Source organism: Eubalaena glacialis, chromosome 11, assembly GCF_028564815.1.
Source record: "Eubalaena glacialis isolate mEubGla1 chromosome 11, mEubGla1.1.hap2.+ XY, whole genome shotgun sequence".
Taxonomy (NCBI): Eukaryota; Metazoa; Chordata; class Mammalia; order Artiodactyla; family Balaenidae; genus Eubalaena; species Eubalaena glacialis.
The window spans coordinates 110177698-110241402 of NC_083726.1; the positions used below are offsets into that span (position 1 = coordinate 110177698).

At 38.2% G+C, this 63705-nt stretch overlaps 1 protein-coding gene across 4 annotated transcripts; it reads left to right on the forward strand.

Moving 5' to 3' along the window:
- The first annotated feature begins 12680 nt into the window (after positions 1-12680).
- On the forward strand, positions 12681-48903 carry CD163 (CD163 molecule). Of its 4 annotated transcripts, none has more exons than XM_061204210.1 (17): positions 12681-12760; positions 13899-13985; positions 14647-14967; positions 17908-18228; positions 20165-20485; positions 21008-21328; positions 30738-31052; positions 31150-31464; positions 31837-31929; positions 32008-32322; positions 33746-34066; positions 42384-42692; positions 43050-43085; positions 43289-43396; positions 44638-44733; positions 45799-45851; positions 48742-48903. In XM_061204210.1, the coding sequence occupies exons 1-16, from the start codon at positions 12715-12717 to the stop codon at positions 45819-45821; spliced, it is 3348 nt and encodes a 1115-aa protein (XP_061060193.1). In that variant the 5' UTR covers positions 12681-12714; the 3' UTR covers positions 45822-45851; positions 48742-48903. The 4 variants fall into 4 exon arrangements, with proteins under 4 accessions (XP_061060193.1, XP_061060192.1, XP_061060196.1 ...); XM_061204209.1 differs by having other exon boundaries at positions 45799-45812; XM_061204213.1 differs by lacking the exons at positions 45799-45851; positions 48742-48903 and adding an exon at positions 45716-45769.
- The last annotated feature ends 14802 nt before the right edge of the window (positions 48904-63705 follow it).

Consider the following 63705-nt stretch of genomic DNA (forward strand, 5'->3'; position numbering starts at 1 on the left):
AACAAAGAGAATCAGTTACACATATACATATGTTGCCATATCTCTTCCCTCTTGCATCTCCCTCCCTCCCACCCTCCCTATCCCACCCCTCTAGGTGGTCACAAAGCACCGAGCTGATCTCCCTGTGCTATGAGGCTGCTTCCCACTAGTTATCTATTTTACATTTGGTAGTGTATATATGTCCATGACACTCTCTCACCCTGTCACATCTCACCCCTCCCCCTCCCCATATCCTGAAGTCCATTCTCTAGTAGGTCTGTGTCTTTATTCCCATCTTGCCACTAGGTTCTTCATGACCTCTTTTTTTTTTTTTTTTTTTTTTCCCTTAGATTCCATATATATGTGTTAGCATACTGTATTTGTTTTTCTCTTTCTGACTTACTTCACTCTGTATGACAGACTCTAACTCCATCCACCTCATTACAAACACCTCCATTTCATTTCTTTTTATGGCTGAGTAATATTCCATTGTATATATGTGCCACATCTTCTTTATCCATTCATCCGATGATGGACACCTAGGTTGCTTCCATGTCCTGGCTATTGTAAACAGAGCTGCAATGAATATTTTGGTACATGACTCTTTGTGAATTATGGTTTTCTCAGGGTTACCCATACTCTTGTGGCAAGTGACCTCTTTGATTTCTGTGTCTTCAATTGCCATCTGCATACTCTCAAGCTTACATCTCCAGTCCAGATTTCTCCTCCATGATTCTTAATTGCACATGTATTGTTTACTTATTGCCTGCTCTTGGATGTTTCAAAGAGATTTCAAATGTCACATGCCCAATTTTGAACTTGCTACCTTTCATTCCAAATCTGCCCTTTTTCCATCCAGTGTCTTTATCAAAGTTAATGATAACCTTATCTGTTGTGCAATCCATAATCTTGAATTCTTTCACCCCTTCACCATCAATCATCAAAGTTTATCTTTTAGACTACCAGAATGTATTTTGCCCATATCCACGTGTTTTTTTCTCCCTCTCTTCTTGGACCTCAAGAAGACATAATAGAATCACTGATATCCTTGAGCTATGGCACATTGTCATTATGCGTACATGTGTACACCTTATTTATTTAGTCAGTCAGTCATTTATTTCTAGGAATAATGAAATGCTGTTGAACCCACCACTACATCCAACATCCATACCATATGTCATTTATTACTGAGCATCATTAAAGCCTCCTATCTTGCATTATTACATCTACTTTTGTCCTTTTGCAAGCTCTTTTTATAATGTAGCCAGAGTAATTGTTGAAAATAGAAATTTGACCATATTACTATCTTGTTGGCTACCACTCAGGATCTTCTTTATGCCCTTAAGAAAAAGTTCTTAACATGGCTTTGAGTGTTCTGTGAGATCTTTCCCTGCCCTGCCTCTAAACTCATCAAATGCCAATCTCATCCTCAGTTTCTATGTTGCAGCCATACTGCATTTGTAACTCCTTCAATGCAACAGTCTATTTCTTACCTCATGAACTAGAAACATGCTTTCCCTTCTGCCTGGAGAACCTTCTTCTCTCTTATGGTAGGTATATAACTCATCCTTCAGAGCTCACCTTATAGGACACTTTCCCCTGGATGTCATACAAACCCTCTAGAATTGGTTGTAAGAGGTTAAGTCCACTTGCTATGTTCTTGCCCTCTATATCACATAGAACAATTTATTTGCTTATGTTTATGTCTATCATCCCTCCTAGACTATATGCTCAATGAAATGAGATGCCTTGAATGAATGAATTCCTAATGTATCCCAAGAAACTAACAGTATTTAATACAAGTAGATGTTTAAATATATTTGTTTATTAAATGCAAAAATATAAAATATGGAGTGGAAACCATATTGTATTGAGTTTAGCTGGGTGAAAGGAAAAGCAAATTGTGAACAAAAACTGCTTTCTCACAAAGAACTCTTAAAAAGGAAAAGCTGGAATTGCAAGTCTTTGCTGAAGAATATTGGGAAACTCAAATATCAAATGCTGAGGAATGTCAAGTACGAACATGAAATCTCAGCTACCAGGAATAGATCAGAGTCTAGAGTTAAAGCAAAGAGTTTATATTACAGGATGTGTGGTGGGAAAAGAGCAAGAACAGATTGAGAACAAGAAGAAAGGTCAGTGTCAGATTATCCATAACGTATTCAATAACTGCTGTGTACAAAAAGTGTAGTTGTGTTTGACTAGCTTAAAGAACAAATGCAAGGCTAAGCAAATGATAGTTTTCAAGGGGATCGTGAACATGGAGGGGCATCCATAACGTTACTTGGTAGAGAAAAATAATTTATACTCAATATGGGTGTAATCTAGGCCAGTTGTAAACCATAAAAGTGTGATATTAGGTAGGTTAGCCATGGCAATTGTTGGATGGAGTAGAGAGAAAGATATCCAGTCTGTGGCTGGTGATAAAATGGTACAAAGACAACATATTGCTTTTGTCTCATAAATATCTGTTGGAAGGCAGGACCCCCAGTTTTGAAGCACTCATTGATTTGGAGAGGAAGTCAAGATAGTAAGTGAAGCATAAGTGGATCATCTGGAACAAATTACTGGAACTGGTACATGACAAAAACTATCACAAGGCATGAACAAAAGCAGAAGTCCATTTACTAGAATTGGGGGAAAAGAAAATCGGTGTATGATGGAATCAAAGCCAACTATTTGTCAATAAGCAGCCTGTAATGCACTATTTGTACACAACAAGCATCACATTATGCCAACATCCACACTTTATATGTTCAGCGTAAATGATGAGTTTGCAAGTGTGAAGCTTAAATTTGTACTCAATGTGCTAGAATATTAGGGAAAATAATCTGAGAAAAAGGACAATATTGAGTTAATTAAAGTGAAGAGCACAAAGGAGTCAGAACACATTGCGCTCTGGGGTTTTGAGGGAAAAAAAAATCAGATATGAGGGACAAAGAACTTTCAAGGAAAGCTGAAAAATAATAGTTGAAGAATTTGAAACCAAGGGAGTCCTGGCACTCTATCACAAAGGATAGTTAGGTCTAGATGACCATTCTTCATGAACTGCAACAGAAGACTAGATAATTAATGGACTGTTTATTCAGTGATTGGTAGCGCCTAAAAAAAGAAAAATTGATCAGCATTACAAAGAGACTATAACTCAGGCAAATTAGAAAGAGAACACAGATATTCTCAACAATTGGGTGGTGGAAGACTGAGTAAGGCATGGGTGTGTTCCATGATTTGTATAATAATACTATAAATCTGCAATTTGTATGTAGAGATTTTTTAAAACAGCAATACAGAAGTTTATTTCATTATAAAAACACTAGGTGATTCTAACAAAGCTAATGACTTCATTTAGAGAAGGAATAAATGGGAGAATGGACACAAGGACTTTGCTAACAAGCCCAAAATCTGTTCCAAAATCCAAAATGAGTTCCAAAATCTGGTACCACCTCTTTCTCTATTCCTGTTCCTTCTTCCTTTTGCCATGCACAAGCCCATATAAAAATATAAAAGTTTTCCTGCCAAATTATCTTCTAACTTTCAGGTGCACTCAAAATTTTTCACATCTTCAGTTTTCCCCAAAATGGCTCTCATTGAAGGGTTTGCCTTGCACCATGTATTGGTGTAAACCTGAAAGATGGGGCTAATGCTAGAGTTTTCCCTTTTCTTTATCCTCCATCAAAAAGCATTCAATGCGACTTCTCTGTTGGCGCAGTGGTTAAGAATCCGCCTGCCAATGCAGGGGATGCGGGTCCGAGCCTCGGTCCGGGAAGATCACACATGCCGCAAAGCAACGAATCCCGTGCGCCACAACTACTGAAGCCTGCGTGCCTCTTGCAGAACAACTAAGCCTGTGTGCCGCAACTACTGAAGCCTGCGCGCCTAGAGCCCATGCTCCACAACGAGAAAAGCCACCACAATGGGAAGTCTGCGCACCGCAACAAAGCCCCAATGCAGCCAAAAATAAATAAATAAATAAATTTATTTAAAAAAAAAAAAGCTCACTAAGATTTTCTAAACAGCTTTATTGAGGTAAAATTGATATACACTACGCTGCACATACTTAAAGTGTTCAATTTTTTATTTTTGATAAACAGGTGTGTACCTGTGAAACTATCAACACAATCAAGACGATGAACATATCAATTACCCTCCGAAAGTTGTGTCATTTTTACCCCTTGGTGTAATCCCTCCTTTTCACCCTTCCCAATCTATCCCTAAGCAACCACTCCTTCCAGACACAATAGATTAGTTTGCATTTTCCAGAATTCTATATAAATAAGATCGCAAAGTATAAGATTCATTGCTGTTGTAACACGTATCAACAGTTCATTCCTTTGTAATGCTGAGTAGTAGTCTCACTGTTCGTTCACCCATTTACCAGTTGAAGGACATTTGGTTTGTTTCTAGTTTTTGCCCATTACAAAAAAAACTGGTGCAAACATTCATGTACAGGTCACTAAATGGATATATGTTACCATTTCTCTTAAGTAAAACCTTAGAAATTTGTTTAGTGTTCAAAAAATAATTGCCAAATTATTTTTGAAAGTGCTTACATCATTTAAATTCCATTAAGACTGTAGGAGAGTTCTAGATCCTTAACATCCTCAGCAACATTTTATGTAGTCAGTCTTTGTAATTTAAAACAGTCTATTAGGTATGTAGTTGTATCTCATTGTGGGTTTATTGATAATTTGCATTTCCTTATGGACTAATGGTGTTTCGAATCTTTCCGAGTGCTTTTTGTCATCCTGTACATTCTTTGGCGAAGTGTCTGTACAAATTTCTTGCTTATTTTAAAAATAAGGTTGGTTGTTTTCCTATGATTGAGTTTTGAGAATTTTTTATGAATTTAGAGGACAAGTCCTTTATCAGATACATGATTGGCAAATACTTCTCCCAGTCTGTGGCTTGTCTTTCATTCTTTTGTGACTTTTAAAGAGCAAAACTTTTTAATTTTGATGATGTGCAATTTATCAAATTGTTGTTTTATGACTCATGCTTTTGATATTGTATCTAGGAAGCCTTTGCCTAACCTAAGGTCACGGGAATTTTCTCCTCTGTTTTCTTTTAAAAGTTGTGTAGTTTTAGGTTTCATATTTATGTCTATGATCTCTTTTAAGTTAATTTTTGTATATGGTTTAAGGATTGAAATTTACATTACTGCATATGGATAGCCAATTGTTCAGCACCATTTGTTGACAATATTATATACTTTGTCAAAAATCAGTCATCCATATATGTGTTGGTTATGCTAATACAACAGTGTCTTCATTATGGCAGTTTTATAAAAAAGTCTTGAAATAGGCTAGTGTTAATCCTCCAACGTGTTCATCACTTTCAAATTTGTTATGGCTATTCTAGACCCTTTGCAGTTCCAAATAAAATTTAAAATCAATTTTCCAGTTTTTATGAAAAAATGCTCACTGGGATATTGGTTCCAGTTACATTGAATTTAGAAATCGAATTGAGAAGCATTGAAATCTTAATAATATCTTCTAACCCAAGAACGCAGTATACCTCTCGAATTATTTAAGTCTTCTTTAATTTCTTTCAGTAATATTGTGTAGTTTAGAGTGTATAGGACTTTCACATTTTTGGTCGAATTTATTCCTAAATATTTTGTATAATTTTGATACTACTACAAATGGAATTTATTTTTTCAATTTTAATTTCTGATTTTTTTGTTGCTTGATTTTTGTATATTGATCATTTATCCTGCAACCCTGCTAAACTCAATTACTAGTTCTAGTAGTCTTTTTGTAGATTCTATTAGAGTCTATTCTATTAGATTGTAATCGTCCTACACAGACGATTGTGTCATCTGCAAAACAAGACTGTTTTACTTCCTTTTCAATATGGATGCTTTTATTTCTTTACCTTGACTGATTGTACTGGTTAGTATCTCCAGTACCATGCTGAATAGAAATGATTAAAATGAACATTTTTGTCTTTTGATCTTAAGGAGAAAGCATTCAGTCTCTCAGCATTAAATATGATTTTAGCTGTAGGTTTTTCATAGGTGCCCTTTATGTACCTAGTTCACTAAGAGTTTTTATTGGGAATTGATATAACACTTTGTGAAAGGCTTTTTTACATCTATCAAGTTGATTGAATTATTTTTCTGTTTAAGTGTCTTAATATAATGAGTTGTGTATAATGATTTTTGAATGTTAAATTAACCTTACATTTTTGGGATGAACCCTGCTTGGTCATGATATATTATCATTTTATAAATTGTTAGATTTTATTTGCTAACATTTTGTTTAGAGTTTTGCATATATGTTTTTGAGAGATATTCATATGTAATTTTCCTTCCTTATAATGTCTTTTTCTGGTTTTGATATCAAGTCATATTGGCCTCATAGAACATGTAGGAAAGTAGTCACTACTTTTTATTTTCTGGAAATGTTTGTTTAGAATTGGTATTTTTTTTTTTCCTTAAATATTTGTTAGAATTTACAAGTGAAGCCAATGGGAATTGGAATATTCATTGTGGGAAGATTTTTAGTAAGTTTAATGCATATACATATATATGTATTAGATGTATGTTTATATTTTTTCAGGTTGTTTCTTCTTCAGTGGTCTTTTGTAGTTTGTGCTTTTTAAGGAATTTGTCCATTCGATATAAACTGTCAATTTATTGGCAAAGAGTATTTATACTAATTTATACTATACCCTTACTTTCATTTAATTCTGTAGAATTTCCAGTGATTCCCATTCTTAATATTGGCAATTTGTGCCTTTCTTTTTCCTAATCAGGCTAGTTTTAGTTCTAACCATTTTATTTGCATTCTCAGAGAACCAGGTTTGGGTTTCATTTATATTCTCTATTTTTCTGTTCTTTATCTCATTGATTTCAGCTTTGATCTTTAGTAATTTCTATCTTCTACTTACTGGGTTGAATTTTCTCTTCTTTTTCTAGTTTCTTAAATTGATGCTATTAATTGAGACCTTTCTTCTTTTTTAATATAGGTGTTTAGTGCCATAAATTTCCCCTTAAGTACTGTTTTAGTGACATCCCACAAATTTTGATGTGTTGTGTTTTCATTTTTATTCATTCCTAAATATTTTCTAATTTCTTCTTTGATTTTTTCTTTTTGAACCCAACAGCACATTAAAAGGATCATACACCATGATCAAGTGGGGTTTATCCCAGGGATGCAAGGATTCTTCAATATATGCAAATCTATCAGTGTAATACACCATATTAACAAATTGAAGAATAAAAACCATGAGATCATCTAATAGATGCAGAAAAAGCTTTTGACAAAATTCAACACCCATTTATGATAAAAACCCTCCAGAAAGAAAGCATAGAGGGAACTTACCTCAACATAATAAATGCCATATATGACAAACCCACAGCCAACATTGTTCTCAGTGGTGAAAAACTGAAACCATTTCCACTAAGATCAGGCACAAGACAAGGTTGTCCACTCTCACCACTGTTATTCAACATAGTTTTGGAAGTTTTAGCCACAGCAATCAGAGAAGAAAATGAAATAAAAGGAATCCAAATCAGAAAAGAAGAAGTAAAGCAGTCACTGTTTGCAGATGACATGATACTACACATAGAGAATCCTAAAGATGCTACCAGAAAACTACTAGAGCTAATCAATGAATTTGGTAAAGTAGCAGGATACAAAATTAATGCACAGAAATCTCTTGTATTCCTATACACTAACGATGAAAAATCTGAAAGAGAAATTAAGGAAACACTCCCATTTACCATTGCAACAAAAAGAATAAAATACCTAGGAATAAACCTACTTAAGGAGACAAAAGACCTGTATGCAGAAAACAATAAGACACTGGTGAAAGAAATCAAAGACGATACAAACAGATGGAGAGATATACCATGCTCTTGGATTGGAAGAATCAACATTGTGAAAATGACTATACTAGCCAAAGCAGTCTACAGATTCAATGCAATCCCTATCAAACTACCAATGGCATTTTTCACAGAACTGGAACAAAAAATTTCACAATTTGTATGGAAAAACAAAAGACGCTGAATAGCCAAAGCAATCTTGAGAAAGAAAAACAGAGCTGGAGGAATCATGCTCCATGATTTCAGACTATACTACAAAGCTACAGTAATCAAGAGAGTATGGTACTGGGACAAAAACAGAAATGTAGATCAATGGAACAGGATAGAAAGCCCAGAGATAAACCCATGCACCTGTGGTCACCTTATTTTTGATAAAGGAGGCAAGAATATACAATGGAGAAAAGACAGCCTCTTCAATAAGTGGTGCTGGGAAAACTGGACAGCTACATGTAAAAGAATGAAATTAGAACATTCCCTAACACTATACAGAAAAATAAACTCATAATGGATTTCTTCTTTGACCATTGGATTATTAAAAGTGAGCTATTTTTGTTTCCAAATATTTGAGGTTTTCCAGAGATATTACTGTTATTGATTTCTACTCCCATTGTGATCAGAGAAGATGTTTTGTATGATTTGAATTACTTTAATTTGTTGAGAATTTATTTATGCCCCCAAACATTATCTATCTTAGGAAATGTTCTGTATGCACTTGAAAAGAATGTAAGTTCTGTTGTTATAGGAAGAAATATTCTATATATGTGTTCAGGTTATGTTGATTGATAGTGTTGTTCAGTTCTATTCCTACTGATTTTCTGCCTACTTGTTTTACAAATTGTTGAGAGAGATTTTGAAATATCCTACTATAATTCTGGATTTTCTATTTCTCCTTGTAGTTTTATAAGTTTTTGCTTCATGGATTTTGAAGCTCTGATGTTAATTTCACAAACATTTAGGATTGATATGCACTCTTGATAAATGCACCATTTATCATTATGAAATGATTTTCTTTATTTCTGGACATATTTATTCTCTGAAATCACTTTGTGCTAATTTTAACATAGTCACTCTGTCTTCCTTTAAATTGGTGTTAGCATGGCATGTCTTTTTCCAATCTTTTACTTTTATTCTACTTTTTCTTTATATTATTTAGACATTATATAGTTGAATTTTGATTTTTAATCCAGTCTGCCAATTTCAGCCTTTTAATTGGGTGTGCTCTATTTACATTTAATGGGATTATAGATACAGTTGGGTACAAATCTACTATCTTGCTCTTTATTTTCTACTTCTCCAATCTATTCTTTGTTCATTTTCCCTCTCTTTTACACCTTCTTTTGGATTAATTAAATACTTTTTATGATCTCATATTATCTACTTTATTGGCTTGTTAGCTATAACTCTGTTTTATTATCTTAGTGGCTGCTTTAGGTTTATAGTATACGATTTTAGCTCACCATAGTCTGCCTTTGACTACTTTACACAGGATAAATAAACTTTATAATAATATTCTTTCATTTGTGTTTTCATCCTTTGTGTTATTATTTTCATACATTTTCCTTTTACATGTTATAAGCTCACCTTGTATAGCTGTTATTCTTGTTTAAACAATCAATTATTTTAAAAAATAAATAATGATAAAAACCACATATTTACCTATGTAGTTAGCATTTCTGGTGTTCTACATTCCTTGTGTTGAACCATATTTCTATCTAATACCATTTTTATTCTGCCTGAAAGACTTCCATTAACATTTCTTGTGGTGTGGGTCTACTGGTGATGAATTATTTCAGCTTTTTAAAGTGAAACAAAAAATCTTAAAATTTGTATGGAAACACAAAAGACCCCGAATAGCCAAAGCAATCTTGAGAAAGAAAAATGCAGCTGGAGGAGTCAGGCTCCCTGACTTCAGACTATACTATAAAGCTACTGTAATCAAAACAGTATGGTACTGGTACAAAAACAGAAATGTAGATCAATGGAACAGGACAGAAAGCCCAGAAATAAACCCACACACCTATGATCAAGTAATCTATGACAAAGGAGGCAAGATTATACAATGGAGAAAAGACAGTCTCTTTAATAAGTGGTGCTGGGAAAACTGGACAGCTACATGTAAAAGAATAAAATTGGAATGCAACTTCTTAAGACATTGATTGAAAGTCTTACCTGAGCAGGTAAATTCTTGTAAAAGAATAAAGTTAGAACACTCTCTAACACCATATATAAAAAATAAACTCAAAATTGATTAAAGACCTACATGTAAGACTGGATACTATAAAACTCTTAGAGAAAAACGTAGGCAGAACACTCTTTGATATAAATCGCAGCAATATCTTCTTTGATCTATCTCCTAGAGTAATGGAAATAAAAATAAACTAATGGGACCTAATTAAACTTAAAAGCTTTTGCACAGCCAAGGAAACCATCAACAAAACAAAAAGGCAACCTACTGAATGGGAGAAAATATTTGCAAATAACATGACCAACAAGGGGTTAATATCCAAAATATATAAACAGCTCTTGCAGCTCAACATCAAAAAAAAAAAACAAAACAACCTGATTTAAAAATGGGCAGAAGACCTAAATAGACATTTCTCCAAAGAAGACATACAGATGGCCAACAGGCACAAGAAAAGATGCTCAACTTCACAATTATTAGAAAAATGCAAATTAAAACCACAATGAAATATCACCTCACACCAGTCAGAATGGCCATCATCAAAAAGTCTGCAGACAATAAATGCTGAAGAGGGTGTGGAGAAAGGGAACCCTCCTATGCTGTTGGTGGGAATGTAAATTGGTACAGCCACTGTGGAGAACAGTATGGAGGTTCCTTAAAAAAACAGAGCCACCATGATCCAGCAATCCCACTCCTGGGCATATATCTTGAGAAAACCATGGTTCAAAAGGATACATGCACCCCAATATTTATTGCAATACTGTTTACAATAGCCAAGACATGGAAGCAACCTAAATGTCCACCAACAGATAAATGGATAAAGAAGATGTGGTACTTATATACTATGGAATATTACTCAGCCATAAAAAAGAATGAAATAATGCCATTTGCAGCAACATGGATGGACCTGGAGATTATCATAGAAAGTGAAGTCAGAGAAAGACAAATGTCATATGATATGGTTTATATGTGGAATCTAAAAAGAATGGTACAAATGAACTTATTTACAAAACAGAAATAGGCTCACAGACATAGAAAACAAACTTATGGTTACCAAAAGGACAAGTTGGGGGAGGTAGGGATAAAGTAGGAGGTTGGGATTAACATATAAACACTATTATATATAAAATAGATAATCAACAAGGACCTACTGTATAGCACGTGGAACACTATTCAATACTTTGTAGTAACCTATATGGGAAAAGAATCTGAAAAAGAATAGATATATGTATATGTATAACTGAATCACTTTGCTGTACACCTGAAACTAACACAACATTGTAAATCGGCTATACGTCAGTATAAAATAAAAGTTAGGAAAAAAAATACTATTCAACCTCCTTTATTCCTAATGCAGAAAAAAACCAGTGAGAATTGTCTTTATTTCTCTTTATTTCTATTTTTTTTGTTTCTTATACCTTAAATCCCTTTCTCTTTTTTCCTTTTAGCAAAGTGCTTCTCATACTTTAGGACACAATTTAAGCATCTTATCACAGAAAAGACTTTTCTAACTGTTTGTTCCTGTCTTCTAGTTGGTATGACTAGTTCTTTCTTTATTTTTCACACTGTGCTTTGAAACTATGTTTATTATTGCTATTAGATGTATTTCTCTTACTTGAATTTGACTTATTTAGAGCTAAAATCAAATCTTGTAAATTTTTATTTCACAATTTGTAGAATTTGTAACAGTCTTGGCTAATTTTATTGCTGCTCTTCATCCCATTAGAAAAGAAAAAGGAATGAAATAATGCCATTTGCAGCAACATGGATGGACCTAGAGATTGTCATGCTGAGTGAAGTAAGTCAGACAGAGAAAGACAAATATCATATGACATCGCTTATTTGTGGAATCTAAAAAAATGGTACAAATGAACTTATTTACAAAACAGAAATAGAGTCACAGATGTAGAAAACAAACTTATGGCTACCAGAGAGGAAAGTGGGGGTGGGGGGAGGGAGAAGGACAAACTGGCAGATTGGGATTGACATACACACAGTGCTATATAAAAAATAGATAACAAATAAGGACCTACTGTAGAGCACAGGGAACTTTTCTCAATACTCCATAATGACCTATACAGGAAAATACTCTAAAAAAGAGTGGACATATGCATATTTATAACTTATTCACTTTGCTGTACACCTGAAACTAACACAACATTGTAAGTCAACTATACTCCAATAAAAATTTTAAAAAAGAAAAGAAATGCAAATGCTGTCTATAGCTAATCTGCCCAAAATTATTCATTAGACACATTTGATTATGCAAATAATATTAAAAGTTGTTATAACACTCAAGCTTTTGTGATTTAATTATATTTTGCCTATTTTACTTTAATTTTTTGACATAATTTAACTACAAAACAATAGCTATTTTATGCTTCTAATATATTAGTCCAAAACAAAGTGCAGAAATTTAAAATATTCAATTCAATAACAACAGTATATGAGTCAATATTTCCCCTTTAATTTTTATAAATCTGTAGTGAGTGTTTCTCAGTTTTCTTTGGTTGTTTCATGTCCCAAATGGAAGAAAACATCAGCACGAAAAAGAACCTCCCTCTTTTAATTACTTCCCTTTTCTGGTTGACTCCACCTCCATCATGAAGTCTTTCTGTTTTTTTGTGGATGTGAAATGATTTTTAGAATTCTTAGTGGTCGTCTTCTTTAGGAGACCATTCCTAGGGAATAATACAAGAAGATTTAAATATCATAAAACTTTGGAATGGACAAACTCAGAATGGTGCTACATGAAAACTCTGGATCTACTGGTAAAAGCTTCTCATTTGTTCTATTTACCCTTTAATGGAGTATAGCAATATTCTGGCAGTCAGTGGATCTGGTTTAATAGTGATGGGCATCAGGAGGGTAAGTTATAGGAAAAGGGCAATAAGCCTATAAGGCAGTACCTTTTATCTTCCACAGATTCTAAATTGAAGATGTGAGATAAGGATTAGATTTGGTGTCAAGTCTGTAAAACTGCTGAGGTGCAATTAAGTAAGGAACTAAAATTAACTGAATTGTATTGAGTTTGAAACTAACAGTTGTTAGAAAAATAGAACAAGTAGGAATGCATATTGATTGAAAGTTGATTCCCTAGAGGACATTTAGAATAACACCCCTGAGTGTTGAAATCTACTTCGTGACCTATGTGGATGCATTAAACTTATTTAGCATTCTTACTCTTTTTTTTCAAGCTTTTAGACTGAGGTATAACATACCACATGAAAGCATAGGTCATAAATGCACAGTTTAGTGAGTTATCGCAGAGGAGTGACTACATAGCATTTTTACTTTTAAATTACTGTTGGGTGAGAGTAAGAAGGAGAATTGAGTGATAGAGCATTTTATGCTATTTTTGGAGATAAGTCCCAATAGTGGGGGTTTTCAAATATGAACTTTGTCACTTTTTACTCCAATGTATTGTTCAACTACTATTTAGCAGGCACTGTGCCAGGTACTGGTGAAACTGGTGAACGTGATAGATATAATTCATTCCCTCATGGAACTTGCCATCTAATAATGTGGATCAGGTAGGCTTGGAGATGAGGGTATCAGTGGTTGAATATTGCTCTGTGCCTGAAGGGAGAACTGCCCACTTCTAAGTTTCATCAATGCCTTTTCAGTTTTCCAGGTTTTAAGGCTCAATCTTGCAATGCTTTTTCCATCCCCAACTCTCTTCTAATTCCTCGCCCCTAGATTGCCTATAAACATGAACATTTTCAAAGCTACTTCACTGAGGCTGTATGATCCTGGGTACGAATTCCTGCCTGCCTTGCCATTTAGGGGGAAGGATATTCTGTCTTGGTTTGACCTTCTTTGTTAACCTCAAACCCCTGAAACCGTCTGTCTCCTCCAAAGCCTCTTTTTGGGATGACTCTACTTTTGCTCTCTTTCGTCTTTTCACAGAATTTAGAAGATGTTCTGCCCACTTAAGTCCCTTCACTATTGCTGTGGTCTCAGTTCTCAGTGCCTGTTTGGTCACCCGTTCTCTTGGTGAGTACATTGTCAAATTTACTCACAACCTTAGCCCACTGTGACAAGAGTCACTAAAAAGCAAATAATTCTCCTGAAGGCTAAATAGCATCTAAAAACATGCTTCATGGTTTCAAAGTAGAAGATAATAGGAAAATATCTCCATTTCAATTTCCATTTGAGTCAATAAGTTTCAGTTAGATTTTAACTAGCATTTTAAAAATTCATGGTATTTTCCATATATGTGTGAAATAGGCACTAAATTCCTTACAACTGGTCTTTTCATCCTCACCCTCAGCCTTCTTTCTACTGATCTTAGGATTCTGGAGAAACTTACATAGCTTATCCCTATAAAATTTTGTAATATCTTTTTTTATAGTAAACTATCCATGAGAATATATAAATTGACGTTATAAAGAATATCAGCCATTAAATAAAGATACCATACAGTATTGGATTACCCAGATTTACTGGTTTTATGTCACTGCTTAATTTGAAGCCTGTGATACTGACATTTATTTTTTTAATTTCTATGAAATAACATTCTCCTATTGTACCATGGATAGGTCCAGAAATATTTCTCAAATCTGGCTTTGAAAAATAAATAAGTAATCTAAAGAATAATAATTTTCTACTTGCTCTTTGGATCTTGACCAATTGCTGCCTTTACTTATTGTTACAGGAGGAACAGACAAGGAGCTGAGGCTAACAGCTGGTGAAAACAAGTGTTCTGGGAGAGTGGAGGTGAAAGTCCAGGAGGAGTGGGGAACTGTGTGTAATAATGGCTGGGGCTTGTCCGCAGTCTCCGTTGTTTGTAGGCAGCTGGGATGTCCAACTGTTATCAAAGCCACTGGATGGGCTAATTCCAGTGCAGGCTCTGGACGCATTTGGATGGATCATGTTTCTTGTCGAGGGAATGAATCAACTCTCTGGGATTGCAAACATGATGGGTGGGGAAAGCATAACTGTACTCACCAACAGGATGTTGGAATCACCTGCTCAGGTAAGACTTGCATAAGTCAAGCCTTAACATGAAATGTTTTGTGAAAAAAAATCTATGGGTTAAAAATTAAAAGGAGCCAGTTTTCTGTAAGTAATCTAGTCCACGTATAAAATTACCCAATCCATTGCTAAAAGACCAGAAAACACATGACAAAGCCCATATTTAAAAAAAAAACAAAAGAGATTCTGAATACTACAATCAATGAGGAAGTGACTAGCTTCAATTTCATATTGAGTAATCCTACTATAACTTCCTACTTCTACATAAAAATATCATGATATCTAAGTTAATTCCTTGTCCCCTTTCCCCATAAAATGCTGCTTTCATGCATTGGCCCATAAATCATGACCCTTTTGCCCATTAATTGATAATCAACTTACTCTATCAGGAAATAAATATTCTTAGCACTAATCCTTTTTTGTTGGAGGAAGGATGTTTTGCAAAGTAGAATTGCTTCTTCCACTGTACAATGCTATTCATTTACTATTACAAGGTAGTTTTAGTTTTAATTTATAAAACATTTCATAAGTTTCATCTCACTTGCCCTTACAATAGCCCAGACCTTTCTGCTGACAAATCCCAAGGTCATGTTTCTGACCCAGTTCAGATTCCTGGGCTTCCAATTTCTCTTTGCTCATGTCATTGACCTTTATGCAACTTTATCACCACCCAGCCTTTCTATTAGAGATCATCTCCTCCATAGGACTGATTTTACATAGGACTAATCTCTATCCAGGCATGGTGGTGTAATGGGAGCAACAGAGGCTAGTATCTAGAAAATTGCTCAGCTGCTCATTAATGCTATTATTTTGAGCAAGTTGCTAAATCTTTCTAAACTTCAGTTTCTGAGCACCCAATGATATAATACATGTAAAGCTACTGGTACACTGGTAGGTAGTAGGTGCTAAAAATTAACATTAGTGTCCTCGTGGCTCACTGCTTCTCATTACCTAGACAACTCATTTCTCTTTCTTCTTCCTTCTCTTCCTCCATTCTTCTCCTCTTCCCGCTTCTTCTTCTCTTCTTCTTGTCTTTTATTGTTAATCATTTTGCAGGGAAAGATAAGAAATAACAATTGTAACATCTACATCAAACATCTACAGCAAAGTTTAAAATGATAATAAATCTTGCCAGGCTCTTAGTATAATTATTGCTGTCTATAGAGTTGACTGTTTAAGCTAAGACATCAATGTAGTAGTTTTAACTCGTGTTCTGTTTTTCATACCTTTACATAAGGATCCTTTATATAAGGATGACATTAATCAAACTTGGTTTTTGAAGTTTATACACCTAAACCTCCAACTGGTGCGTAATAATAGAAAGGGATGTGTAGCCACTCAGGGACTCATGAGTTTCATGAGGTTTCTGAGTTCATATTTCTGAGATTTCAGAGTCTGTATTTCTGAGATTCTCTACCCTGGTCAATGCTCAATCCTCAGAGCATCTACTTGGGAAATTCTATTATTGGGAAATTCTATTATTATCACATGCATAACAGTAAAGAGGATAGACTCTGGTGCTAGATTGTTGTTTTGTTTGTTTGTGTTTTTTTACATTCTGTCTCTACTGTTTTCTGGGTGTTTGATCCTGTGTCAATTATTTAAGCTCAGTTTGCTTATCTGGGAAGTAGAGATAGTGGTGATGACACATAATGCTTAATGTTGTTGTGAAGACTGAAGATAGCATATGTAATACATTTGGAACAGCATATGCATATTTTGATTGTAAGCTATTATTATTATTCATGATACAAAATCTTGTTGGGTGGAGGTCCTTGTCTGGAGTTCAGTGCTTTTAAAATTGAATTACTTTTTCAAAAAAGAACTTCTAAGCATTTTATTCAACCACAAACAGTTTCTGGTTTTTAGGTGTCCCAAAATTTCATCCCAAGTCTCTTTTTCTCAGGTATTTTCGTCATCATAGAAAATCTAAGGATAGTGTATAGAGAGAATTTTCTTTATGAAAAAGCCATTCTTTGCTAAAAATGGTAGCAGGTGCTTCGGGGTAGGGAAAAGAAAGATTTGATTCAGGAAAAAATTGGTAAGAAATAATCTTGATTAATTTTTTCCCCAATTTTTAATGTTTTTTAAAAAATTTGTTTATTTATTTATTTATTTTTGGCTGCATTGGGTCTTCATTGCTGTGCATGGGCTTTTCTCTAGTTGGGGCGAGCAGGGACTACTCTTTGTTGCAGTGCACGGGCTTCTCATTGCGGTGGCTTCTCTTGCTGTGGAGCACGGGCTCTAGGCACACGGGCTTCAGTAGCTGTGGCACGCAGCTTCAGTAGTTGTGGCTCACGGGCTTAGTTGCTCCGCAGCATGTGGAATCTTCCCAGACCAGGGCTCAAACCTGTGTCCCCTGCATTGGCAGGCAGATTCTTAACCACTGCGCTACTAGGGAAGTCCTAATGTTTAATGTTTTTGTATAACACTTTTGCAAACTATCATGCATGCTTATGCATTTTTTTTTGCTTTTTCCTGTTTTCTAATTTCAAATTCAACTTCAAGCAATCATTCATGCTCTAAACTGATGGTCATAAAAAAAGTTTAAAATAAAATTTTAACTGTTCAACAAATGACTGGTTTGTCATTTTTGCTTCTTTGTAGTATGAACAAATTTTATTTTTTCAACCTTTTTAAATAAATACTTTGAGGCAAACGTATCTATTTCTACATAGAAGTGTTTATTATGCCTTAGTAATGGAAGGAAACAAAACAAAACACAAAGTAAAGTTTAATCTGTAAAAGTTTTTTTACAGATTAATCGTTGGTTGGTTTTCAAAAGATTAAAATTATCCAAAATGTGAACAGGGGCAGCATCCAAAATGAAGCATCATTTTTAAGGATAGGATCAAATCTCAAGTGACTAGAGGAATATTATTTTCTAAAATCACTTCTGAATAAATATTACTTCTGAATTCTGGTCTTTTCTCTGCTCTAGATGGATCTGATTTGGAGATGAGGCTGATGAATGGAGGAAACCGGTGCTCAGGAAGAATAGAGGTCAAATTCCAAGGACAGTGGGGAACTGTGTGTGACGATAACTTCAACATAGATCATGCTTCTGTGGTTTGTAAACAACTTGAATGTGGAAGTGCTGTCAGTTTCTCTGGTTCAGCTAATTTTGGAGAAGGTTCTGGACCAATCTGGTTTGATGATCTTGTATGCAATGGAAATGAGTCAGCTCTCTGGAACTGCAAACATGAAGGATGGGGAAAGCATAATTGCGATCATGCTGAGGATGCTGGAGTGATTTGCTTAGGTAAGGACTGGACTGTGTTTTTTCTGTTCTCCATGAGAGGACAAAAAAAGGGGGCAAAAGTCTCAAAAGGCTGAACTCCTAAAAACATAATGAAGTCTGCTTCTTTTATCGCCTTATTATTACCTAATTTCAGGATGCAGTTCTGATACCTGTGGAATTTTTACCTTAACTGTAATTAGGATAAATAGGTTAGGGGGGAATGATGACAGTGAAATTGAGATCCAAGTCATGAGGGTAGAAGGAAGTGTTTAGAGAATAGTGCACTCCCCCCATCCCTCTAAAAAAAGAAAGAAAAAGAAAAAAAAGTTAACTGTTAAAAACAGGTTAAAATTTTGCTTTCTGGATGTTTTGGAGCACCCCCCTTATCATCCTCAACCTACAAAAGTCTCCTCTTTAGCCATTTTGACCCACCCTTTCTTAAACCCACCTTTTCTTAAATTCACAGAATCAAATGATTAAAAAATTGGTTTCCTATTAAAACCTCATTTATGCTAGTGCTATGTTATGAGCAGGCACTGTGTCTGTCTAGAAACTTTCATGTTTCACGCTTGATTACGGCACAGGGACATGGCTTTGCATGTACAAGACTGTCACTCTCCTTTCTTCACTTGAGTGCCGAGTATGAAGAAGACCTAGTAAGTCTTGAACCCCAGGGAATATTTAGGAAACTATAACTAGGGTAAAAATGTCCCTGTATTCACCAGGTATTTTTTTTTCAAATGAAGGAAATTCAATTCAGACTAACTTTAAAATGAGAGAATACTGACTCAGAAAACTGGGAAATCCAGGAGGTACAGTTGGCGCCATCCAAGCACTGCGCGGCTTGTGGGATCTTAGCTCCCCGACCAGGGATCGAAGCCCGGTCACGGCAGTGAAAGTCCTAACCACTGGACAGCCAGGGAATTCCCAAATTGGCTTTTTTCTTGTTGAATAATGTGACCATCTATAGTCTAAACCACAGAGAATGGGATTCCTACAGAAAAGATGGATTCTGTTAGCTGAAGAAAGTGAAAGGGATTTGGCGTAGAAAAAACACAGTATGTACCTTCTGTTTCCCTTTACCCATCGAAATCTTTCTAGGTCCCCAATCAGCACGTTTCTTCTCAGTGTGTTTTATACATGCTGAGTAATCACAATAAACAGCAATTGTGACAACAAAAACCAAAACTGCCTGAGGAAAAAAGCAATTTATTTATTATAGGATATTACTTAGAATCAAGTTCTGTTCTTTGAGGAATATTGATTGGGGGAAGTTGAAAGTAGTAATGGTGAGGGCCCTTTTCTCTTTGCTTTGCTTTTAAACCACAGAAGTGGTCAGAAAGGGGTCAGGCATGTAATACAAACCAGGTAGTCTGGGTAGGCTATGAAGTCAGAGGCAAAAGTGAGTATTGAGTATTGAGGCAAACTGGAGTGTGTAGGTTCCACCTAGACACCTGCAAATATATATTTAAAAGGGAAAAAACCAAACAATTCCAACAAAAAATCTGTGGTGATCAAACAAGCAAATCTCTAGATAAATTTCAGTCCCTGGGCCTCCCGTTAGGAACTCTTCCTATAATGCATTCTCTCCATAGTGAAAAGCCCTGTCTTCTTTTTTTTTATTTATTTTTATTGATTGATTGATTGATCTTTTCCATTATGGTTTATTACAAGATATTGAATATAGTTCTCTGTGCTATACAATAGGACCTTGTTGTTTACCCGTTCTATATATAATAGTTTGCATCTGCTAGTCCCAAACTTCCAATCCGTAAAAAGTCCTGTCTTCTTGCCTGATCCACTCCTCCTTCCATCTTTAACGATTTTCAGTGGTAATATATCACTGTTTTCTCCATCTCTCCTTATATCTACCCCTTAACTCATCTCAGGTACAGCTGTTTAGAGTGCCTTCATTCTTGTTTCTTTATCACTGACTTGTTTTGTTTCCCTCTTACAGAGGGAGCAGACCTGAGCCTGAGACTGGTAGATGGAGTCACTGAATGTTCAGGAAGATTAGAAGTGAAATTCCAAGGAGAATGGGGGACAGTGTGTGATGATGGCTGGGATAGTAACGATGCCGCTGTGGCATGTAAGCAACTGGGATGTCCAACTGCCGTCACTGCCATTGGTCGAGTCAACGCCAGTGAAGGAATTGGACACATTTGGCTTGACAGTGTTTCCTGCCATGGACATGAGTCTGCTCTCTGGCAATGTAAACACCAAGAATGGGGAAAGCATTATTGCAATCATAATGAAGATGCTGGTGTGACGTGTTCTGGTAAGTTAAAACAAAACAAAACAAAAAGAAAAACAGAGGAGGACAGACCTGTGTTCTTTAGGAGTAGGAATAGGTGTGAGATGTGAGAGAGAGAAATATCTAATAATTTCCTTGTTGGGAATTCTTTTACAGTTGTGAGGAATCTTTAACACATTCTTTATATGACTAGTTTGGTGGGTCCTCTGACTTTATTTTCTATAATGATTTTTCCGACTGCTATTAGGGACCACACTTCAAATTCTAAATCTACCTGGAGCTCCAAAAGACAAAATGATATAGGTCTTTTCTTTATATCTGATTTGCTCATATTTTTTAGCCACTGACAATTTTTATTAAGTTTTGAAACTGTAATCCCATTTCTAACAAAATTCATGGTCTATACTGGCTCTTCAAAAAGCCAGGAGATGGGTAAGCCAGAATTTCCAGTGTCTCAGTATTTGGGAAGGAACAAGATTTTAAAAATACCCTTTGGGAGCTAACCTCCATATGTATCTGTAACCTAAGTTTATGTTTCTTTTGCAGATGGATCAGATCTGGGACTGAGACTTAAAGGTGGAGGCAGCCACTGTGCTGGGACAGTGGAGGTGGAAATTCAGAAATTGATAGGGAAAGTGTGTGACAGAGGCTGGGGACTGAAACAAGCTGATGTGGTTTGCAGGCAGCTGGGATGTGGATCTGCGCTCAAAACATCCTATCAAGCTTATTCCAAAATTAAGGCAACAAACACATGGCTGTTTTTAAGCAGCTGTAATGGAAATGAAACTTCTCTTTGGGACTGCAAGAATTGGCAATGGGGTGGACTTAGTTGTGATCACTATGATGAAGCCAAAGTTACCTGCTCAGGTAAGACTTTCAATCAACGTGTTAAGAAGTTGCATTCCAATTTTATTCTTTTACGTGTAGCTGTCCAGTTTTCCCAGCACCACTTATTGAAGAGACCGTCTTTTCTCCATTGTATATTCTTGCCTCCTTAGTCATAGATTAGATGATCATAGGTGCGTGGGTTTATTTCTGGGCTCTCTATCCTGTTCTATTGATCTATGTGTCTGTTTTCGTGCCAGTACCATACTCTTTTGTTGACTGTAGCTTTGTAGTATAGTCTGAAGTCAAGGATCCTGATTCCTCCATTCCTCCAGAATGATTCCTATCATTCCTTAGTGATAGGGATTGCATTAAATTTGTAGATTGCTTTGGGTAGTATGGTCATTTTAACCATATTGATGCTTCCAGTCCAGAAACACAGTATATCTTTCCACCTGTTTGAGTCATCTTCAATTTCTTTCATCAGTGTCTTATAGTTTTCTGAGTACAGGTCTTTTGCTTCCTTAGGTAGGTTTATTCCTAGGTATTTTATTCTTTTTTATGTGATGGTAAATGGGATTGTTTCCTTAATTTCTCTTTCTGATAGTTCATTGTTAGTGCATAGAAATGCAACAGATTTCTGTATATTAATTTTGTATCCTGCAACTTTACCGAATTCGTTGATGAGTTCTGGTAGTTTTTGGTGGCGTCTTTAGGACTTTCTATATACAGTATCATGTCGTCTGCAAACAGTGACAGTATTACTTCTTCCTTTCCAGTTTGGATTCCTTCTATTTCTTTCTCTTGTCTGATTGCCGTTCCTAGAACTTTAGATACTATGTTGAATAAAAATGGCAAGAGTGGGCATGCTTGCCTTTGTTCCTGATCTTAGAGGAAATGCTTTCAGCTTTTCACAATTGCGTTTGATATCAGGTAGATTGCCTATCTGCACTTCACTTAGTTCTTATTCTGGGGTTTTATCTTGTTCCTTTGTTTGCAACATGTTCCTCTGTTGCCTCATTTTGCCTAACTTGCTGTTTTCAGTTCTACATATCTGGTAGATTGGTTGCATTTCCCAACCTTAGAGAAATGGCCTTCTGTGGGAAATGTCCTATGCTTTCAGCAGCACACTCCCCTCTGGTCACCAGAGCTATATGCTCTAGGGGTGCCCCCCATGTTGACTGCACAAGTCCTTCTGATGTGGTTGGCATGGGGTAGCTGGCTGCAGAGACCAAGGGTGTCCCAGGACTAGTGCTGTTTCACTGTGAGTTGAGCCAAGTTCTACAATGGGTGATTGCAGAGCCAGGGTTCTCAGATCTAGTGTCATACTGCTGGTGGGTGGAGCTTGTTCCTGACATGGCTGGCTGTGGGTTCCGGGGTGTCCCAAAGCTAGTGTTGGCCTGCTGGTGAGTGGAGCTGGTTCCTGGGGCAGATGGCTGAGGGGTCCAACATGTCTCAGAGTTGGTGTCCACCTGCTTGTCAGTGGGACCAATGTCCAAGGGATCCTGGGGCTGGTGCCCACCTACTGGTGCATGAAGCCATATCCTGGGGCTAATGCCAACCACTGAAAGGCAGACAGGTCCTGGGGTCCCAGCTATAGGGTCCAGGAATCCCAGAGCTGGTGTTGGCTTGCTGATGGACAGGGCCAGGGTCCCAGGGGTGCTGGTACTGGCCTCCTGGTGAGTGGGCTGTGTCCTGACAAGGCAGGTTGTGGGGCTACAGTGGTCCTAGGGCTCGGGTCTGTCCACTGGGGGATAAGGCTTGTCCCAGGGCTAGCACCAACCCTCTGGTGGGTGGAGCTGGGTCCCACGGTCTCTGGCTGCAGGGCCCAGGGGTCCAGGAGCTGATGTTGGCCTGCTGGTAGGCAGGGCCAAGGCCCAGGGTGTCCCCAGGCTAGTGTCAGCTCACTGCTGGGTGGAGCCCGGTCCCGGGGCTCTGGCTGCAGGGCCCTGGGGATCCCAGGGTTGGTATGTCAGCCCACTGATGGGCAGGGCTGGAGCCCAAGGAGTCCTGGGGATGGTGCCTGCCCACTGGTGGATGGAGCTGGGTCCCAGGGTCTCTGGCTGCAGGGCCCTAGCGGTCCCTGCACTAGTGCCGGCCCACTGTTGTGTGGGGCTAGGTCCTGGGCCCTCTGGTGGGCAGGGCCATGTTCCAGGGTAGCTGTGGGCTCAGGATGTCTCAAGAAGCCTGCCTGCTGGTAGGGGCAGTAGTGGGGGAGGGGTGTCACTGCCTGATAAATTGCTTGGTCTCAGGTGTCTCAGTACTGGTGCTGACAGGCTGGTGAGTGGGTCTGGGTCCTGGTGCTAATAAGCTAAAGAGAGGATTCCAAAAATGACTTTTTCTAACACCAGTATCCTTGTGGTAGAATGAGCTCCCCACAGTGACTGCTGCCAGTGTCTATGTTCTCAGGGTGAACTCCAGTCACCTCCTGCCTCCCCGGGAGGCTCTCCAAGATCAGCAGGTGGAGCTGACCCAGGCTCCTTTCAAATTACTGCTTCTGCCCTGGGTCCCGGAGAGGGTGAGATTTTGTGTGTGTCCTTTATGAGTGGAGTCTCTATTTCCCACAACCCTCGGCTCTCCCAAAAGTAAGCCCTGCTGGCCTTCAAAGCCAAACGTTCTGGGGGTGCAGGACCCCTGGGCTTGTCTTCCTGGTGCAGGATCCCTGGGCTGGGGAGCCCGATGTGAGACTTAACTTCTCGAGTTGGATGCCTAATTAATTTTGATTCTTTCCTGTTTATTAATATAACCATTTGAGGTTATAGGTTTTCCACTGAGTGTACCAGTAGCTATATCGTATAATTGATGAATTGATGCTCTGTGAATCTGGGACACAGAACTTCCTATGACTGTTATGTATTCATTGTGAATTGCTCTTTTTAGTATTATAAGGTTTCCATCTTTTATGGTTGAACAATTTTTTTTTTCTGGCTATGCCACACAGCTTGTGGGATCTTAGTTCCCCGACCAGGGATTGAACCCGCGCCCTCGGCAGTGAAAGCGAGGAGTCCTAACCACTGGACTGCCAGGAAATTCCCAAAAAATTTTTGTTCTGAATCAAATTTGTCTGATATTAATATCTCACCTGTTGCTTTATTTTCTATTCTCTTACTTTCAACCTTTACAAATAATTTTGTTCCAGGTGCATCAGTTGTACTCATAATAGAATTGGGATTTATGTTGAAAAGGACTCTGATAGAGTTACTTTTTTGAAATGGGAGATGTATTTGACCTTAAGTTAGTCATATTATGCATTATTATGTTGTCATATTCTATATACATAATATTTATTGTCGTGTAATATGCTACAACTGAAAACATATTTCACTCCATGACCTTTATGGGGCCTTTGCATGTGTTTGGGAATGTGTAAGCATATTTGTATGTCTGATAATTTCCTTCTAAATTTAGAAAGGGTTGTCTATTTTCCTATTAATTTATTTTATTTAATTAGTATGAAGTTCAGCTGCAACTACAAGAAAAACCACCTGAGTGGCTAAAGAAAAAAAAATTTTTTTTCTCATTTAAAATAAGTCAAACAGGTAAGAAGTTTAAGGCTGCTTGGGTGGTGCGGTGGTCACCAAGAAACACCTAGAGTTGTTCTTCTGCAGTAATTATCAAATCCTACTGGACAAGAATAATGAGTTGCCCTGCAAATGACGACACGTGTTGGTGAGCCAGTTTGATAGACCAGGTTCTGCCCTCTGAGAAGCTGCTCTCTGCACACTACTTCCTAGTGCGTTGTTCTCATAGTCAATTCTGAGTTCAGTTTGGAGAATATACCTGTCCGGGGGCTGCACAGCTTTTACAACCCACTTTCTGCTGATACTGATTTAGGGACCCTTGGATTGCTTTTAGGGTTGAGTAATCATTAGCCGATGTCAGCTGCCCTCAAAGTCAGCAAAAAATTCTCTCCAAACTTAGTAGGCTTCTAGTCTGTTTTGCTTTAATCCAATGCCATGTGAAAGTAACAACAAAGAATAAATTATACTTTGATCTATCCTGTGACCAGGTCCTTCCTCTTAATTTATTGGCCACTGCCCTAAGGTCATTTGAAACCCTGTGTTTGGAAAGGCAAGACCTAAATCCTGTCTCTGCTGGTAGGCTCATTGTCTTTGTATGCAGAGCATCAATTTTATTGTCTGCTAAATCCACAGTTTTATCGCCACCTTAATTTAGGGGACAGGATACGTAGGGTTTTTGTTTTTTTTTTAAATTACTAGCACCTTTAATTATTATTTATTTATTTATTTGGCTGTGTTGGGTCTTCGTTTCTGTGCGAGGGCTTCCTCTAGTTGCGGCGAGCGGGGGCCACTCTTCATCGCGGTGCGCGGGCCTCTCACTATCGCGGCCTCTCTTGTTGCGGAGCACAGGCTCCAGACGCGCAGGCTCAGTAGTTGTGGCTCACGGGCCTAGTTGCTCCGTGGCATGTGGGATCTTCCCAGACCAGGGCTCGAACCCGTGTCGCCTGCATTGGCAGGCAGATTCTCAACCACTGCGCCACCAGGGAAGCCCACGTAGGGTTTTTTTTTTCTTCAATCCTGTTATATTTCAAATTATAGGACTCTCAATTAACTACATATAGTAGCTGCAGGCAGAAGATGTCTCCCTCATGAAATTAGTATTTATCCTTCCATTTCTTCTTGCAGTCTAGCTGCTTCTAGTCTGAGCTCATCTCTCTCTTAAGTGTTAAAAGTGGCAAGGAGCATTCATGCCATGTCAACATTCTGATATTTTTCTTTTTTTATACCTTTATAAAAGTATACTTTTCTTTTTTTACACTTTTCCCAATATGTTCTCAAATTTTTCAGCTTTAGTAAGCAGATGGTTTTCTTTTCAAGGTGACATTTGTCCAAATATCTTACCATGGATAACATGACTTATTAGCCTTCCAGCCTACAATATCTGAGTCATTAGTATATTCTGCCCATGAATTCCATTCAACCACATCCAAAATTTAGGTTTTATTACTAGAGTACCTCACTTATGATAACACATTCTGAATTATTTAGGATTCTATTAAGCTGCCTATAATAGAAATTGCAAATAGCATAAATCTGCAACTTAAGGTGGGCCCCTCTCTTTACAAAATTATATTTTTGTTTGCTATCTGCCGTATGTGCACTTTGCTTCCTTTTGTAAACTCTCTTACTATATTTCTGTAGCTTTTTGGAAGCTCTTCTATTAATACTTATTTTGGGGCCTAGATTTTAGCTCTCTCCTTGTTTTTCTAGAAATAGAGTTTGTAATTTTATTTTTTGATTTACTTGATACTTTCAGAAGATTTCTAGGAAAAAATTATGGAAATATTGTCTCTGTGCCTGTCAAGTTCAAACTACGGATTCCATAATCTGTTCAAATTCTTAGACTTTTATAAAGAACAAGGTTTTATGGATGATAGGGGCCAGAACTCAGTAAAGCTGGAAGACTAGAAAGACAAAGTAACAATTTATCCCTGACAGGTAGTTTAGACAAGCCAGCTACAAAGAGGTCTAAGAATTTTGGCCACAAAATTGCTTTGAATCCCAGACATTTTGTTTGTGATGACTGTATATTTGCTGTAGAGGACATCTGAACCTAAGAAATGGTTCATTTGAGTTGTGTTTTATTTTACTAAAGTCTAAAAAATAATTTTGAGACTAGAATGATTTATACTTCTTCAGAGTCTGGAAAGGAATAAATGATGAAAATGTATCAATGCTTCTTTAAAGCATATTGTGTATTTTATCTATTACTAAACAAAAGGAAGTAACTCAATTAATTATTTCTTATATTTGTTCTTCATTTATTCATTTCTACAGAAAGAAATGAATACAGATTTAGTTATTGATGTCAGGGAAAGTTTAACTTATTGATTAAAGGAGCTAAATCCAGGCACAAAAATTCAATTAATGGCTTTTATGTTAAAATGCACTCATAGGTTTAACAGGAAAAAAAAAATCCCTTAAAGGGGTAAATTACCAATATTCTAACCATGTACACAGAATAAATGGTATAAGGAAGCCAATCTGTGGTACAGATTAATGTGTTACTAGCAGATTCATGAAATAAAGGCTGAGGATACAGTCTCCAAGACATTTCTGGGTGGAAGAATTTCTCTTTTGCCCTGGACTCAAATATTTTATGACAAAGGAAATAAGAGGATACTTACAGAAGGGACTTGTTTTCAAGTGCTTCACAAGTTTTCACCATTAAAGAGAAAGTTATTTGTTTTTGCTTTTTTTTGGTTGGGGGGAGGTTGTTTTTTCACTGGTTGTGTTTTATTTTGTTCGAGATTGATCTAGATGAGAGAGCAAGAGGTTAAAAGAAAGCTGAATTTGGCTCAATCTAAGAAACTGTTTTTATTCAAAGGTTTAGGTCTGTCCAAAAGTGGAATAAGATTATATGAATATTAGCTAATGATATCTTGGAGGAATTTCATGCTCAGATAATGATTCAACAAGATTAAATCAAGGACTTGACTCAAGAATCTTTCATTATTTGTGTTGTAGAGGCATTATTTGCTTTAAAGTCTTAGCTGTGTTTAGAAAGCAACGTGTTCTTCAACTCAAATTTGGATGGAACTTGCTTTGTACATATTTAATGGATAAGTGGTGAAATTTTTGCATGCTGAGTTATTCTATGCTTCTATAATAGAGAATATAGTCAGATCCAGAACACTTTAGGAAATTGGCGAGGGCTGATAGTATATCTGTGTCATGCTGATAGCAGTGTTGAGGGATTGTAAAAATTAGTGATATTTAACAGCAGGCATCTCTAAAAGACTTGTGCCTTTTAGAAAGTCCAATTTCATATGCATTTCCTTTCTTTCCTCTCTTTTAAGATGAATTAAAGGAAATAGTTTGCATCTCGCACGTAACTTGAATTACCGCTGAGGATGTTAAAAGAAACTCACACTTATCTTGATGAGTGTGATCTCAACCTGGCAAAGAATGTCCTTAAAACCTGAGCCCCATTTCTTCAGCTTTATTTCTGGTGTGTCTTTTCTTTACGTTTTAAATTCCAACCATGGTAAATTATCCATAATTTCTCAATTACATCATGCTATTTCATGACTGTATTCTTTAAATGCCATATCACACATTATTTACTTGGCAAACTCCTCATCTTTTTATCAAACTCAGTTCAGATTTAATAGAGCTGATGACTCCTTCATTTGTTAGTTTTGTATCTAAAATATGTATCTAGTTTTGGACTCAAATTAATATTTGAACATGTGTATCTTCTACTAAATTATGTGTTCTTGAAGGAGAGAGCAATTAATGAGAAACTGAGCAGCCTTGAAAAGAAGTAACTTTTTCCCAGGTACATAAGGTTGGGAAATACATAATAAGTCGAGAGAAAAGTGTCTGCAGAGGCACAGAAGCTTGAGAAAGCATATTTAGGCTGAGGTATCAGGTATGATTGGTAGAGTAATAGATGTTAAGGCTTTTCAGGTGACATCATAGAGTATTTTCAAGTATGCTAAGAAAACAGTGCTTATTATCCCCCCTTAATTTGAATAGCTGGGTGATATTGGGGAAGCTGCCAAAGCTCTGTGTGTTGCAATTTCCTCAAAAGAAAAAAATGGTGATAATGATAATATCTACTCCCTCATGGGAATTACACAGCAAGTGATCAATACATGTTAGCTACTGTGGTTATGATTATTAGTAGTAGTATTAGAATTATCTATCCTCACTGATAGACTGAACTCTGTGCCCATCCAAATGCCTAAAATATTGTAGGTGCTTAATAATATTTGTTAAAAAGATAAATTATTATATAAGTAGTAAAGAAACACTGACTTACCTTGAAGACAAAGAAATTATGTGAAAATATTTGAACTTTGATAATACACTCATGGCCATGGTGTAGATTTATTGGAAAGAGGATTTAGAAGCTAGGAGACCACTTAGGAAGCTATTGCAAAAGTTTACATAACAGGGCTTCCCTGGTGGCACAGTGCTTAAGAATCCGCCTGCCAATGCAGGGCACACGGGTTCGATCCCTGGTCGGGGAAGTAAGATCCCACATGCCGCAGGGCAACTATGCCCGCGCACCACAACTACTGAGCCTGCGCTCTAGAGCCCATGAGCCACAACTACTGAAGACCGTGTACCTAGAGCCCGTGCTCTGCAACAAGAGAAGCCACTGCAATGAGAAGCCCGCGCACCGCAACGAAGAGCAGTCCCCGCTCGCCGCAACTAGAGAAAAGCCCGCGTGCAGCAACGAAGACCCAACGCAGCCAAAAATAAATAAATTAAATAAATAAATAAAAAGTCTACATGACATATGATGACAAATTACATCAAAGTAACGATAAATATGGAGGAAAAATATGCGGGAGGACTGACACATGCTGGTGGCTTCTACGTGTGCAGTGTATTGTAGGGGATCAAGATTCTAGGCTCTCTAGTATACTGTCTGGCTTCAAATCCTGGCCCTTCGCTAATTTCCTGTGCGACCTTAGCAAATTACTACAGTTTTCTATGTTTCAATTTCCTTGTCTGTAAAACTGGAATGTTATTAATAGTTATACCCTAAGGCAATTGTAAGGATGAAATAATGTTTGTTAAATACTTACTAAAATGCCATATATATATATATATATATATATATATATATATATATATATATATATATACAAAATAAGTGTTCACTTTAATATTCACTACTATCATTATTACCATTATTTATGGGGAGATAAAAAGGGGGTTCAATTTCAGGTGATTCTAATTTCGTCCTGGATACCATTAATTGAGTAAGGAATACTGTGGGCTTGTCGGTACATAATTCATTCAATTTTGAACACCTTAAGTTCCAGATGTCCAAGTAGATCTGCTTATAAATATAAATTTAAAGAGAAATGTGTAGATGAAAACATATTTATTGGCAGTTAAGAGAAGATGTCCATTGAGAAGATGAGAAAGGAGGATAGAACTTTGGTTGGGGGACACATGAAAGGTTCTGATGAAGCCCTGTCAGGCAGGAAGGAGGAGAAAACAGGAGAAAAGGAGCATCTCTCGTCAAGTGTGACAGGGAAGAAGAGGTCTGCTGGTCATTTTGGAAACAGGAAGTATTGATATATTAAAAATCCTTACCTAGAACCATTTGAAATGGTTGGGGCAGACCCCTTGGGTGAAGGACTGCATATAGGGCTAAAAAGTAGAGAGAATGGACACCCATTATCTGTGGTCTCCAATGTGATGTATAATATAGGCAAAATACTAAAAGGAAAGAGTAATCATGCTCCAGGAATTACAGGTTCCAGGAGGCAAAGTTCCAGAATTGTCTCTGATGAAGTGGTCTAATGAAGGATGGGGAGGTCTGGAATTTGCCAAGCCGAACTCTAGGCAGAAAAGCCAAGAGGAAAGAATAGCTTCCCTTTCTCACTTTTCACTCCCTGCCTCACTCTCATCATGAAGGAAAATCTTGGAATCATGTTCTCTCTCACTGAAATATTATTTTTCAGCCCACAGGGAACCCAAACTAGTTGGAGGGGACATTCCCTGCTCTGGTCGTGTTGAAGTGAAACATGGCGACAGCTGGGGCACCGTCTGTGATTCTGACTTCTCTCTGGAAGCGGCCAGTGTGCTATGCAGGGAATTACAATGCGGCACAGTCGTCTCTATCCTGGGGGGAGCTCACTTTGGAGAAGGAAACGGACAGATCTGGGCTGAAGAATTCCAGTGTGAGGGGCACGAGTCCCATCTTTCACTCTGCCCAGTAGCACCCCGCCCAGACGGGACTTGTAGCCACAGCAGGGATGTTGGAGTAGTCTGCTCAAGTGAGACCCAGAGCACATGTTCAATTTGTTCCCATACTGTGAAGAGGGTAGGGTTAGGTAGTCACAGACATCTTTTTAAAGCCCTGTCTCCTTTCAGGATACACAGAAGTCCGCTTGGTTAATGGCCAGTCCCCATGTGAAGGAAGAGTGGAGCTCAAGATTCTTGGGACCTGGGGATCTCTCTGCAACTCTCACTGGGACATGGAAGACGCTCACGTTTTTTGCCAGCAGCTTAAATGTGGAGTTGCCCTTTCTACCCCAAGAGGAGCACCTTTTGGGAAAGGAAGTGGGCAGGTCTGGAGGCACATGTTTCAGTGCACTGGGACTGAGCGTCACATGGGAGATTGTCCCATGACTGCTCTGGGTGCATCGCTATGTTCTTTGGGGCAAGTGGCCTCTGTAATCTGCTCAGGTAAGAGAAAAAGGGCAGCCAACGATGAGCCTCTCCCATGGTGGTGTGCCTTAAGAGAGGGTGTAACTACAGCGAAGAACAGAAGTAAAAGGGAATGATCCATTGTGAGGGATCATGAGAAGTGTGCCAGAATATTAACTTCATTTGTCTTTTTAGAGGGAAATTAAACTTAATTTTCATGGACCTCATAGTTATTTAGTGCTTACCATGTGCCTTCTCAGAGTATCTGATTCATTCCCAGCCTGGTTGACCCATCCACCTTTCTCTAAAGCTATGTTTGTCCTAGCTCACCTATTTAACACTCCAGCTGACCTCCTTTCCTCACCCCAACTTTTTGTATCTCTTGTGACTGATGACGTTCGGTGTTTGCAGGAAACCAGAGTCAGACACTACCCCCGTGCAATTCATCATCCTCGGACCCAACAAGCTCTATTTTTTCAGAAGAAAGTGGTGTTCCCTGCATAGGTAAGAATCAGTGACCAGTCAATGAAAATGATCTCAAAATCCTTAGAAATGCATTTATATTTTATTTTCTCTTTGCAGGGAGTGGTCAACTTCGCCTGGTAAATGGAGGCGGGCGTTGTGCTGGGAGAATAGAGATCTATCATGAGGGCTCCTGGGGCACCATCTGTGATGACAGCTGGGACCTGAATGATGCCCACGTGGTGTGCAGACAGCTGGGCTGTGGAGGGGCCATTAATGCCATTGGTTCTGCTCATTTTGGGGAAGGAACAGGGCCCATCTGGCTGGATGAGGTGAACTGTAATGGAAAAGAATCTCGTATTTGGCAATGCCATTCCCATGGCTGGGGGCGCCACAACTGCAGGCATAAGGAGGATGCAGGAGTTATCTGCTCAGGTAAGCGCTGCATAGTTACAATAGATTATAATTATATAAGAAAGGGCTGAGGTGGGGCAAAGGGTAGTGAAGGATATTAATCTGAGCAAATTCCCTAAAATACAGGTTCAGAGGGAACACTTGTGAGATTCAGGCTGCCAGAAGTGTGGATTTGATGAATTAGTGCTACCTCATGTGCAAGGCAGTATAATATCAGAAAGAGAAAAATTCAGAAGTGAGTTTGCATATCATGAAAATGACAGCAAAACTAATCATAACTTCTTTTATAAACATATGTGGAGCTGGATATTGGGTAAGGATTTAGTGCACCACTTGATGATAGCTGTATTAATAAAGTAGATTAAAAAGGACAGCAGAAATACATTTGGTGCTACATTCTACAGAGAAAAAGATAATCACCATGCCCAAGTAATTTTTTATTTGTTTATTTATTTTTATATTTATTTTTAGCTGTGTTGGGTCTTCGTTTCTGTGCGAGGGCTTTCTCTAGTTGCGCCGAGCGGGGGCCACTCTTCATCGCGGAGCGCGGGCCTCTCACTATCGCGGCCTCTCTTGTTGCGGAGCACAGGCTCCAGACGCGCAGGCTCAGTAGTTGTGGCTCACGGGCCTAGTTGCTCCGCGGCATGTGGGATCTTTCCGGACCAGGGCTCGAACCCGTGTCCCCTGCATTGGCAGGCAGATTCTCAACCACTGCGCCACCAGGGAAGCCCCCAAGTAATTTTTAATGACAGATAAATTACCATAACAGGACACTGCTCTTGTTTTGTATACATGGTAAGATTTTAGAAAGTATTGTGAAGTACAGAAATGTACTCAGTTGTAATGTATTGGAAAAAAGAGTGCTATGACTTAGGAAGTGAAAAATTCTGTATGCCAGAAGCGATTTTGCTATCACTCACATTCAGTGACGTAAATCTGGTAGAGGACATACACAACAAAACTGTGAAGCGTCAGAAAGGGAAATATTTCATTTTAAGGAAATGTATATAGAACATTGGTTTTAGTGTCTGAGTATCTCAATAAATTTTAACTGTCAAGGACAACTGCCAAAAAATGAACAGAATAGGGTTAGAAAGCTAAAATTACAGTAATTTAGGGAGAAAAAAATCCAAACTACGTAATTCATAAAAGGCTCTGAGCCTTTGATTAAGATTTAGAAGTCAACTTAGAATCACTGTTGGCATTTTAAAGAGGTCTCTAATTACAAAATCCAAGACTAGAAAACCAGAAATATTTATAGAACAAATACTATATTTTAACAAAATCTACCAAATCATCCAGAAGTTTCTAAAGAATTACTAGTAATGAAATTCCTAGTGTATCGTACCTATTTTTAAATCCATTCTCACATCAGAGTAAAGGGAGAGAGTCCTCTGAATCTTCAGAAAAGATTTAAAACTGCTAACTCTCTATTTCACCCCAGAGTTCATGTCTCTGAGACTCATCAGTGAAACCAGCAGAGAGACCTGTGCAGGACACCTGGAAGTTTTTTACAATGGAGCTTGGGGCAGCGTTGGCAAGAGTAACATGTCTGCAGCCACGGTGGGAGTGGTATGCAGGCAGCTGGGCTGTGCGGACAAAGGGAGCATCATCCCTGCATCTTCAGACAAGACAATGTCCAGGCACATGTGGGTGGACAATGTTCAGTGTCCTAAAGGGCCTGACACCTTATGGCAGTGCCCATCATCTCCATGGAAGAAGAGACTGGCCAGCCCCTCGGAGGAGACCTGGATCACGTGTGCCAGTGAGTATCCATTTGACTATATGAAGCTTCCATTCTGTGGCTCCACTAGCATCTTCTGATCTAAGCAAGAATGAGTAAACTTTGGTTAATCCTTATTCTACCTGGATAATGTAATGGGTTGTATTTAATTTGGCCTATAGGTACTCAGGATCAGTGATCATTTCCCCAAAGACTATCATACTCTGATGGTCTTCTCAAAAGTTTTATTCAGTTGCTATCTCTGTGAACAAATGAGGAGAAGAGAATATGTAATTCAGCATTTTACTATTGAGTTGCCCCATTTTTCTTTCAAATAGTGTCTTGTTACACTTAATATAAAGAGAGAAGCAGTCAGAAAGATCAATCCTGAATTATCTTCCCATTCTACACCTTTTTAAACTGGAAGAAGATTTCTATCTACCTGGCAGTTTGAGAGAATTTAACATTACATATTTACAATGTTAACTTTATCTATTTGACATTTCCTAAGTCAAACTAACATTCTTTTTTTAAAAATTTTATTGGAGTATAGTTGATTTACAACGCTGTGTTAGTTTCAGGTGTCACACTAACATTCTTATGTCCAGGATGAAATACACCCAGTTTGCTGGAGGGACATATGCTTTCATAAAAGATGAATTTTTTAAAAATGTAAAATTTAAAATACACATTAAATAAGCAAAGTTTTAAAACAGATTTTTATTATATCATAATCCTTTTTTTAAAGACATCTTTATTGGAGTATAATTGCTTTACAATGGTGTGTTGGTTTCTGCTTTATAACAAAGTGAATCAGCTATACATATACATATATCCCCATATCTCCTCCCTCTTGCGTCTCCCTCCCACCCTCCCTATCCCACCCCTCTAGGTGGTCACAAAGCACCAAGCTGATCTCCCCGTGCTATGCGGCTGCTTCCCACTAGCTATCTATTTTACATTTGGTAGTGTATATATGTCCATGCCACTCTCTCACTTCATCCCAGCTTACCCTTCCCCCTCCTTGTGTCCTAAAGTCCATTCTCTACGTCTGTGTCTTTATTCCTGTCCTGCCCCTAGGTTCTTCAGAACCATTTTATTTTTTTATGCCACATATATGTGGTAGCATATGGTATTTGTTTTTCTCTTTCTGACTTACTTCACTCTGTAGGACAGACTCTAGGTCCATCCACCTCACTACAAATAGTTCAATTTCGTTTCTTTTTATGGCTGAGTAAAATTCCATTGTATATATGTGCCACATCTTCTTTATCCATTCATCTGTCGATGGACACTTAGGTTGCTTCCATGTCCTCGCTATTGTAAATAGAACTGCAATGAACATTGTGGTACATGACTCTTTTTGAATTATGGTTTTCTCAGGGTATATACCAAGTAGTGGGATTGCTGGGTCATATGGAAGTTCTATTTTTAGTCTTTAAGGAACCTCCATACTGTTCTCCATAGTGGCTGTATCAATTTACATTCCCACCAACAGTGCAAGAGGGTTCCCTTTTCTCCACACCCTCTCCAGCATTTATTGTTTCTAGATTTTTTGATGATGGCCATTCTGACTGGTGTGAGGTGATACCTCATTGTAGTTTTGATTTGCATTTCTCTAATGATTAGTGATGTTGAGCATACTTTCATGTGTTTGTTGGCCATCTGTATATCTTCTTTGGAGAAATGTCTGTTTAGGTCTTCTGCCCATTTTTGGATTGGGTTGTTTGTTTTTTTGATATTGAGCTGCATGAGCTGCTTGTAAATTTTGGAGATTAATCCTTTGTCAGTTGCTTCATTTGCAAATATTTTCTCCCATTATGACGGTTGTCTTTTCATCTTGTTTATGTTTTCCTTTGCTGTGCAAAAGCTTTTAAGTTTCATTAGGTCCCATTTGTATATCTTTATTTTTATTTTCGTTTCTCTAGGAGGTGGGTCAAAAAGGATTTTGCTGTGATTTATGTCATAGACTGTTCTGCCTACGTTTTCCTCTAAGAGTTTTATAGTGTCCAGTCTTACGTTTAGGTCTTTAATCCATTTGGAGTTTATTTTTGTGTATAGTGTTAGGGAGTGTTCTAATTTCATTCTTTTACATGTAGCTGTCCAGTTTTCCCAGCACCACTTATTGAAGAGGCTGTCTTTTCTCCATTGTATATTCTTGCCTCCTTTATCAAAAATAAGGTGACCATATGTGCGTGGGTTTATCTCTGGGCTTTCTATCCTGTTCTATTGATCTATATTTCTGTTTTTGTGCCAGTACATAGTGTCTTGATTACTGTAGCTTTGTAGTATAGTCCGAAGTCACAGAGCCTGATTCCTCCAGCTGCATATTTCTTTCTCAAGCTTGCTTTGGCTATTCGGGGTCTTTTGTGTTTCCATACAAATTGTGAAATTTTTTGTTCTAGTTCTGTGAAAAATGCCAGTGGTAGTTTGATAGGGATTGAACTGAATCTGTAGATTGCTTTGGGTAGTATAGTCATTTTCACAATGTTGATTCTTCCAATCCAAGAACATGGTATATCTCTCCCTCTATTTGTATCATCTTTAATATCTTTCATCAGTGTCTTATAGTTTTCTGCATACAGGTCTTTTGTCTCCTTAGGTAGGTTTATTCCTAGGTATTTTACTTTTTTTGTTGCAGTGGTAAATGGGAGTGTTTCCTTAATTTCACTTTCAGATTTTTCATCATTAGTGTATAGGAATACAAGAGATTTCTGCGCATTAATATTGTATCCTTCTACTTTTCCAAATTCATTGATTAGCTCTAGTAGTTTTCTGGTAGCATGTTTAGGACTCTCTATGTATAGTATCATGTCATCTGCAAACAGTGACATCTTTACTTATTCTTTTCTGATTTGGATTCCTTTTATTTCTGTTTCTTCTCTGATTGCTGTGGATAAAATTTCCAAAACAATGTTGAAAAATAGTGGTGAGAGTGGGCAACCTTGTCTTGTTCCTGATCTTAGTGGAAATGGTTTCGGTTTTTCACCATTGAGAACGATGTTGGCTGTGGGTTTGTCATATATGACCTTTATTATGTTGAGGTAAGTTCCCTCTTTGCCTACTTTCTGGAGGGTTTTTATCATAAATGGGTGTTGAATTTTGTCAAAAGCTTTTTCTGCATCTATTGAGATTACCATATGGTTTTTATCCTTCAGTTTGTTATTATGGTGTATCACGTTGATTGGTTTGCATATATTGAAGAATTCTTGCATTCCTTGGATAAACCCCCTTGATCAATGTTTATGATCCTTTTAATGTGCTGTTGGATTCTGTTTGCTAGTATTTTGTTGAGGATTTTTGCATCTATGTTCATCAATGATATTGGCCTGTAGTTTTCTTTCTTTGTGACATCTTTGTCTGGTTTTGATATCAGGGTGATGGTGGCCTCGTAGAATAAGTTTGGGAGTGTTCCTCCATCTGCTATATATTGGAAGAGTTTGAGAAAGACTGGTGTTAGCTCTTCTCTAAATGTTTGATAGAATTTCCTGTGAAGCCTGGTCTTTTGTTTGTTGGAACATTTTTAATCACAGTCGCAATTTCAGTGCTTGTGATTGGTCTGTTTATATTTTCTATTTCTTCCTGGTTCTGTCTTGGAAGGTTGTGCTTTTCTAAGAATTTGTCCATTTCTTCCAGGTTGTCCATTTTATTGGCATACAGGTGCTTGTAGTAATCTCTCATGATCCTTTGTATCTGCAGTGTCAGTTGTTACTTCTCCTTTTTCATTTCTAATTCTATTGATTTGAGTCTTCTCCCTTTTTTTCTTGATGAGTCTGGCTAATGGTTTATCAATTTTATTTATCTTCTCAAAGAACCAGCTTTTAGGTTTACTGATCTTTGCTATTGTTTCCTTCATTTCTTTTTCATTTATTTCTGCTCTGATCTTTATGATTTCTTTCCTTGTGCTAACTTTGGGGGTTTTTTTTCTTCTTTCTCTAATTGCTTTAAGTGTAAGTTTAGGTCATTTATTTGAGATGTTTCTTGTTTCTTGAGGTATCATTGTATTGCTATAAACTTCCCTGGTAGAACTGCTTTTGCTGCATCTCGTAGGTTTTGGGTTGTCATGTTTTCATCATTATTTGTTTCCAGGTATTTTTAAAATTTCCTCTTTGATTTCTTCAGTGATCTCTTGGTTATCTAGTAATGTACTGTTTAGCCTCCATGTGTTTGTATTTTTTACAGATTTTTTCCTGTAATTGATATCTAGTCTCATAGCGTTTTGGTCGGAAAAGATACTTGATACAATTTCAATTTTCTTAAATTTACCAGGGCTTGATTTGTGTCCCAAGATATGATCTATCCTGAAGAATGTTCCATGAGCACTTGAGAAGAAAGTGTATTCTGTTGTTTTTGGATGGAATGTCCTATAAATATCAATTAAGTCCATCTTGTTTAATGTATCATTTAAAGCTTGTGTTTCCTTATTTATTTTCATTTTGGGTGATCTGTCCATTGGTAAAAGTGGGGGTGTTAAAGTCCCCTACTATGATTGTGTTACTGTCGATTTCCCCTTTTATAGCTGTTAGCATTTGCCTTATGTATTGAGGTACTCCTATGTTGGGTGCATAAATATTTACAATTGTTATATCTCCTTCTTGGATTGATCCCTTGATCATTATATAGTGTCCTTCTTTGTCTCTTGTAATAGTCTTCATTTTAAAGTCTATTTTGTCTGATATGAGAATTTACTCCAGCTTTCTTATGATTTCCATTTGCATGGAATATCTTTTTCCATCCCCTCACTTTCAGTCTGTATGTGTCCCTAGGTCTGAAGTGGGTGTCTTGTACACAGGATATATATGGGTCTTTTCTTTGTATCCATTCAGCCCGACTATGTCCTTTGGTTGGAGCATTTAATCCATTTACATTTAAGATAGTTATCAATATGTGTGTTCCTATTACCATTTTCTTAATTGATTTGGGTTTGGTATTGTAGGTCTTTTCCTTCTCTTGTGTTTCCTTCCTAGAGAAGTTTCTTTAGCATTTGTTGTAAAGCTGGTTTGGTGGTGCTGAATTCTCTTAGCTTTTGCTTGTCTGTAAAGGTTTAAATTTGCCAACTCTGAATAAGATCCTTGCTGGGTAGAGTAATCTTGGTTGTAGGTTTTTCCCTTTCATCACTTTAAATATGTCCTGCCATTCCCTTCTGGCTTGCAGAGTTTCTGCTGAAAGATTAGCTGCTAACCTTCTGGGGATTCCCTTGTATGTTATTTGTTGTTTCTCCCTTGCTGCTTTTAATATTTTTTCTTTGTATTTAATTTTTGATAGTTTGATTAATATGAGTCTTGTCATGTTTCTCCTTGGATTTATCTTGTATGGGATTCTCTGTGCTTCCTGGACTTGATTGATTGTTTCCTTTCCCATATTAGGGAAGTTTTCAACTATAGTCTCTTCAAATATTTTCTCTTCTTTCTCTGGGACACCTATAATTCAAATGTTGGTGCATTTAATGTTGTCCCTGAGGTCTCTGAGACTGTCCTCAATTCTTTTCATTCTTTTTTCCTTATTCTGCTCTGCGGTGGTTAATTTCCACTATTTTATCTTCCAGGTCACTTCTCTGTTCTTCTGCTTCAGTTATTCTGCTATTGATTCCTTCTAGGGAATTTTTAGTTTCATTTATTGTGTTTTTCATCATTTTTTGTTTGCTCTTTAGTTCTTCTGTGTCCTTGTTAAACGTTTCTTGTATTTTCTCCATTCTATTGCCAAGATTTTGGATCATCTTTACTATCATTACTCTGAATTCTTTATAGGTAGACTACCTATTTCCTCTTCATTTGTTTGGTCTGGTGGGTTTTTACCTTGCTCCTTCATCTGCTGTATATTTCTCTGTCTTCTCCTTTTGCTTAACTTACTGTGTTTTGGGTCTCCTTTTTGCAGGCTGCAGGCTCGTAGTTCCCGTTTTTTGTGGTGTCTGCCCCCAGTGGGTAAGGTTGGTTCAGTGGATTGTGTAGGTTTCCTGGTGGAGTGTACTGGTGCCTGTGTTCTGGTGGATGAGACTGGATCTTGTCTTTCTGGTGGGCAGGACCACGTCCAGTGGTGTGTTTCAGGGTCTCTGTGATCTTATTCTGATTTTAGGCAGCCTCTCTGCTAATGGGTGGGGTTGTGTTCCTGTCTTGCTAGTTGTTTGGCCTAGGGTGTCCAGCACTGTAGCTTGCTGGTCGTTGAGCGGAGCTGGGTCTTAGTGTTGAGATGGAGATCTCTGGGAGAGCTTTCACCGTTTGATATTACGTGGAGCCGGGAGATCTCTGGTGGACCATGTCCTGAACTCAGCTCTCCCACCTCATAGGCACAGGCCTGACTCCTGGCTGGAGCACCAAGAGCCTGTCCTCCAGACGGCTCAGAAGAAAAGGGAGAAAAAGAAGAAAGAAAGAAAAGAATAATAAAATAAATTAGTTATTAAAATAAATAAAATATTATTAAAAATTAAAAAATTAAAAAGTCATGAAAGAAAGAAGACAGCAACCAAACCAATAAAGAAATCCGCCACTGATAACAAGTGCTAAAAACTATACTAAAAACAAACAAACAAAAAAGATGGAAAGCAGAACCCTAGGACAAATGGTAAAAGTAAAACTATACAGATAAAATCACACAAAGAAGCATACACATACACACTTACAAAAAGAGAAAAAGGAAAAAAAAATGTATATCTATAAATAAAAAAAAAGGAATAGAGCAACCAAATCAATAAACAAATCTACCAATGATAATAAACTCTAAATACTAAACTAAGGTAAACATAAAACCAGAAACAAATTAGATGCAGAAAGCAAACCCCAAATCTACAGTTGCTCTCAAAGTCCACCACCTCTATTTTGGGATGATTCCTTGTCTATTCAGGTATTCCACAGATGCAGGTACATCAAGTTGACTGTGGAGTTTTAATCCACTGCTCCTGAGGCTGCTGGGAGAAATTTCCCTTTCTCTTCTTTGTTTGCACAGCTCCTGGGGTTCAGCTTTGGATTTGGACCCGCCTCTGCTTGTAGGTCACCTGAAGGTGTCTGTTCTTTGCTCAGACAGGACGGGGTTAAAGTAGCAGTTGATTCAGGGGCTCTGGCTCACTCAGGCCAGGGGGAGAGAGGGGTACAGAATGCGGGGCGAGCCTGTGGCAGCAGAGGCCAGCGTGATGTTGCACCAGCCTGAGGTGCACCGTGTGTTCTCCTGGGGAAGTTGTCCCTGGATCACGGGGCCCTGGCGGTGGCGGGCTGCACAGGCTCCCAGGAGGGGAGGTGTGGATAGTGACCTGTGCTTGCACACAGGCTTCTTGGTGGCGGCAGCAGCAGCCTTAGCGTCTCATGCCCGCCTCTGGGATCCACACTGATAGCCGCGGCTCGCGTCCGTCTCTGGAGCTCGTGTAGGCGGTGCTCTGAATCCCCTCTCCTCACGCACCCTGAAACAATGGTCTCTTGCCTCTTAGGAAGGTCCAGACTTTTTCCCGGACTCCCTCCCGGCTAGCTGTGGCGCACTAGCCCCCTTCAGGCTGTGTTCACGCCGCCAACCCCAGTCCTCTCCCTGGGATCTGACCTCCGAAGCCCGAGCCTCAGCTCCCAGCCCCCACTCACCCCGGTGGGTGAGCAGACAAGCCTCTCGGCTGGTGAGTGCTGGTTGGCACTGATCCTCTGTGCGGGAATCTCTCCGCTTTGCCCTCCGCACCGCTGTTGCTGCGCTCTCCTCCGTGGCTCCGAAGCTTCCCCTGCCCACCCCCCATCTCCACCAGTGAAGGGGCTTCCTAGTGTGTGGAAATTTTCCTCCTTCACAGCTCCCTCCCAGAGGTGCAGGTCCCGTCCCTATTCTTTTGTCTCTGTTTTTTCTTTTTTCTTTTGCCGTACCCAGGTACATGGGGAGTTTCTTGCCTTTTGGGAAGTCTGAGGTCTTCTGCCTGCATTCGATAGGTGTTCTGTAGGAGTTGTTCCACATGTAGATGTATTTCTGATGTATTTGTGGGGAAGAAGGTGATCTCCACGTCTTACTCCTCCGCCATCTTGAAGGTCTTTCCTTTATTGGAGTATAATTGCTTTACAATGGTGTGTTAGTTTCTGCTTTATAACAAAGTGAATCAGCTATACATATACGTATATCCCCATATCTCCTCCCTCTTGCGTCTCCCTCCCACCCTCCCTATGCCACCCCTCTAGGTGGTCACAAAGCACCGAGCTGATCTCCCTGTGCTATGCAGCTGCTTCCCACTAGCTACCTATTGTACATTTGGTAGTGTATATATGTCCATGCCACTCTCTTACGTCATCCCAGCTTACTAAAACAGAGATTTTTAAAAGAGTTTCAAATCTCTCTTTTCCCCTGTGACCTCCTGGGAGTTTTATCTTCTCAGAAATGATCTAGGTGTCTCTCTCTGGCTTTTCAGACAAAATAAGACTTCAGGAAGGAACCACTAATTGTTCTGGACGCGTGGAGGTCTGGCACGGAGGTTCCTGGGGCACAATATGTGATGACTCCTGGGACCTTGACGATGCTCAGGTGGTGTGTCGACAGCTGGGCTGTGGCTTAGCTTTGGAGGCAGGAAAAGAGGCGGCGTTTGGCCAGGGGACGGGGCCCATATGGCTCAATGACGTGAAGTGCAAGGGGAATGAGTCCTCCCTGTGGGCTTGTCCTGCCCTGTCCTGGGGCCACAGTGACTGTGGACACAAGGAGGACGCTTCTGTGAAGTGCTCAGGTGAGTGCGGGGAGTCTGGACTGAGCTTGGAATCTCTGGCAACAGAGAGAGGGTGGACGGTGAAGTGCACTATGGACGGTCTGGAAGTACCAACCCAGGGATCCAGTGGAGAAAGAATCATGATGTTTCAGTCTGAAGAATGATGAAAACATGTGTTGTTATACATTGGCCTTCGCCGAGGACAAGCACATAACTTACAAGTATCCGTGTGCAGAGAGACGAAAAACTAGGGGCCTCTAGTTTTGGGTGGGAAGGAGTAATTTTCTTGGTTGAGAGGCTAAAGCCTCAGACAGGAAACAGACATAGTGGTTCCATATATTACTCCCAGAACTGAGCCTCTCCTCTTTTCTCCTACAGAAATTGCAAAGAATGAAGGATCACTAAATGCCACAGGTATACAAGGGGTTTATGAGCATGGGACTAATTGTCTGCATTACTTAGAATCCCTCTTATTAAGATACTTTGGGTCAGAAGTTCTGAGGATTTGAAATTTACTTCAGCAATCCTGTATCTGACTTAAGAGAGGGATAGTAACTGGGGACCCAGGTCTTTTAGCTAAGACGTTATTACTTCTTGTGATGTTTACCTGTGCTCAGGTCACTCATCCGTTGTTGCACTTGGGATCCTTGGGGTCATTCTGTTCGCCTCTCTCACCGTACTCCTCTTGTGGATTCAGAAGCGAAGACAGAGACAGCGGCTTACAGGTCTGAACCAAATTATGTTGTCTCTAACGTTTCTATGGGATAAGAAGTTTCTTGGGATAATAAAACAAAAAAAAATTAGATTCAGGTATCAAATGGCCAGAAAGAAGAAACCTAGTAGAGATCTAAGCGGTTTCCCAAAAGAGGGAACAGGAATTCAGAGAAGGAAAGGGGCACTGCTTGTATTGATGATTGCTATACATTATGTACATGTATAATTGGGACATTATAGAATTGATAGTTTAGAATGAGTATGCTTGTATGGTTCAGGGTGACTCCTTTATTGCCCAAACATTTATTTGCTCGTACTATATACTTATTACTAATTTCACTGTTCTGTCAAGAAATGTGCTAGGTTCTGAAGATGGTTCAGACTCAGATAATCAAATGTTTTTGTCTTCGTGGAATTTCCAGTCTAGTGGAAGAGATATATATGTAAACAAATAAACTGCAATGTATTATTGTACAGTATTATGAATAAGGAACAAAGGGGCACAGAGAATAAAGTAATTTACTGAAAGGGGAAGGGGATTATTGGAGGCTTCTAGGAGGTTTTGAGACAAATTTTGAAGATAGAGATCAAAGAACTGGGTAAAGTGCATTCCAGCGAAAGAGAAAAAAATGTACAAGTGTAGAGAAGCTTAAAGGATGGAACGTTTATTGTTTTGGGGGGAAGTAAAAGTTGAGTTCAAGGAGAGAAGCTCCTGATAAGGCTGAAGAAGAGGGAAGAAACGAGTAATGAAGTTCTGTATTGCCCAGTAAGTTAATAGTCATTAGAGAGTATAGTGTAGGGGAGCAAAGTAGTCAGGCAGGCTCTTACAAAGTTCTGTTTGGCAATGGGATGTCTGAGGGGTTGAAAGAGAACCACATTACTGACAAGGATAGGATTTTGAAATTGTTGAGATGAAAGATGAAAAGGACTTTATAGTGGGAATGAAAGGGAAAGGATAAATTTTATAAAGATGTTAGACAAATCTCCAGTGAATTACAGAAGACTGCTGGCTGCCTTGGGGGAAGAAACTGGGTTGTTATAAGATGGCAACTGGGGACCCGGTTTAGCCTCACCCTATTACATTTGAGTTTGTGGCATCATGAGCGTAAATCTTGGTAGTAGAATGGGATGGAAACAAGACAAGGGCATGGGTAATGATTAGCTGTGTTTGCCCTGCTGGGAAAAAGCACACATAGGGAGGGAAAGTTTTATTATGGCCCTCTGATCCCTAAACTACGACCTCTGTTGCCAGTTTCCTCGAGAGGAGAGAATTCTGTCCACCAAATTCAATACCGGGAGATGAATTCTTGCCTGAAGGCAGATGATCTGGACCTACAGAATTCCTCAGGTCTGTGAGTTCTTTGAGGGTCTGTAGCCCTGGGGTTCAGACCAGTAGCTGCAGTTGAGGCTGAGGCATTCTACCTTGCATAGTAGTGGAAAGAAATCTCAGACATAATAGGAAGTCTGTGATGTACAAAAGGAAGAAAAGCAGGAATGAACTAAAAATTATTCTTAGAGAACATAAAAATTGCAGTCATGAGGAGACCTCTGGCTAAGAGGTCCATGATTATTTCTGACAGAGGAACCATGTGGTAGAATATTATGACTTGGACCTCTTTTTATTAAAACAGAAACTAATCTTCTAAAAGTTAAACTTTTCATATCTCTCTCATAGTTTCTTCCATTCCCACTCCCTGCTACTTTCCTTTCTCTAACTTATATTTATTATATTTTTCTAAAAGTTTAAACTTTCTGTATCTTCATCCCATCAGAAGCCATCCCTATTCACAGGACTAGCCTTATTTCCCATTACATAATAATTCTTTCTTTGTCCTCTGACTTCTATTTAGCACCAATTCTACCTCTAGGAAGCGTAACTCTGCTGGGTTGTAAGAAATATCGCAATAGCCACTTACTCTATGAAGGCTCAGTGCCTTCTCAATAGTCCTTACCTTCTGAGAGGGACCTGCCTCACTTCTTCAATCCAAGGGATTTGGTATTTGCCAAAACTAACACAGGGAAATATATATAAGGCGTAGGAAAGACTTTCTGTGCCTCTTAAATCACACTGTTTGTCTTCCTAATTGTGAACATTGTTTTGGTTTTTTTTAACATCTTTATTGGAGTACAATTGCTTTACAATGGTGTGTTAGTTTCTGCTTTATAACAAAGTGAATCAGCTATACATATACATATATCCCCATATCTCCTCCCTCTTGCGTCTCCGTCCCACCCTCCCTATCCCACCCCTCTAGGTGGTCACAAAGAGCTTCTACGGCATTTGAGGGGAGGTCTGATTTATTTCCCAGTAATTATTTTCTTCTTTTCAGAAAATTCCAATGAGTAAGATGGTTTTAATGATGCTGGACTAATTTCTGTGTCTAAATCTCTTCCTATTTCTGGATGAAAAAAGGAGACCACTCTGAGGTACAATGAAAAGGAAAATGGGAATTATAACTCAGTGAGGTGGGTGAGAAGAATCTATTCATCATTGTTCAAAACAGTTACATTCCTGTTGAGAATTGAGGACACCTCTGGTATTAAAAAGAAAGAAAGAATGTATATACACATATATTTCCCTATATATGTTTATGTTTGTATGTATATCCATACTCAGGATATGCAACAACTTTTTATAAATATGACTCTTGTCCATCCCTTAGTTACATATATTTTAAGCAATAGCAATTGTACATCATGTTGCTAAGGAGAAGCTGGGTAAGTAAATATGAATAACTTTTCTAAAGATATTATAGGACTCATTTCAGAAAAGAGAGAAAGACATATCTACAGTTGCATAATGCATGCTAGGGTGAAGATTGTATAAGATACTATAGGAGTATAGAAAGCTTGCCTGAGACAGTTTGGAGAGATTGTGAAGATGTGATGTTCAAGATAAACATCAGATGACTGAAAGATAGACCATTCTAGGGAAAGGACATAGCATGTACAAAATGTGGCATAGAAGAGAATCACACCTTTGGGGAACAGTAAGTTTTTCATTCAAAAATATATTATGTTAAAAAAAATATTGAACATATTTGTGGTGACAAGTGGTGTCCTGAGCACTGAAGATACAGATATAAAAGATGCTATTGACAATGACATGATTGTTTAATGAAAGATCTCACAGTCTTTGTGTGGGAGTGTGGAGAGGCTATATGGAGGGAGGGGAGTGATGAGAATCTAGGCGGGGAAGGCTGGGTAGAGGCCAATGACAAATGGTCTTATCTGTTGTATTTCATGTTCATACTTTATTTTAGGGACTGTTGGGGAGATGGTGGGCTTTGGAAGATAAAGCTGGGGCAAGATATGATCAGATTTGCAATTTATAATTTGCTTTCATGAGGAAAGTTTAACCAAAAAAGTGAATAAGGCAAAAAATTTAAGTTATACATCAAAAATAAAAGATGGTGAAATGAGTTAGTGGGCACATCTTCTATTTTTTAAAATTAATTAATTTATTATTTATTTTTGGTTGCGTTGGGTCTGTGTTGCTGCGCACAGGCTTTCTCTAGCTGCGGTGAGCGGGGTCTATTCTTCATTGCGGTGACCGGGCTTTTCACTGCGGTGTCTTCTCTCGTTGCGGAGCACGGGCTCTAGGTGCACGGGCTTCAGTAGTTGTGGCACACGGGCTCAGTAGTTGTGGCTCACGGGCTCTAGAGTGCAGGCTCAGTAGTTGTGGCGCACGGGCTTAGTTACTCTGTGGCATGTGGGATCTTCCTGGACCAGGGCTCGAACCCGTGTCCCCTGCATTGGCAGGTGGGTTCTTAACCACTGTGCCACCAGGGAAGCCCAACATTTTCTATTTTTTAAAACGATTTTGGGAGGACTACACAGTTGGAAATGATATATGGCAAAAGTATGGGTTTTTTTGTAGGGATATTTTATATGACATGAGAAATACAGATTGAGACAGAAAAAATTTGGAATTCTTAAAAGTATATAAATGTAAAGTGTAATATCATATTTATATAGACATACACATAGAGCTGTTATAAATTGTATACAGGATAAAGTGTTAATATATGTATACAAAACATATATAGTATTATATATATATATATATATATATATATATATATATATATATACATATATACACATAAAACCAATTGTTAAGACAAAGAGAACATCTAATAAATAATTGGGCAAAGTTATGAAAAACAGTTCACAAAAAATGAATTTTAAATGACTAATAAATATTTTTAAAATGCTCAGGTTCACAGTATGTCTGGGCAATTCAAATTATGATTAACAATGAGATATTGGTTTATATAAATCAGACAAACAAAAATTTAAAACAGCACCAATATTTCTTGCTGGTGGGAATACAGAGAAAAATGTAATTTCAAACATTGCTGTTGGAAATGAGAAGTGTGGTAGCCTTTGGAGAAAGCAATTTGGAAACTTCTATTAATTTTTTTAAAAAATACTTCACGGATCCTTTGATCCAACAATTCTACCCCTAAAAATTTCTTCCATACAGATAAAGCTATTAGTATGTAAGAACAAATATACAAGGGTTCCTTTTTGCAGCCTTGTTAGTACTGCCCAAAAGCTGGAAACATAATGAATGCCAGTCAGTGGGGTTGTGGCTGGAAAAATTATAGTGCAGCCAACTAAAAAAGGAAAAATCATGCACAAAATTTAATAATATGATTCCAATTTTGTATTCATGTTATTGAATACAATTAAACATAATATTTACATCTATAAAATTATCCTGTGTATACATGGAAAGAAACATTAAAAAATTCTAACAGATTGTAAACTAAGGACTATGAATGACTTTTTTAAAAATTTTTATTGGAGTATAGTTGCTTTACAATGTTATGTTAGTTTCTACTGTACAGCAAAGTGAAATCAGCAGTACGTATACATATATCCCCTCTTTTTTGGATTTCCTTCCCATTTAGGTCACCACAGAGCATTGAGTGGTTTTGATTGATAATCTCAAACATATGAATATTATTCTGATGTAATAAATAATGATTAAACTACCTTTTCCTTAAAGAGTAATCACTACTGAACCACTGCTTCAGAATCACGTGGGGGTGCTTTTAAAAATGGCATTTCTGCACTGTAGTTCTCTGGAATAGAAATAATTCTTATGCACACTGAAGTTTGAAAACCTTTGCATTTAAGTTTTCTGTTGAGGAAAGTAGTATGATTTTTAATATATGTGAGTGAGCGAGCATGTGTGTGTGTGTGTGTGTCCGTGAGAGAGAGAGAAAGAGAGAGAAAGAGACAGAGGGACAGATGTAATGTAATACATTATATTACATTATAATATAATTCTTCTAGCATGTGCGTATGAAGAGAAAAGTAACACTTTTTCTATGTATGTCTTTAGTTCAGCATTTAAGATACCTTGATGAAGACCTGGACTATTGAATGAGCAAGAATCTACCTGTATACTGAAGATTACAGTACAGTCCTTTGTCTCCTAGTATTCCAAAGACCACTGATGAATTTCTAAAAATTAAATTGGTGAATGTGACCACTAAAAATTGTATGTAAGACTTTCAAGGGTATTAAAAGGAATACCCTTTTAATAAATAAATAAAAAGGAATATTGCTGATTTGAATTTGTCTTCACTTCTTGTTCTTGATTTTATGAACTTCTGAATGGGCTTTCTGACTTTTTTAGGATTTTATAAATATGTATTTTTATTTGACAATGTTTTCATTTGCATGTACTTTTTCTAGTTTGGTTTAAATAATAATTTTCTTCTTATTATCAAATCAAACTTATTTTTCCTATACTTTTTTAATGAAGGGAAAGTTAATGATTTTTGAAGGTTTTATTAATAACGTATGGTTATCTCTACAACGCATAACGCTCTTGGGTTCTTTCATTTCTTTCTGTCACTGTAATTCTGATCACTGACAAAAAATGCGCAGCAAAGCCTGCTAAGGGTACAAAGACTCAATGGCTCACTTCCTCGTTTCTTAGGGCAGCATAACTAAAGCTGAAATGAATGCATAAATTATGTCTTTTCTATATAAATATACCTCTTACAGTGAAAGTTTATATTTTACTAAAAATCACTTATCCATGTAACATATTAATATAAGGAAAGGTTAACATTTAAAGAAAGATATATAGTAATTCAAGACTGTTTAGAGTTTATTGACTTGTTAAATATCCAAGCGTTAGATGCAACTCGATTTCTAATCCTTTCTCAGTATTTGAGACTGCATGCACCCCTTTCTAGCACTTAGGGCTTCAAAGCAACTATCATGTAGAAACATGACATTTGGCTCATTTCCCTTTTCTTTTGCACCTCTTGTCAATTTCAAAGACAGAGCTTCCTCGACTTACAATGGGGTTACCTCCGGATAAACCCGTGGTAAATTGAAACTATCCTAAATCGAAATGCTTTTAATACTCTTAACCTTCCGAACAAGATAGCTTAGCCTAGCCTACCTTAAATGGTCTCAGAACGCTTACATTAGCCTACAGTTGGGCAAAATCATCTAATACAAAGCTTATTTTATAACGTTGACTATCTCACATAATTCATTGAATACTGCACTGAGAACGAAAAATGGAATGGTTGTCTGGGTACAGAATTGTTGTTCGCCCTCGTGATGGTGTGACTGATTGGGAGCTGTGTCTCGCCGCCACCGCTGCCCAGCATCACGAGAGTATCCAGCAGCATGTCACTAGCCCGGGAAAAGATCAAAATTCAAAACTAGAAGTACAGTGTCTACTAAATGTGTATTGCTCTGTCTCATCTCTACACGTGCTTGAGTCCTTTTATCCTTAATCCTATTTCAAAATCAAATTTATAACCACTGACTGGAAAAGATTCAGAGTCACCTTTCCTTTTACTGTTTAGCATGTAATGTGAGGATTTCATCCCTGATTCAGTGGAAAGCGACTTTTAATAGAAAGAGGAACATCACAGAAATAGACAAAAAGGAGAAACATTTCCACCTACAGGAACTAATGAGCGCTCAGAATGAAACATAAGTTTGATATATGTTTTCCCCAGAGAGAAATCTCAGAGGCTTAGCTGAGAGGAAGGGGAGGTCCCATGCAGAACATGAGGGGGCTGTCCCACTGGGACCACATTTGTGTATGATGTCTCAAACTATCTAATGCATGGACTGTGGACCTGACTAGAGCTGCCAGCTTATGGGCAGAAAAACCCAAAGGTGAAGGGTAGAGAATAAGAGAGGTGAACAGAGGTAAACAGGTAAACATGATAAGTAAAGCTGAGGGAGAATTATGTGTAGGAACTTACATGAAAAGAAAACCTGATGTGGGAGAGGAGCGATAAAAATTAGTTTCACTTGATAATAAAGAAGAAATGTTTGGGGGCCATGAAGCTTTGGGTAGAAAAAGAAAATCTATAGAAATTCCTTCTCTGGGCATCTGTCTCTGTGAAACCATGTTCCACTCCAAGATGGGAGAGAAGCATGGCGCTGATATAAGAAAACAGTGCAATGTGGACAGAACATTTCAGAATGTTCAGATGAGTTTGCTACATGATCATCTTAGATGGAGAGAGAAAAGTCTCAGCTCTGGTCCTGGATTAAGTGACTGCTTAGTCTTATAAGGACCATGAGTTTTTCTTCCCCTGCAAGAATGACTATATATGTTGCTTTAGGAGAATAAGATAATGTAAGTCACTCGCCTAGGATTTCACCTGGAAATAGGAAATTCTCGTGAGATTTAAGTTGAGTAAAAGTAGTTGAGTGTAAGAAGCTATCAGTTCAACAAAAAATTCCTGGTAACACAGAACTTTTCTGAGAGTCTCAAAATATTTATTATCTTTTTTTCCAGTATAAACACAGATAATGAGGGTCTCAGAAGACCTCCCCCATCTGAGATAGGATGTCACAGGACTCCTTGCAGGCTTAGCCACTCTCAAACTGATGGTCCAGGGGCACAGATCTCAGCCTCAGAATCCCTGGGCCCTCTTGCTACCCTCACGAATAGTGGGGGATCTTCTCTCATCTCATCTTCCTGCCCTCCAAGAACTTCTCTCCTTGGTGACTCCAGGGGACAGCCTGAAACAAGAAGAAAAGTGTTTGATTCTACCTGTGACCCAGAAGAATGATAACACTATTTTAGAGAACAGGAGCAATGGAAGAGATGCAGACTGTAAAAATTTCTGTACATCATCAGACAGAACCATCCTGTCACGACAGGACTTTATGACTCTTGGCCCATAGTCTGGGGAAAACTTGTAACAAGAGATTACTATTTCTCAAGGTGAATATACAAGAAATGGGAAGGAGGAAAGCACAGGTCCAAAACAGTCAGTCCTCAGTGACAGACCGACCTTTTCTTTGTGACTTGTCCTGATTTCTGAAATATCTATGCAGATAATCCCAAACTTTATAATAATTGTTATATAATGGGAGTTGCTACATGAGCTATAAAAAAAGTCAGACTTCACCAGAAGGCTTACAACTTTTCACCTTACACAGAAAAAAGAAAACAACAGCTTTCTAATCTGCTAATTAAAAAATATTATGGCTGATATTGTCTACACGAGCTCTCATGCTTCCATCTCTAAGGTCCTATGAGTTTCTAAAGAAATCTGGATTAATGTTCTCCCCCCTCTAACCCAAGAAACTATATATCTGTAAGGAAGGTCAATCTAGTATATTAGGGGCAATGGCCCTCATATGTAAGAAATGTCACAAAATGTTCATATTCTGGCATTTCACCAGACACTCTATACTTTGGTTCACATGCAGAATTAGTGCAAAAATCATTTGACCATGCATGGAACTAATATTCAAGTTTGAGAAATATGGTCATAGAAGCACAGCATCAGTGACTGAGAACAGGGGTGGAAGGGAGATGTAACCACAGAAACCGAGATCTAGCCAGCTTCTGTGAGGACACAGAAATGACAGAAATGCCTTGAAAAGGGCAAAGTCGATGTATGAGAGAGATAGGAACCCACTCAGATTTTCTACTCTCAGAAAAGATAGCTGTACTTTCCTTGGTCACTTAGAGAGGCTTAGGTGACAAACCTGTACCCCTCCACGAAGGAGATACCCACTTCACTCATTGCTGGAAAAGGAACAGTTTCAGACAAAGCCACTAATTTGACTTCTTTGAAATCATCACTTGGGGAATTGTGCTCTGACTTTGGACTCTAAGGCAGACAAGGGTCTCAAGGACAGTAGCAGAAGTGAAGTGCAACATGAAATAGGGAAATGGAGACATTTATACAGATGATTGTGAGTTACAGTGACTTCATGTGAAGTTTGGGGCAATTGACTTAAACTTTTCCAACTACAACAATAAAGTATATATTCTTATTTATGTAATGGCAGTGTTGGGTTAGACGCTCTGGTTGCTTACAATTAAAACCATGTTCTACTTTATTTTACCTCAGAGAAACCCAATAACCTTTTACAGACCAGGCAGTTTAATTTTGTGTGAGGGAAACCTGGTCAGACTATCTATAGAACATCTGAGGTTCATATTGAAGGAGTGATATGGTTGATCCAGAGAACCGAAGGAGTCCTCTCCCAGTGATGTCACAAGGGAGCCATAGAACAGCACGAAGAAGAAAGGAACTGCCCTTACCTGGAAAGGCAAGTCACCTGACATACACAATCTGCAGGAATTATGGTCAACAGGTGGTCAGAATGTCCCCTAGAAAAATGGACTTTCAGTCTCTTCAGGGTGTTTGTATGATGATCTATCCGATCGCTTATCCCTATCACAATGACAACTTTATAACAAGTGCCTGGAGAAGAGGCACTTTGTTTTTCACTGTCTAGCATGAAAAAAAAAAGGTAGCTTAATCACTGAGTCACTTGAGAGAGAACCTTGATAAGAAGAGGAACATCACAAGTATAGATGAGAAAGAGAAACCTTTCCACATACAGGAGTCCCTAAATAAAAAACCTATGTTTATTATGAAGTTAATGAGGAGTTAATGAGAGCTCAGAACCAGACATCTGCTTGAAAAATGTTCTCCCTAGAGAGAAGACTCAGAAGTCTTAGGCTAAACAGAACATGAGGGGGATGTCTCACTGAGACCAGATTTGAGTTTGGGATTCTCAGATATCTAGCATGTGAACTGTGAGAGTAACTAGAGCTGTCAGCTTATGGCCATATGAACCCAAAGGTGAAGGGCAAAGAATACACACCTGGTCTTCCCAGATGATCCATCCTTATGTCATTGTTTTCTTTATCCTTATGGACAGCATTATGCAGAGAATACCTGCATCTGAGCAAGACTAAGACAAAGCACACTGGGTCAGAGATCATCATCTGGAAACTCCATATATCCCCAGGTTCCACAGGGTTCCTTATATCCTTAAGCCTGGGCATTATGTAGGCTCAGGCAGGGCCCCTGATACTTCCTCATACTCCACAGGTACACCAGGAATGGACTTCTTAGCCCAGTCCTGACCTGTGTTACCCAAGTACTTCTATCACATATAAGACTATAATTCTAAGACCTTTAGCCCTGGGTCATTGAGACCTTGGAGATCAGAGAAGAGTAGACATTTTTCCTCGTGTTCCCTGCATTATAACATATTATATATAACATATATAATATAATATATTATACATATATAACATATATAATATATTATATATAACATATATAATATAACATATATATAACATGTTATATATGTTATATATTATATAAAATATAATATAACATATAATAATAACACCTTCTCCTCGCTCCATACACACATTCCCTCATTATAGTTGGCCTGTGCCCTAAAGCCCACCATGGCACTTACATTTCTTTACATGTTGGTCTATCTCAAGTAAAAAGGGAGAAAACATGACAAAGAGAAAAAATACAAAGAGCATAGCAAACAAGGCATAGAGCCAAGGAACACCATTTGGGAATAAACTGGCCCCTGGTACAACTTCTGCCATCGAGATCTGAGGACACGGAATTCTCTGCCCCAGCTCTCTCACCTCCTAGGTGATAAGGGTGATGAAGTCACAGCTTCAGACACAATAGGAATCATGAAGATCTGGATGGGGATTGGCCAAGCCTCATCCTATAACTGCTAGATAGAAACAAGTAATCACAGGGAACTTCACTTCCACCACAGCGCCACTGAACCAAAAATATTAGACAATCAGATTAGCTTGCCCAAGGTCAAACAGCTTGTGAGCAGCTGATCTGGCACTGAAAGCTGGCCTGCTGAGTCCCAGCTCCAGGCCCTTTCCAGTGCCCACAGGGCTGCCTGCCTTGCTGCCTGCCCTGGCCTGTGCTCTTGCCTGGCACTGATCTCAACTCCTCATTCTCTCCCTCACCCATGCCCAGCTCATTTGTCACCCAGCCTTTCTGTTTCTAGTTTTCATTTTTTCATTCTTTCAAGGAGAACTGCTTCTCTCTCCTGGGTCTGGGGTCAGGGCTCTCCTCGGGCTGGTAGTGAGAGGCTGGCAGGCCTGCTAGCTGGCTGCTCAGTGCTTACTTCCACAGTTGGGGCCCATATTTGGATACCTCAGCACTGACCCCAGATAAGCCACATGCTGCTTTCACCCTGTGCCTCCCTAGCCTCAAGGCCACCCCTAAGTAGAGGACTCGCTTTCCTCTGCTTAGCTGGGCAGTAGGGGCTGCTGGGACGGCAAAAGTAGACCTAAGAGTTAGAGGAGTCCTGGGTCTCCTGTCTCTGCACTCCCAGGAGAGCCCGTCTCTTACCCTAAAGCTTCCTGATTTAGGGCTCTCTGTGAAGGCCCAAAACGTAATGTGAGCTCCAGCCCCAGGCCCTCTGAGGGTAGATTTTACCACACATATTCAGAATGTCCCTCTCACTGCATCGGAACCATATCCATTCACAAAATGAAGAAACTATTTCCCTAGACTTCACAGCCCTAGAGCCAGTCTTATTCAGCAGAACAATGTCTAAATTGAAAAACCAAAAAAAGGACAGATTTCCCCTGCCACAGGGAACACTCTGTCCCACCACCACTCCCCCGTACACACAATGATCTCAATTCCTGGTCTGAACTCAACCTTCTCTAAGGTGACTGACCAGTGCAGACCCACTGACAAGATGCTAATGTGGTTCCATAGTCTTTGCCAGCTCCCAAGACTTCTTATGTACCATCTCCAGGAGCCTTCATGCCTCATCTCCATCTGCCATGAGTGTGTGTTTCCTCTCAAGGTCCACAAACCCCCTATTTCTCAACCAGAACAGCAAAGAGAAATCTCTGATACCAGGACACTGCCTAAGAACAAAAAATGTGCCCAGTGCGGGATTGGATAAGAAATATGAGATCTAAATACTGCTTCTCATCCAATTGAGGAAGTAAAATCCCAGGTGGAAAAGGCAAGGGTCATTATAGACTGTGATCATCGGGGAATACTTTACGGAACATTAGAGAAGAAAAAGAACCTTTCAGCAAATGCAACTGAAAGGAAATTATCTGTTGAGAATCAGAATGACTTCCTGATTCTAAGGGATGTAAACAGGAAACCAAGATGCCTATGTGCCTTTATTGGCTTTATTTTTGGCTGAGTCTCAGATATTAAAATTCTCCAAGTTTTTTTTTTTAACTTATCAAGATAAGAACTAATGTTTAGAGGCTTCCCTGGTGGCGCAGTGGTTGAGAATCCGCCTGCCAATGCAGGGCACACGGGTTCGAGCCCTGGTCTGGGAAGATCCCACATGCCGTAGAACAGCTAAGCCCGTGAGCCACAATTACTGAGCCTGCGCGTCTGGAGCCTGTGCTCCGCAACAAGAGAGGCCGCGATAGTGAGAGGCCCGCGCACCGCGATGAAGAGTGGCCCCCGCTCGCCGCAACTAGAGAAAGCCCTCGCACAGAAACGAAGACCCAACACAGCCATAAATAAATTAATTAATTAATTTTTTTAAAAAAAGTATTTAAAAAAAAATAAAATTAAAAAAAGAACTAATGTTTAAAAGCTGAAACAAAAAAAAAGTGTTCAGACTATTTTACTCTTATTATTGCTAATAACTACACTATAATAAAATCTACATGATTGTGTTGTTTTGTTTTGTATTGACATCTTCACCCAGAAAGGTTCACGTTTTGGGTTAAAACAACACTCACTGACTCCAGCACATCTTTCTCCTCCGAATAAAGCTCTTTCCTCCTTATGCAGAACTCTGTTCAATTTTCTATTCTTTTTCATATAAAGTCTGTTTATAACCCCTTGTGTAGGAAAAAAATCAGGAAAAATGCAATTTAAATAATCCTAAGTGAGGAGGCTTTAAAAAAAAAACAACATAGCATTTGCCTTATTCTTTTAACAAACCGGGGAATTTAAATCTGAAGTTTCATTTAATGATTCAAAATATAAATATAAGTAATTAAGGAGAACAAAGAACAAATAAGAACAAATAAGAACAAAGAACAAATACAGGAACAAAGAGGTTAAAGTAGTATAGGAAATGGTATAGGACATATATGCACTACCAAATGTAAATCAATAGCTAGTGGGATGCAGCCGCATAGCACAGGGAGATCAGCTCGGTGCTTTGTGACCACCTAGAGGGGTGGGATAGGGAGGAAGACACAAGAGGGAAGAGATATGGGGATATATTATATGTATAGCTGATTCACTTTGTTATAAAGCAGAAACTAACACACCATTGTAAAGCAATTATACTCCAATAAAGATGTTAAAAAAATAATAAAAAATAAAAGGTTTTTAAAAAATAGAATCTCTTTACATTTTATTTTCTTTAGAATTTTTTTCCAGATTTGTTGAGATATAATTAACATATAGCATTGTGTAAATTTAAGGTATACAACATAATGCTTTGATACATGTATATATTTTGAAATGATTATAATAAGTTTAGTAAAGGCTTCCACCACCTCACATAATTACCTTTTCTTTCTTCTTGTGTTGAGAACATTTAAGATCTACTGTGTAAGAGCAACTTTCAAGTACATAATATAGTATTGTTAACTATAGTCCATGTTGACATTAAATTCCCAGAACTTATTCATCTTATAGCTGGGGGTTTGTACCCTTTCACCACCATTTCTCCATTCTTCCACTCCCCCAGCCCCTGGGAACCATCATTAACTCTATTTTTAAGAGTTTAACTTTTTTTAGATTCCACAAATAAGAGATATCATAAAGTAGTTGTCTTTCTCTGTCTGGCTTATTTCAATTACCATAATGCCTTCAAGGTCCTTTCATGTTGTCACAAATGGCAGCATTTCCATCTTTTTTACGGCTGAATTATATTCCATTATATACAGGTACATCGCATTTTCTTTATCCATTCACCTGTTGATGAACACTTTAATTGTAGTTTCCATATCTTGGCCATTGTGAATAATGCTGCAATTAACATAGGAGTGAAGACATCTCTTTGAGATACTGATTTCATTTCCTTTGGATATATACCCAGAAGTTGGATTGCTGAATCATATGGTGGTTCTATTTTTAATTTTTTGAGGAACCTCCATACTCTTTCCATAATGGCTGCACCAATGTGCATTCCAACCAACAGTGCACAAGAGCTCCCTTTTCTTCTCAGCCTCACTAAAACTTGTTGTCTCTTGTCTTTTTGATGATAGCCACTCTAACAGGTGTGAGGTGATGTCTCATTGTGGTTTTGATTTGAATCTCCCTGATGATTAGTGATAGTATCTTTTCATGTATTGTGTTAGCCAAAAAGTTCATTTGGGTTTTTGTAATGTCTTATGGAAAAACCCAGATGAACGTTTTGGCCAACCCAATATCTCTTGGCCAGTTGTATGTCTTCTTTGGAAAAATGACTATTCAAGTCCTTTGCCCATTTTTTAATTGGATTTTTTTTGGCTATTAAATTGTACGAGTTTTTAGTATAATTTAGATTCTAACCCCTTATCAGATAGATGATTTGCAAATATTTTCTCCCACTCCGTAGGTTGCCTTTTCATTTTGTTGATTGTTTCCTTTGTTGTGCAGAAACATTTTAGTGTTATACAGTTCACTTGTTTATTTTTGCTTTTTGTTGCTTGTGCATTTAGTGTCACATCCAAAAATTGGCGTCAAGACCAGAGTCTATGAGCATTTTCACTGTGTTTTCCTCAAGGATTTTTACAGTTTCAGGTCTTATATTTAAGCCTTTAATCCATTTGTAGTTAATTTTAGTATAAGGATATAATAAAGGGGTCCTGTTTTATTCATTTGCTTGTGAATATCAAGTTTTACCAACAGCATTTATTGAAGAGACAATTGCTTCCTAATTGAGTGTTCATGGCACCCTTGTCAAAGATTAGTTGGACACTTGTAAGAAAACAATTTCCAATAGAATGAACATAAATGACCCAACAATAGCATGCCAGTAGCTGTAGAAATTGGTAAGCCACTTTAAAAAATCATTTGTTGAAACCTACAAAATATACACATATTATACCCTATAACCCAGAATATTCCAAAGAGTATATTCCTGAGTATATTCCTAAGACAAACTTTCATCAATTTTGGGTAATAGTGGCTGATATGAATATCTTTTTATATGTGTTTCGGTAGATAAACTCATTTTTTCTTTCCTATTATATAGCTCTGACACCAGTTCTACTTATAATAGCCAAAAACTAGAAATAATTCAATGTCCAAAATGCAAATAAATAGTGATAGAGACTTGCATTCGAATACTAGATAGCAATTTAAAAAAATACTGCTACATGTAGTAACTTATTTGAATTTCGCAGACATACTATTTTGTACAAGAAGCCAGGCCAAAAGAAATTCTCACTGTTCAGACTGCTCAACCACAGGAAGAACTAACCTATAGTGATAAAATGTCGGTACATATAGTGGTAGGCAGGGAAAGCAGGCATGAGAGTGCCTTCTTTGGCATAGAAAATATTCTTAATCTAGCAAATACATATATGGGTATATAGTTATGTATCAGTTCTTTAGTTGTACACGTAACATTTGTGAAATTTACTCTGTGTAAGTTTATAACTCCATATAAAAGTAAAATTAATATTGTACCAGCCTTTTTAAATGAGCTGGGGATTTTTTCCCTCTGTTTACTGCTGCTTCTATTTTTTTAATTTAAATATTAATTATTGCTTGAGAGTTTGATGAAACATACTAATAAAACCATCTAGGACTTGAGGACACGGGGAGGGGGAAGGGTAAGCTGGGACAAAGTGAGAGAATGGCTTGGACTTAGATATACTACCAAATGTAAAATAGCTAGCTAGTGGGAAGCAGCCGCATAGCACAGGGAGATCAGCTCAGTGCTTTGTGACCACCTAGAGGGGTGGGATAGGGAGGGTGGGAGGGAGGGAGATGCAAGAGCGAAGAGGTATGGGGACATATGTATATGTATAGCTGATTCACTTTGTTATAAAACAGAAACTAACACACCATTGTAAAGCAATTATACTCCAACAAAGATGTTAAAAAAAAAAAAACCATCTAGGCCTGTGTTTTACTGTCGAATTCAATTTCACTGTTTCTTCCTGTGTTAATAGCAGAATTGTATGTATTCAATAAAATTGTGGACTTACATATTTCTCTCTCACTTAGGAATGATACTTTTGCTGTACATACAATTCCAAATTGAATGTTCTTATTCTTTTTAAGATATTACTTTATTGTCTTCTTGTAAGTAATATTGCTACCGATAATTTTACAGTCAATCTGATTCTTGTTTCTTGGCAGATGATGTGTTCTTTTTTCTGAAAAATTTTACTTCGACATTTAAAAAATTTTTCTATATAGTTTGGGTGTGAATGTTTTTCCTTATCTTATTTCACTGGCAATCTACAAATCTTTTCGAAATGAGACCTTACATATTTTTTAAAATTCTGTGAAATTTATATCTATTGGTTTTTCAAGCTCTTTTCTTCTCTCTAGTTTTATGTTTTTCTTTTTTTTTCTGGGACCCTCTCAAGTCTATGATAATGCTTTTCTCCTGTCCTCTGTATCCCTTACCATTTTAGTTATATTTTCTCTGTCTTTACTTTTTTCTCTTGCCTTCTTGGAAAATGACTCAAAGTGATTTTCCAACTTACCCACTTGCTCTTATCCACATTCACCATACTATTTATTGGTTGATTGTTTTCTTTAACTTTCCAGCTTAGCAGCACTTTTGTACTTGCCTGATATTAGTCATGGACACAGTGAGTAGCTTAGGTTGCTGCCACAGATTTCTGTGGCTATGAAACAAGCGATAAAATGAATTGGGGGAAATGCAAGATCAGAACTTTCCTCTGGTGTCCACATACAGCTTTCTTCCCAGGTTGCAGCCACTCACCAGCCTCTGCCCGGCCCTCCTGTCTCCAAGCACCATTTCAATCTGGGTTCAATGTACACAGGGGATGGTCTCACTCTGATGTGGTTAATTCTTTGGATACTTACTTCCCTTTTAGCTCTGTTATTTCTCCAGAGCTGATTTTGGGAATTAGCAGCCTCTCTCCGTTCAGCGTTCTGTCAGGAATAGGGTATTGTGGCATAAAAAAGAAATTATCCCATTAAAGAAGAAAGATTTTGAGAGCACAGTACACATATGTGTCTTTTTTGGACCAAACTATACAAAATATGGTCAATAAAACATAGAGTTCAAATTTGTAAAATTATAATTACCCTTTTATCTCTGTGATTGATCAATGGTGAGGCTTCCAGTTGAGGAAATTCTGTAGATACTGTAGATCTATCAGAGCAATATAAGATATACAAATTACACCACAAATTTCTGCCAAGTTGAGATCAGCAGGGTCTCTTACATTACTGTTAATCAGATATTACTAAAGGTGCAGGATGTTTTTCTGTTCATCATTAGGCCCGTTTGCAATTATAACCACAGTGGTATGTAACAGGAAGGAAAATTCTGCTGTATCAAAAGAAAAAACAGCAGTTGCTTTTGCATTCCGGAGAAGAGGGTGGGTTGTGGGTAATACTAAAAGTTAACACCCAATGTGTATATTTTATTATAGGAGGTCGGCCAATGCCCAAATATTATGATTGAATGTACATTCCTTATAGCAAGTCTGCTATGTGGACAAGGTAGCTGGGTGTACCTCCTAACTAGACTAATCTGTTTATATGCTAAAATTCTGCCATGTTCCTATACAGAAATTCAGGCAGTCCCTGCCAAACCAAAGCACAAAGCTGGCCTAACCTCCAAACAGGCAGAATGTGCAAATCCTACTTAGTGGGATCAACTTGTGCTCAAAGATACCTTAAATATGAGAATCAGGAAACCAAAAAGCTGGCCAGGCAGTGACTGTTGAAAGGATAAGCCTTTTCTCTCATTTCCTGTCCATGAATCAAGCATACAATCTGAAGTGGACAAAATTCTTCTTCTTTGTCTTTGTTGGAGAAAGGTTGTTTTTTCGGTCTACTCTCCCTATACCTCTCTGTACCTGAGGCAGGAGGGTCGATTTCAAAATTACTTATGGGAGGCATTGCAAAACTTATAAGAAAAAGAAATTAGGAAAAGTCAATAAAAGGGAGAGTGTTTAAGCAATGGTGATAGGGTGAAAAACAAAGAGAAATTCCCTCGTGCAGGGGGTATGGGAGAGAACAACGGTGGGATATTAGGATTAGGTCAAATTTGCTAACTATTTACATTTTGCACCAGGCTATATCCCCTCCTCTCCCTCCTTTAACACTAAACTTTAGTAAATGTTGACTATGTAAAATAAGCTTTTTTTTTTTTTGGCCGCGCCTCACGGCTTACAGGATCTCAGTTCCCCGACCAGAGATTGAACCTGAGCCACGGCAGTGAAAGCCCGGAATCCTAACCACTAAGCCAGCAGGGAACTCTAAAATAATCTTTTGATAGTAATATTTTGGAGGAGGAAGAAACAGCAAAATGTCTACACATTAGCTGAAATGAGGCAGAGAGAGGCATAGAAAAAAAAAAAAAGGAAGAAAAAAGAGATTGAGATTTTAACAAAAACACACTTTCAGGAAGTAGTAGTTAGACATATGATAGCCCAAACACACTCAAGAACTATCAGAAATACTAGGTAGAGTATACAAAGCTAATGACTGAAACCACTTTATTTCTTTCCTTTTTTTTTTAACATCTTTATTGGAGTGTAATTGCTTTACAATGTTGTATCAGTTTCTGCTGTATAACAAAGTAAATCAGCTATACATATACATATATTCCCATATCTCCTCCCTCTTGCGCCTCCCTCCCACCCTCCCTATCCCACCCCTCTAGGTGGTCACAAAGCACTGAGCTGATCTCCCTGTGCTATGCAGCTGCTTCCCACTAGCTATCTATTTTACATTTGGTGTTAGTCAAAGGGCTTGAGAACTTGAACATGTTATATGTAGACAGTATTTGTCCTCAGCAGATGTGTGAACTCTAATGACTTTCCCAGGAAGTTCAGAAGATTAGCAAGTCTAATCTTACTCTGTATAATACATAATCCTACTGATCCTAAGACAGCAGGTGAGAAAGTAAGGACCTCATTCTCTTCCCTTTCCACTGATAGGTACACATTAGGTTGGAATTTGGGGATGAAAGTAGACACTTTTCTTGTAAGGGCTTATCATTTGACTTTTCTGTACTCCTAGCTTAAATCTAAGGGGTTACTTTATTTCTTCAAAACAAGTAATTCAGAGAAAGTAGAATGGAGAGTAATTTTACAGAGAGAGTACAGCTGCTTATAATAGAACTATTTTCCAAAATGTCATGCACGAGTATCTTCTAGGATATGAGTTGAAAGGACTATCCACATTCACCACAGTTATAACATGCTGAGAGAACAAGAATGGTCCAACTCCTAATGAATCATCACTAACCCTGGCCCTAATCCAGCTCCCAGCTCTTCTCTTATCCACCAAGAGACTCATAGTTTCTGATCTTTTCTACAGCCAGAGGAAGTGAGAACAGGGAACGGAAACTTGTTTTCCCAACTAAAATCTAACCATACTCTGGGGTAACCTGAATTGATCTACTTTAAAGGGTCACTGAACTCAAGGACATAAGAAATAATCTTCATTTAAATTAACCAAGTTGCACACATTATATGCTATACCTAGTAACTCAATCATGAAAAGACAAAATTGCATTTGAAAAAAAGTTGAAGCCTAAGAATCTCTGCAACCAAAGCTACAAAGTTAACATAAAAACATTCTGCTTCCAAGCGACTTCTGTACTTTCCTATTTCTATTAGGCCTCTGAGAAATTTTTAGATTTATTTATTTACTAAGAAAGTTTTGCCACACCTACAGCTACCTCCGCGAAATCAAATTCCCGGGTCTATAGGGGGAGGAGGAGCCAAAATTACGTGAGAAGAGATGATGTAATTAGGATAGAACATTTCTGGAATATTCAAGTTCTGTTACTATGAGGTCATCTTGGGAGAAGATGAACCTCAACTCTGGATTCAGCATCTCCCTCAGTTTGACCA

Excerpts from the sequence above, each read along its gene's own strand:
- CD163 (XM_061204209.1), top strand. The coding sequence starts at position 12,715 with ATGGACAAACTCAGAATGGTGCTACATGAAAACTCTGGATCTACTG. Across the intron at positions 14,968-17,907 it reads TGTTGGAATCACCTGCTCAG|ATGGATCTGATTTGGAGATG; the intron begins GTAAGACTTGCA and ends TCTCTGCTCTAG. Across the intron at positions 43,397-44,637 it reads ACAGAGACAGCGGCTTACAG|TTTCCTCGAGAGGAGAGAAT; the intron begins GTCTGAACCAAA and ends CTCTGTTGCCAG.